The sequence below is a fragment of the Leptodactylus fuscus genome, unplaced genomic scaffold (assembly GCF_031893055.1).
Source record: "Leptodactylus fuscus isolate aLepFus1 unplaced genomic scaffold, aLepFus1.hap2 HAP2_SCAFFOLD_131, whole genome shotgun sequence".
Classification (NCBI taxonomy): Eukaryota; Metazoa; Chordata; class Amphibia; order Anura; family Leptodactylidae; genus Leptodactylus; species Leptodactylus fuscus.
The window spans coordinates 215,001-279,352 of record NW_027440154.1 but is presented as its reverse complement, the minus strand read 5'-3'; the positions used below and the strand labels follow the sequence as shown (position 1 = coordinate 279,352).

The 64,352-nt window shown below is 47.0% G+C and overlaps 25 non-coding genes across 25 annotated transcripts; 14 read left to right on the top strand and 11 right to left on the bottom strand.

The window, feature by feature from the left end:
- The first annotated feature begins 8,685 nt into the window (after positions 1 to 8,685).
- Positions 8,686 to 8,757, top strand: TRNAG-UCC (transfer RNA glycine (anticodon UCC)). Its single transcript has one exon. It is a non-coding gene; the product is annotated as a tRNA-Gly (tRNA).
- A 1,278-nt stretch (positions 8,758 to 10,035) lies between these two features.
- On the bottom strand, positions 10,036 to 10,121 carry TRNAY-GUA (transfer RNA tyrosine (anticodon GUA)). Its single transcript is given in 2 exon segments — positions 10,036 to 10,071; positions 10,085 to 10,121. It is a non-coding gene; the product is annotated as a tRNA-Tyr (tRNA).
- A 193-nt stretch (positions 10,122 to 10,314) lies between these two features.
- Positions 10,315 to 10,386, bottom strand: TRNAE-UUC (transfer RNA glutamic acid (anticodon UUC)). Its single transcript has one exon. It is a non-coding gene; the product is annotated as a tRNA-Glu (tRNA).
- A 1,014-nt stretch (positions 10,387 to 11,400) lies between these two features.
- On the top strand, positions 11,401 to 11,472 carry TRNAE-UUC (transfer RNA glutamic acid (anticodon UUC)). Its single transcript has one exon. It is a non-coding gene; the product is annotated as a tRNA-Glu (tRNA).
- A 173-nt stretch (positions 11,473 to 11,645) lies between these two features.
- On the top strand, positions 11,646 to 11,731 carry TRNAY-GUA (transfer RNA tyrosine (anticodon GUA)). Its single transcript is given in 2 exon segments — positions 11,646 to 11,682; positions 11,696 to 11,731. It is a non-coding gene; the product is annotated as a tRNA-Tyr (tRNA).
- Positions 11,732 to 14,990: 3,259 nt separating this feature from the next.
- On the top strand, positions 14,991 to 15,076 carry TRNAY-GUA (transfer RNA tyrosine (anticodon GUA)). Its single transcript is given in 2 exon segments — positions 14,991 to 15,027; positions 15,041 to 15,076. It is a non-coding gene; the product is annotated as a tRNA-Tyr (tRNA).
- A 744-nt stretch (positions 15,077 to 15,820) lies between these two features.
- Positions 15,821 to 15,892, bottom strand: TRNAG-UCC (transfer RNA glycine (anticodon UCC)). The gene has a single exon. It is a non-coding gene; the product is annotated as a tRNA-Gly (tRNA).
- A 6,632-nt stretch (positions 15,893 to 22,524) lies between these two features.
- Positions 22,525 to 22,596, top strand: TRNAG-UCC (transfer RNA glycine (anticodon UCC)). The gene has a single exon. It is a non-coding gene; the product is annotated as a tRNA-Gly (tRNA).
- A 1,279-nt stretch (positions 22,597 to 23,875) lies between these two features.
- On the bottom strand, positions 23,876 to 23,961 carry TRNAY-GUA (transfer RNA tyrosine (anticodon GUA)). Its single transcript is given in 2 exon segments — positions 23,876 to 23,911; positions 23,925 to 23,961. It is a non-coding gene; the product is annotated as a tRNA-Tyr (tRNA).
- A 195-nt stretch (positions 23,962 to 24,156) lies between these two features.
- TRNAE-UUC (transfer RNA glutamic acid (anticodon UUC)) lies at positions 24,157 to 24,228 on the bottom strand. Its single transcript has one exon. It is a non-coding gene; the product is annotated as a tRNA-Glu (tRNA).
- A 1,014-nt stretch (positions 24,229 to 25,242) lies between these two features.
- On the top strand, positions 25,243 to 25,314 carry TRNAE-UUC (transfer RNA glutamic acid (anticodon UUC)). Its single transcript has one exon. It is a non-coding gene; the product is annotated as a tRNA-Glu (tRNA).
- Positions 25,315 to 25,487: 173 nt separating this feature from the next.
- TRNAY-GUA (transfer RNA tyrosine (anticodon GUA)) lies at positions 25,488 to 25,573 on the top strand. The gene is given in 2 exon segments: positions 25,488 to 25,524; positions 25,538 to 25,573. It is a non-coding gene; the product is annotated as a tRNA-Tyr (tRNA).
- A 1,128-nt stretch (positions 25,574 to 26,701) lies between these two features.
- Positions 26,702 to 26,775, bottom strand: TRNAN-GUU (transfer RNA asparagine (anticodon GUU)). The gene has a single exon. It is a non-coding gene; the product is annotated as a tRNA-Asn (tRNA).
- Positions 26,776 to 28,836: 2,061 nt separating this feature from the next.
- On the top strand, positions 28,837 to 28,922 carry TRNAY-GUA (transfer RNA tyrosine (anticodon GUA)). Its single transcript is given in 2 exon segments — positions 28,837 to 28,873; positions 28,887 to 28,922. It is a non-coding gene; the product is annotated as a tRNA-Tyr (tRNA).
- A 4,911-nt stretch (positions 28,923 to 33,833) lies between these two features.
- TRNAG-UCC (transfer RNA glycine (anticodon UCC)) lies at positions 33,834 to 33,905 on the top strand. Its single transcript has one exon. It is a non-coding gene; the product is annotated as a tRNA-Gly (tRNA).
- A 1,278-nt stretch (positions 33,906 to 35,183) lies between these two features.
- On the bottom strand, positions 35,184 to 35,269 carry TRNAY-GUA (transfer RNA tyrosine (anticodon GUA)). Its single transcript is given in 2 exon segments — positions 35,184 to 35,219; positions 35,233 to 35,269. It is a non-coding gene; the product is annotated as a tRNA-Tyr (tRNA).
- Positions 35,270 to 35,462: 193 nt separating this feature from the next.
- TRNAE-UUC (transfer RNA glutamic acid (anticodon UUC)) lies at positions 35,463 to 35,534 on the bottom strand. Its single transcript has one exon. It is a non-coding gene; the product is annotated as a tRNA-Glu (tRNA).
- Positions 35,535 to 36,551: 1,017 nt separating this feature from the next.
- TRNAE-UUC (transfer RNA glutamic acid (anticodon UUC)) lies at positions 36,552 to 36,623 on the top strand. The gene has a single exon. It is a non-coding gene; the product is annotated as a tRNA-Glu (tRNA).
- Positions 36,624 to 36,795: 172 nt separating this feature from the next.
- On the top strand, positions 36,796 to 36,881 carry TRNAY-GUA (transfer RNA tyrosine (anticodon GUA)). The gene is given in 2 exon segments: positions 36,796 to 36,832; positions 36,846 to 36,881. It is a non-coding gene; the product is annotated as a tRNA-Tyr (tRNA).
- Positions 36,882 to 37,641: 760 nt separating this feature from the next.
- TRNAG-UCC (transfer RNA glycine (anticodon UCC)) lies at positions 37,642 to 37,713 on the bottom strand. Its single transcript has one exon. It is a non-coding gene; the product is annotated as a tRNA-Gly (tRNA).
- A 5,429-nt stretch (positions 37,714 to 43,142) lies between these two features.
- Positions 43,143 to 43,214, top strand: TRNAE-UUC (transfer RNA glutamic acid (anticodon UUC)). The gene has a single exon. It is a non-coding gene; the product is annotated as a tRNA-Glu (tRNA).
- A 170-nt stretch (positions 43,215 to 43,384) lies between these two features.
- TRNAY-GUA (transfer RNA tyrosine (anticodon GUA)) lies at positions 43,385 to 43,470 on the top strand. Its single transcript is given in 2 exon segments — positions 43,385 to 43,421; positions 43,435 to 43,470. It is a non-coding gene; the product is annotated as a tRNA-Tyr (tRNA).
- A 16,470-nt stretch (positions 43,471 to 59,940) lies between these two features.
- On the bottom strand, positions 59,941 to 60,012 carry TRNAG-UCC (transfer RNA glycine (anticodon UCC)). The gene has a single exon. It is a non-coding gene; the product is annotated as a tRNA-Gly (tRNA).
- Positions 60,013 to 61,343: 1,331 nt separating this feature from the next.
- On the bottom strand, positions 61,344 to 61,417 carry TRNAN-GUU (transfer RNA asparagine (anticodon GUU)). The gene has a single exon. It is a non-coding gene; the product is annotated as a tRNA-Asn (tRNA).
- A 1,176-nt stretch (positions 61,418 to 62,593) lies between these two features.
- On the top strand, positions 62,594 to 62,666 carry TRNAA-AGC (transfer RNA alanine (anticodon AGC)). Its single transcript has one exon. It is a non-coding gene; the product is annotated as a tRNA-Ala (tRNA).
- Positions 62,667 to 64,352: the final 1,686 nt, after the last annotated feature.

Genomic DNA, 64,352 nt, shown 5'->3' with positions numbered 1-64,352 from the left:
AGATTCATGTCCCTCCATCTCTGCCCCCAGATTCATGTCCCCTCCATTTCTGCCCCCAGATTCATGTCCCCCCATCTCTGCCCCAGATTAATGTCCCCTCCATCTCTGCCCCCAGATTCATGTCCCTCCATCTCTGCCCCCAGATTCATGTCCCCTCCATCTCTGCCCCCAGATTCATGTCCCCTCCATCTCTGCCCCCAGATTCATGTCCTCTCCATCTCTGCCCCCAGATCTATGTACCCTCCATTTCTGCCCCCAGATTCATGTCCCCTCCTTCATCTGCCCCCAGATTCATGTCCCTCCATCTCTGCCCTCAGTGTCATGCCGTCCTCTCCTTCATCTGCCCCCAGATACATGTCCCTCCATCTCTGCCCCCAGTGTCATGCCGTCCTCTCCTTCATCTGCCCCCAGTTTCACGTTCCACATTACACTTACCTTCTCCTTCGCTCCCCCGCTGCTCTCTGCGCGCCTCTCTCTCTTACTGGCGCACAGTTGTAGACATGTGTCAGCGAGAGAGGCGGTGAAGCGAGGAGCTGACACAGGTCAGCTCCTCGTTTCAGCCACATATGTGTCAGCGAGAGAGGCGTGCAGTGGCGAAGCGAGGAGCTGACCTGTGTCAGCTCCTCGCTTCAGCCGCGTATGTGTTCAACTCAGATCTGCGTCCTCTGCGTCCTTCAGCCGCGTATGTGTTCAACTCAGATCTGCGTCCTCTGCGTCCTTTTAAATTTGGCTGGGCCCCTGACGCCAGTAGCAGTAATACTGGCCTATCGGCGGCCCTGGATGCATGTATATCTGCCCACCCTCTTATTGGTGTATTAAGGGCCCACAGGGTCTCACTTCAGGTTTATTTGCCCATCTTGTACAGGTCAAGGTATCCGGTTCAGCCGCCCCTGCCTTGCTGAGGAGCCGTACCCATATTCCTACTCTCACCAATGACGCTTATTCAGACCTTCAGGAATCAGCCCTATATATATATATCTCCCCATCCACAAATAATAATCTAATTCAAATATGTATCTTGCACCAAAGCTATTTGACCCCTGCCCGTTTACATAAGATGGGGCTCCGGCAGCACCCTGGGGTCTACTCTGATTTCTGGCACATGATTTGGGACTGTCTGGTTGTTGAAGGATTTTGGATGGAGGTGATGGGTCTAGTATCTGATGTATTAGCTGCTCCTGTTCCCCTTGTAAGGGTGTGATGTAGTAAACTGTCAGGAACTAACTTTGGTCAGTAGGTGGCAGCAAATTAATAAATGCCCATAGGGAATTAATGCAATTAATTCTTCAGAATGTAAATATTGTTCGAGGTTGCAAACTCTGATTACAGATAATTACTGGGACATTTTGGACTCCTACAAGCCTGGCAGTGTGCTGGGATTGCAGTTTTGATACCTTGCACTGGAGATAGTCTTTTGCATCATCCATTACCAGGAAACAGGAAGTAGAGTTCTGTGGAGAGAAGGGTCCTGGCTGGAGGTGATGTGCTGAGGGGACAGTGGAGACCTGACATGCTGGAAGGCAGCCTGTGCTCTGCTGGATGGAAGAACTGCCATGCTGGCTGTGGACTGAGTCTGGAGACACAGAGTCTGTGGTGCTACTTTTGGGACTGAGTCTGGAAAGCTCTGAAGCTCAGAAGGTAAAGGAGACCACATGAGAGGAAGGCCTCAAGGACTTGTAAGTACGGCTTGGCCGCGTCCACGTGGTGAAATATAAGGGACTCTTACGCTGACACCTTATCATCTGGGAAATTGGCCTGTCTGTTAAGTGGAGAGCTGGAGCATAGGATATAACTGTACTTTTATGTGAAGACCCCATTTCACTGTGGATTACAAATAGTATTGCGCAATACTTAGGGTGCACCCCAACGAGGGACCGATCCAGGAGAACCGTGTTCTTAAAGGACTTGTATCTGGTACCTGTTAAGTAACTGTGGGAACTAGGAGTATAGTGTTAGTTTGCTGCAATATTCTGTTGCATATTAGTTTGTATTTCTTCTCTGTTTATACCGTGTTACATGTTTTCCCAGGTCGCTATTCTGTGACTTATTCAGTAAACTTTGTCCTGGGGATTAAAACACTGTGTGCGTCTGTGTGGCATCGTGTACCTGCTGAACCTGTGGGCCCAGCCCTTGGTCCTCTTTCATTTGGCGCTGCGAGCAGGGTACATTGATCGCCATGCAGAACGCTTCAGAGTCCGGGGAAGCTCCACCTGAGGCCCCAGTCAACCCTCCTGCCATGGCAGCAGCTCCGATTATGTGTCTGCCTGCAGGGGCGATCTTGAGTCAATTAGTACGATATGATGGTCAGAATAGGCCACTAGAAGACTGGGTTGCACATCTTAAAAGCACCCTCCGGTTATATAATTTGGCTCCTGATCTGCAATCAGATGTGGCGCTGAATGCCTTGGAAGGAGATGCCCGACGCACTGTAATGCTGCGCCCTGAGGAAGAAAGGAAGACACTGGAATCTATAATCTCGATCCTCGAGTCCATTTATGGAGAAACATCCAGTACCGGTAGCCTTAGATCCCGCTTCTTCACTCGCTTCCAGCGTGAAGATGAGACCATCCCCCAATTTGCCAATGCCCTCCAGGAGATTTGGTCACATGTACGAAAGAGAGAGGCCAGGGGTGCTAATGACCTTGGAAATGGAGATGAAATCCTCCGGGATCAGTTCATCCTCGGTTTGCGAAGCCCTCCTCTGCGCCAGGTGCTCAAGGACCGTATCCGGGTGGATGCTACTTTACAGTTTCAGAGGATACAAGCAGAAGCAGTGGCTCGAGATAAAGAAGAAGAGTATGGAGTGTACAACGTGAGAATGCAGTCTGCAGCAAGTCAGAGAACTCCTTCCAATGAAGAAGATTTGCGAGAGTTGGTGAAGGTACTTAGCACATCGGTGGGAGAAATTCAGAGACAGTTGGAACGGTTACAGGCCCCAGTTCCGCCTGAACACTGGGAAAGGGGTGCTGCTCTGATGGCTACTGCACCATGTCAAGCTCCTCTGGAGGAGGGAACAAGAAACTTCACCATGCATCACCCCAGTCCGTATCCACCTACACCTGGACAGACTTGGGGTTCTGCAAGTTATTCGAGGGCAAGGGGCCCCCAGTGTTGGATATGCCAAGAAAGAGGACATATCGCCCGGCAATGCCCGAGGAACCACGCAAACCCAGAATGTCTTCCGTTAAACGGGAACTCCCTGTGGCAGCGGGGCATGCCGCGGGGGAAGTAAAGTGCCAGGACGCCCCTGAAGACCCTCGGGACCTTGTGGCCGAAAGCCCTTACTTGGAAGTGCTGATTGAAGGACAATGGGTGAGATGTCTTATAGACACAGGATCAGAAGTAACCACGATGCCTTTGAAATTCTTTGAGAGAAACTTCGGCCATCTGATGAAACCTGAGAAGGACACTTTGATTAAGTTAACGGCTGTGAACCAGACTGCTATACCTGTGTTCGGAGTAGCTTGGATGAGAATAGAGCTATGCGGACAAGACGTTGGCAAGAAGGGAGTGGTGCTGGTGGAGAAGCCAGCTCGAGATGAAGCCCCAGTCGTACTGGGAATGAATATCCTGCGAGAACTAGATCAAGTCATGTTTTCAAAAGAGGGCCCTGGTTATTGGAAGAAAGCAACTTCCCATAAGCCCACCCGGAGAGCATTCCAGCGCTTGATCAGAGCATGCGGTATCTGTAAAAGCACCCCTGTGGGTAAACCCATTGGAACAGTATATGCTCCATATGGGACTACTTGCACCGTACCCCCACGTCAGGAGAAGATAATACGTATGCCGATTGGAGGAAACCGGAAGCTGAATGGCATAGATGTGCTAATTGAACCCCTGGGCTTGTCAGAAGCTAGCCGAAGTCCAGTGATCGCCAGAACAATTGTATCAGTTGCAGATGGACAAGTGCTAGTCCGGTGTATCAACGTACATGATTATGAAGTTACATTTCATGCAGGAGAGAAAGTGGCTGAATTGCATGTGCTCCAAGCAGAGACACTCACAGGTAGACAGTTAGCCCTACGGGTAGTGAAAGGTGATGCTTGGACTTTGGCAGTGGACCAGAATTTTGAAGAGAAGCCCACACCTGAGTGGAATGGCCAGCGAATTTTGGAGCAAATGGAAATTGATGCAAGCCAATTCACCTCTGATCAAATGGAAAGAATTGAAGCCGTACTGTGGGAGTTTCAATCTGCTTTCTCTCGGAGTGAGGAAGACTTTGGGTGCACAACGGCCATTGAGCACGAAATATCCACTGGGGATACTCCCCCAATACGAGAAAGATACCGGCAGATCCCACCTACTCTCTACCAAGAGGTGAAGACCATGCTGTCTCAGATGATAGACAGTGGGATAGTGAAGGAAAGCCAAAGCCCATGGGCTGCGCCGGTGGTTTTGGTGCGGAAAAAAGATGGGTCCTTGAGGTTCTGTGTGGACTATCGAAAATTGAATGCAGCCACAGTAAAGGATGCCTTTCCTCTGCCAAGGATAGAAGAGTCATTGACGGCTTTGCAGCGTGCCAAGTATTTCTCAACCCTAGATCTGGCAAGCGGCTACTGGCAGGTACCTGTTGCAGAAAAGGATAGGCAGAAAACTGCCTTTATTCTACCGATGGGGCTGTACGAATTCAACAGAATGCCATTTGGGCTGACGAATGCTCCGGGTACCTTCCAACGTCTGATGGAACACTGCCTGGGTGAATTGAACTTCGAGTCGATACTGATATACCTGGATGACGTGATAGTCCATGCACCCACATTTGAAGAACATTTGAGGAGATTGCGGCAAGTGCTCAGTAGGCTCCGCGCTCATGGCCTTAAAATCAAACCAAGAAAGTGCCATCTCTTTCAAACCAGCATAGAGTATCTGGGACATGAGGTATCTGCTGAAGGAGTTCGTCCTGCAGATAGTAAGGTGGAGGCCGTGAGCAAGTGGCCTCAGCCCAAGACACTTCGGGAAGTGAGAGCGTTTTTGGGACTGGCCGGTTACTACCGAAGATTTATAAAAGGGTTTGCGAAAATCGCTGGTCCACTACATGAACTCTTGAGAGGGACTTCCCAGGGTCCGAAGACACGCCCTATCTCATGGGGGCCGCCTCAGCAACAAGCATTTGATGAACTAAAGAAGGCCCTGACTAGCGCTCCCATCCTGGCATTTGCTCAATTTGACAGGCCATTCATCCTGTATACCGATGGAAGCCTGCACGGATTAGGAGCAGTGTTAGCTCAAGAACAGGAAGGCCAAGAACGAGTCATCGCATATGCTAGTCGATCCCTACGGGACTCTGAGCGGAATCCGGATAACTACAGCTCCTTCAGGCTCGAGTTGTTGGCGTTGGTTTGGGCGATGACCGAGAAATTCTCAGGGTACCTGACCGGGGCCCATGTACTAGTACGAACAGACAATAATCCATTGGCCCACCTGCAGAATGCAAAGCTTGGTGCTCTAGAACAGAGGTGGATGGCTAGACTAGCGAAGTATAACTATACCATCAAATATCGTGCTGGCAAAGACAATACCAATGCTGATGCACTATCTAGAGTCACCTGGGAGGTGCCAGTCAGAGAGGTCGATGAAGAAAATGAAGGAACTGAAATACCTGATCTCAGTCGAGTGCCCCGACGGTCACCCTTGGCAAGCTCAAGTGGGGTGGCTACTGGTGGCACGGTGCTATTAGGGAAGACTGAAGAAGAATGGGCACAGGTGCAGGATGATGATTCGGACTTACGGAAAATAAAATACTGGGTTAAAATGGAAACCTGGCCTAATCTTGACATGCGAAGTCATTTGTCTTCAGACGGATGGAAACTGTTACAACAATGGGACCGGCTAATAATTCAAAATGAGGTCATGTATCGGAGAGTGTTCCTGCCGACAGATCTTGAAGAGAGGTGGCAAATAGTGATCCCAGGTGTCTTGGCCCGAAGAGTAGCCCTTGAGGGACATGAGAAGGGTGCCCACTTTGGAGCAGAGAAAACGTACAGGTGGGTGCAGAGATTCGTATACTGTCCCCGGCTGGAGCAAATTGTCAGGGAAGTGTGCCAAAAATGCCGAGTTTGTGAGCTGGCGAAACCTCCAGAGCAGCGGGCCCCCATTCAAGTGATTCATACATCCGCACCACTAGAAATTCTGATGATTGACTACATCTTAATCGGACAATCAGTGAGTGGGCATCAGTATTGCCTTGTGATGACGGATCACTTCACAAAGTTCTCTGTGGCAGTACCAACCCGTGACCAGACGGCAGAGTCAGCCGCCCGTGCAGTGTGCAGACACTTCATCCAGGTGTATGGATGCCCGAAACGAATTCATTCTGACCAAGGAGCTTGCTTTCAAGGGAAACTGATGGAAGAGCTATGTCGACTGTATGGGATGGAGAAGTCAAGAACAACTCCGTACCACCCGCAGGGCAATGGAGCCTGTGAGAGGTTCAACAAAACACTTCTACAGATGCTCCGTACTCTGGAAACAGATCGTAAAAGGCGCTGGCCTGAATATTTGCCCGAGCTGCTCTGGGCATACAATAATCGTGTTCATAACACTACTGGCTATACCCCGTACATGCTGCTGTTTGGTCGTCCTGGACAGGAAATCACGGAAATGAATCTCAACCCACCTTCTGAAGAGATAACTAGAACCGCTGACTCTTGGGTGCAGGAACACCGAGACAAACTGAGAACCATCCAACGGGTGGTCAATGAGAGATTGCAAAAGCAAGTCCCTAGAGATCATCAACCGGTGCAAACAGTACCATTGTTACCAGGTGAAAGAGTACTGGTTCGTGAAAAGCGGCCCACTAACAAATTGGATCACCGCTGGGAATCACAGCCCTACATTGTGAAACGACAAGTGTTTTCAGAAGGTCCAGTCTATGATGTCCAAGCAGAAAACTCTGATGGGCCAACTCGGAGGTTACACCGTAACATGCTGAGACCATGTCTTTCTGAGGGACGGTCCTTGCTTGAAAATACTGGAGAAGTTGAGCAAAGACGTCCAGACCCAGTGCGTTCAAGAGACACCGAGTGGTGGCTGGTCACTATGCCGCCTGTACAGACGAATGAAGTGCCTACTCCTGAATGTCCTGTGACAAATGATACCCCAGAAACTGCAGTACTACCCCGAGAGGAGTTGAATACAGTTCCTACACCAGTGACACCAAACCCAGGCATTCGCAGGTCGGAGCGCTCCACGGCAGGTATCCCCCCTCAGCGCTATGCAGCTGATGATTTTATTTGGTAGAGTTGTCGGGACGCCAACATTTTAGTGGGGTGGCATGTAAGGGTGTGATGTAGTAAACTGTCAGGAACTAACTTTGGTCAGTAGGTGGCAGCAAATTAATAAATGCCCATAGGGAATTAATGCAATTAATTCTTCAGAATGTAAATATTGTTCGAGGTTGCAAACTCTGATTACAGATAATTACTGGGACATTTTGGACTCCTACAAGCCTGGCAGTGTGCTGGGATTGCAGTTTTGATACCTTGCACTGGAGATAGTCTTTTGCATCATCCATTACCAGGAAACAGGAAGTAGAGTTCTGTGGAGAGAAGGGTCCTGGCTGGAGGTGATGTGCTGAGGGGACAGTGGAGACCTGACATGCTGGAAGGCAGCCTGTGCTCTGCTGGATGGAAGAACTGCCATGCTGGCTGTGGACTGAGTCTGGAGACACAGAGTCTGTGGTGCTACTTTTGGGACTGAGTCTGGAAAGCTCTGAAGCTCAGAAGGTAAAGGAGACCACATGAGAGGAAGGCCTCAAGGACTTGTAAGTACGGCTTGGCCGCGTCCACGTGGTGAAATATAAGGGACTCTTACGCTGACACCTTATCATCTGGGAAATTGGCCTGTCTGTTAAGTGGAGAGCTGGAGCATAGGATATAACTGTACTTTTATGTGAAGACCCCATTTCACTGTGGATTACAAATAGTATTGCGCAATACTTAGGGTGCACCCCAACGAGGGACCGATCCAGGAGAACCGTGTTCTTAAAGGACTTGTATCTGGTACCTGTTAAGTAACTGTGGGAACTAGGAGTATAGTGTTAGTTTGCTGCAATATTCTGTTGCATATTAGTTTGTATTTCTTCTCTGTTTATACCGTGTTACATGTTTTCCCAGGTCGCTATTCTGTGACTTATTCAGTAAACTTTGTCCTGGGGATTAAAACACTGTGTGCGTCTGTGTGGCATCGTGTACCTGCTGAACCTGTGGGCCCAGCCCTTGGTCCTCTTTCACCCTCACCCCTGAAATCTGCTTATTTGGTGTCTTAGAGGACGAGCTCTGGCCGCTCCATTCTCGTATAGATTCTTCCTATTCTTAGCCAGGAAAGCCATCGCCTTACGCTGGACGGTCCCCGATCACCTTCGAGTCTTAGTAAATAGTAAATTCGATCCTTCCTCACAATCGCATGGTGTATAAAGGAAGGGGCTATCCTACTAAAATCTCGGCATGTCACAGAAGAACTCATCATATCCAGAAGATTACAAATTTACCTTGAGGTCATAAACTCCTGCAGTGCAGGGACACGTTCCTGGATAAGGAGACGCAAGTGACAGGTTTTGGTCCAACTCTGACTACAGCTCGTGAGGGCAGCTAGAAAGTTCTCTGAAGGTGCGAAATTCCTGTGTGCGCCTCTCCTGGGGTTAAAGGTCATCTCCAGAAAACATCAGGGAAACCATCTAGACATGAAGCGTTGGTGGTATAGTGGAGAGCATAGCTGCCTTCCAAGCAGTTGACCCGGGTTCGATTCCCGGCCAACGCAGGAGTTATTTTATGCTTTCCATAGGAAAAAAAAATTCTGATCTACATTTTGAGATTAGACTAAAAGAAATAGCAAATTCTACTCAATATTTTCTGGTCACATCTCACCGGGATCACTATCCTGAATCCAACCATAAGTGGGAGAGGAGCAAATACCAGCGAGGACGCCGCAGTCACTGCTCAGCCCGAAACCTCCGACCATCCAGACGATTGATCCGATAATCACGTCCTGAGGTTTCCTGCACATCTGACACATCTACAAATCCATCCAAGTCTCTGCCTCAGGCCGGTCACAGTCTTCAGGACTCTTCTGCGTTTCTTTGAGCCAAAGGCACAAATGGCTGAAATAAGAATGAGAAATATCTAGGAAGACAACAAATTAAAAACTAAACAAAAAGTTGCAGCTCTCCCCATTCTCCCTCATCTGCGGGGTCTCCTCTCCGGGGTTTATCTCACAGTCTCTGAGGGTATAAGCAGTCGCCCCTTTCTGTGGTTTCGGCCCCTCCTCCCTTTACCTGCTTTCTGTCCTGTGGTAAGTGAGGAGCCGTAATTACCCTAATACAAGCTCCACCTCATAAAGATAGGAAGGGAATGGGGGAGGGGCGGAGTCTTCTTAAAGGGGCTCTATCAACAAAAAGGCTATTCAGGCACCGTAAATGTTATATTAAAGTAAAACCCTAAAAAGAATGTGATCTACTTATGGATCGTGCACGCTGGGCGGGCATTCAGGGTGCGCCGTCTTCTTCATCCACGCCTCTTCTTCCTCCGATGTCCTCCGGTCCCGTCCTCCTCCGGCGCTCGCAAACTGACACTGATAAAAAAAAAATGGCCTGGGCGCCTGCGCAGTAGCCGTAGTAGCAGCCGCATGCTACTGCACATGCACCCAGGCCTTTTTTTTTTATATCAGTGTCAGTTCGCGAGCGCCGGAGGAGGACGGGACCGGAGGACATTGGAGGAAGAAGAGGCGTGGATGAAGAAGACGGCGCACCCTGAATGCCCGCCCAGCGTGCACGATCCGTAAGTAGATCACATTCTCTTTAGGGTTTTACTTTAAAACGGGAAGGGGGGGGGGGTAGTTTAATATAACATTTACGGTGCCTGAATAGCCTTTTTAAAGCCTATTCACACATATGTGGGGCTCTAGCAGCAGGATTTTGCTGATAGAGCCCCTTTAAGGAACAAAAGAATAATTACATATTAATCTCATTCCTGGCTGCAGATTGTAGAGACTCCGCATATAATGATATAGTTGTGCTCAGTTACTAGAATTGTAAAAACCTCCTTCGAGCCGGAATTGAACCAGCGACCTAAGGATATCTGTGTGACCTCTACAGTCCTCCGCTCTACCAGCTGAGCTATCGAAGGCTTGTGGCCTGTGCCTGTCACCCTGATATAACACTGGATACAGCCAATAGCCAGGAAAAACAAGAATAACAGAAAACTTTTTTTTACTCATTAGCGATAATTAAATTTCTCTTTCCTCAAAAAAAAAAAAAAAAAAAAAAGAAAAAAAAAGTTAATTGTTTTGAGAGAAGGAATTTAAACAAAACAGAATCACTTCCCATACCGGGAGTCGAACCCGGGCCGCCTGGGTGAAAACCAGGAAACTTAACCGCTAGACCATATGAGAGAGAAGAAATCCTAACACGGCTCTGAGACCAATCACATCTCAGCACTACCAGGACCATCTGCCATTGGGCGACCTCTTCTCATGGGGGCAGTTCTGTCACATCCTGGGGCAGTTTCTTGCGAAAGATCAAAAAATCCTTTAGGTTTGGTAGGAAATCCCCCTCCTGTTACCCGGAGCCTCCATGGGGTCCTCAGTGGCCCCGGCATTACTAACAGTATTATGTCACCTCTATTCACACCTCACATCTGACTTCTTCTCCTTTAAGTAGAGATAGCGCAGGTACTCATCAAAAACACGTAACTTTGTCATTGGATATGTCGCCAACCTCGCACAACTTATTCCTCAGGTTATTGATGGCGATCTTGTAAGGAATATTAGCAGAATGACTCCTGATGTCACCGGAACAAAAAGAAGTAACATCTCCAATATCCAGAGACTCAGAAAGTCCCCGATGTCTTTAAGACCTTTCCCAATCTATGGCAAGAAACTCTCTATATAAACTGTCCAGGATACGAAACAGAAGTGACCCCATGACAAGAGGTCATCCTGGGGTCACCCACGTCTTCAGGCTCCTTAGGCAGTAGATATAGCTCAGGTACTCTTGGATATTCTTGGACAAAAGAAAAGTCTCCGGATAAGTGAAGGACTGCTGGTGTCTCCTCACTTCTACTACATGGAAGGACATGTGATGACGTCTTCTGAGACCCGCCGCTTTTGATGATGTTTTTTACGAAGCAGTGCTCATACGGTAAAGATGTCAGAGTCACAGGAAAAAAAGTTATACTGCTGTTGTAGCTGAGATTTGACCCGGATCAACTGCTTGGAAGGAAGCGACGCTCCCCACTATGCCACCAACGGGTATGGCGAGCTCTAGGCTCCCAATGACATGTTGATGGTCATGTTGGAGAAGACCCTAAGAATACACAGAACAGAGGCCGAGCCAATAGCAGATGGTCCTGGTGGTGCTGAGATCTGACGGGTCCTGACGCCCTTACTGGACCAGATCCCTATCTCTCCCATATGGTCTAGCGGTTAGGATTCCTGGTTTTCACCCAGGCGGCCCGGGTTCGACTCCCGGTATGGGAAGTGACTCTGTTTTGTTTAAATTATTTCTCCCAAAATTAATTTTTTTTGTAGTTTTGTGAAAAGAAAAAAATGTATTAATGACAAAAAAAACGTTCTGTGTTATTATTGTTTTTTTTTTCCTGGCTATTGTCTCTATCCAGTGTTATATCAGGGTGACAAGCACAGGCCACAAGCCTTCGATAGCTCAGCTGGTAGAGCGGAGGACTGTAGAGGTCACACAGATATCCTTAGGTCGCTGGTTCAATTCCGGCTCGAAGGAGATTTTTACAATCCTAGTAAATGAGCACAACTATATCATTATATGCAGAGTCTCTACAATCTGCAGCCAGGAATGTGATTAATATGTAATTATTTTTTTTGTTCCTTATGAAGACTTGGCCGTCCCTTAGAAATACTGGTTTTTATTGGTATGCAAATTAGTTCTCTCACTGCGATGGGGGCGTCTCCACTGCTGCTCGAGAACACGATCCTGCGACACCTCTATCTTCGGCTGGATCTTCCCCTTCTCTGTCGTCTTCCTCCTGCATCACCTCCGACACCTGCGCAGTTGGCTCTGCCAGTGAGACACCAGCAGAGCCGAGTGCAAATGCTGGCTGGCAGCTATTTTTGGGAGGCCGCTCCTGCATTGAACTTCAAGAGAAAGAGCGGCCTCCCAAAAATGGCTGCCCTGCACAGTCGGCTCTACTAGTGTCTCACTGGCAGAGCCAACTGCGCATGTGCCAGAGGTGACGCAGGAGGAAGACGACAGAGAAGGGGAAGATCCAGCCGAAGATAGAGGTGTCGCAGGATCGTGTTCTCGAGCAGCAGTGGGCCCGCCCCCATCGCAGTGAGAGAACTAATTTGCATACCGGTAAAAAACGGTATTTCTGAGGAATGGCGTGGCGGAGATCACATCTAGAGGTAAGAGACGAATAGACTTTATAAAGACTATTCCGACGTCTTATCCACAAAAATAGAGGTTTTAATGGTAGAATCACTTTAATAGTATTGGCTAATATGCAGAGTGATACCTAATATGCTTGTTTTATTTTTTATATATATTGTGACATGAGAGAATTAGTTGTTTTTTTTAAAAAACTTTTTATCATTTCTATATTATTCAGGAATATGACACTATTTTTACTGTTCCATTGGGGACTAGAACCTGCAACCACTTGATCCCCCTCTGCCCATATACTGTACTTCCTCTGTTTTGCAGTATACAGAACATTATTAGGTGAAAGACAACTACAGGTCAGTTCTTGGCACCTGAAGACTTTTATTATTCTCCAGTTATACACGGCAACCCCCGAGACTCCTGTGATGTCACTGCTGCGGAGCGGGGTGCAGGGTGCTGGGCTGGAAGGGGTTAAATGTGTGAGATGCAGATCAAAGAAAAGGCTGGGAACGTCCCTGGGTGGGCTCGAACCACCAACCTTTCGGTTAACAGCCGCGCTAACCGATTGCGCCACAGAGACGGCATGTCCAGCAGTGTTAAGGGAAAGGTCCATCATTTTAAGGGCATCTCTCTCAGATGACCTTCCGAACAGCAAAATGGAAAAAGAAAAACAAAAAAAAGCTGTGGGCCCCTAATCACCAACAAATGGCTTGGCTGCTAAACTCCTCCATGGACGGCAAGACAGAGTGCGCCTCCCTGTTATCGACTTGATGGCGCTCAGAGAAAAGTTAGAACTTCTCCTCAGCCAGCAATCAATGGCAGCAGAGTGGCGCAGCGGAAGCGTGCTGGGCCCATAACCCAGAGGTCGATGGATCGAAACCATCCTCTGCTAAGATTTTTTTTTTTTTTTTACAGTCTCCAACATTACAATTCAGTAAAAGTCTCCTGTGAATTAGGATTTGTGTTTCTGGTCGGGGAATAGACAGCAGAGGACGATATCTCCGGCCGCCTCTTACTTGGGGAATAAAATGTCATAACCTCGGAGGTTTCTGAAGTCTCTGCCCCGTCCTGTGAGATTCTTCTCTGTTCCCTTTTCTTTCCTCTCTACACTTTCCCCGCCCTGCGCTGGCCTAGAGTAGTATACAGCAGCCTGCACACACAGTATATAAGTCCGGGCCAGCAGGTAACGAGGATCCGCACCTAGGAGACAGACGCACACTCGCTGGTATATAACAGGGTTTACTTGTGGGAAATGGGAATGAAATAACAAGGGAAACAGATAAGTTCTATATAACAGTATGAGAATAACACGCAATATAAACCGGCCATATGTGTATAATTGTACAGTACCGGGTGTATACAGTCTCTGAGCTCTCTGCGGTGCTCCCTCGGTGCAGGCCTGGGCCCAGGAACTCTGCAGACTCTGTCTTGGGTGAAGGTCCGGACACAGTGATGGCAGCCTAAGGCTCACTCTGTAACACACACAGCAATCCACTTTTGGTTGAGCTTCAGCCGTCCAAAGAAAGTCTCTGAACCGGGCTTTAGTCTCTAGAACAATCTCAGCAACACCGCTGCTTTCTCCTGTCAGTCTCTGCAGGGCTTCAGGCCTTCTACTGTGCCCTAAACCAGCAATGGCCTCTAAGGGTAAGTTCACACAGAGTAAAATGGAGTGTATTTTGGAGTGTAATTTTACACGTGTAAAAAATTTACGCGCATATTTTGGAGCGTTTTTTTTACACGTGGCGTTTACGGAGCTTCCTGCTCCACCTCACTTCTTTTGAACTGCACCATTAAGCAGCTAGAACCAGGGAGAATATTGTCTCTCACATTAGTACAGTCCCAGGCTATTATCTCTCACACCAGTAGGTGGCAGCAAAACAACACTGTTTAAGGCAATTTCACAGAAAAGTTTGGAAGGGGCTACTGACTCCTACACAGTATATAGTTATGTTATATGTTATGTTCTTGGTTTATACATTGGATAAAACTGTATTTCAGCCCATCTGCTGGTGATAAGACGACTGCTATTAGACGGCCCCTACACTACAGCAGACGCCATATTCCTGTCTCCTTATATACAGCGGGTATTTGCAGTGACGCTCTTAGTCTTGCAGTGCTGGGGGAACCTTTTTGTATTGCGGCCCCAGCACCGGGCACCTGCTGTCCTGCTCAATCTTCTCCTGAAGTCCACGGCCCGAGACTCGCCGCTGTTTAGACTGACTCAGTGGCAGAAAACTGCTCTGTACCGGCGGTCTGCTGCAGGAAGTCAGCAAATCCTCATTTTCCATTGTGTGAACGTCCCCTTACATTTTGGGCACCCTCCCGCCGTCCCAGCACTGGGTGACATGTTCTGCTATCACCTCTGTCTACATCCTCAGTCCGTACAGAGCTGAATACAATGGTGGGTCCTGAGGCCCATTCTGGACTAGATCACTATCTCTCCCATATGGTCTAGCAGTTAGCGTTCCAGTTTAGAAGTGTTTATGTTTTCTTTAAATAATTTCCCCCAAACCTAATGACAATTTTTTTTTTTTTTGCAAAAAGAAAATAAATTCTGAATGACTAAAAAAGGTTTTGTGTTATTTTCCTGGCTATTGGCTGTATCCAGTGTTATATCAGGGTGACAGGCACAGGCCACAAGCCTTCGATAGCTCAGCTGGTAGAGCGGAGGACTGTACAGGTCACACAGATATCCTTAGGTCGCTGCTTCAATTCCGGCTCGAAGGAGATTTTTACAATCCTAGTAACTGAGCACAACTATATCATTATATGCAGAGTCTCTACAATCTGCAGCCAGGAATGAGATTAATATGTAATTATTCTTTTATTCCTACAGAAGACTCCGCCCCTCCCCCATTCCCTTCCTATCTTTATGAGGTGGAGCTTGTATTAGGGTAATTACGGCTCCTCACTTACCACAGGACAGAAAGCAGGTAAAGGGAGGAGGGGCCGAAACCACAGAAAGGGGCGACTGCTTATACCCTCAGAGACTGTGAGATAAACCCGGAGAGGAGACCCCGCAGATCAGGGAGAATGGGGAGAGCTGCAACTTTCCATTTAGTTTGTTGTTGTTTTTTTCTTGCAGAAGGGAGAAGTGTAAGAACTTCCTAGATATTTCCCATTCTTGTTTCAGCCATTTGTGTCTTTGGCTCAAGGAAACGCAGAAGAGTCCTGAAGACTGTGACCGGCCTGAGGCAGAGACTTGGATGGATTTGTAGATGTGTCAGATGTGCAGGAAACCTCAGGACGTGATTATCGGATCAATCGTCTGGATGGTCGGAGGTTTCGGGCTGAGCAGTGACTGCGGCGTCCTCGCTGTTATTTGCTTCTCTCCCACTTATGGTTGGATTCAGGATAGTGATCCCGGTGAGATGTGACCAGAAAATATTGAGTAGAATTTGTTTTTTCTTTTAGTCTAATCTCAATTGTAGGTCAGAATTTCTTTTCTTATGGAAAGCATAAAACATCTTCTGCGTTGGCCGGGAATCGAATCCGGGTCAACTGCTTGGAAGGCAGCTATGCTCACCACTATACCACCAACGCTTTGTATCTGTATATACATGAGGTCTTCTGACTCCCGGAGCCGCTCACACAGGGGTTCTGGTTGTTATTAGAACTATTTGCTACAACCTTTAGTCACCTTTTTTGGGTGGGGGGAGGGGGAGCCGCAGGGATTCGAAGATATTAATTTGACCATTCCAATTTTGATGTCATTGAATATAAATAACATTGTTTTTTGATAGTTTTCACTGTCAGCGATACCTAATATGATTGTTTTTATATTTTATAACTTTGTGTATTTCTGACATGAGAAAGGTTGTTGTTTTTTTTTTACTTCTTATAATTTCTATATTTTTCAGGAATGTGACACTATTATTACAGTTCCATTGGAGGACTAGAACCTGCAACCACGGGCAAGTAGGTTCTTTCCAGCATTTGTGGTGGGAGTGTCCTCCAATTTTAGCCTTTTGGACGGCTGTGTTTCAGTTCATGTCCACTTTAGTTGGTCCTGACATACGTCCCGCCCCTAGTCTTGCCTTACGCTTTTTGGATTCTGGTAGCTTCCCCTTGGGGTCGCAGGTTGTGCAAGCGGCTCGGGCTATGATCGCCCGTCAGTGGAAGTCCGCTCTTTGATTGCCTGTAGCTGAGTTAATCCATCATGTTGATTTAGCATGTAATCTGGAACGTATGTTGGCCAACAAGAACCATACCTACTCCAAATTTCGCACCCAGTGGTCCCTTTGGATCTCGTATATGGAAGCTGGTAAGGCCTCTTCTTCCTTGCAATCTCAGGTTGACCCCGTGGGGACCCCTTAAACTTGTTAAATTTGTTAACTGCCCCGGGATTCCAGGTGGCTTCGTATTCTATATTTGCTGTACTCCATATATTTTTGGTGTTGTACCCAGGGATACTGTTCTTGTTCTTATGTTTGGTTTTCTTGTTCCTTTTTGTTGTTGTCCTGTTTTATTCTCCTTTTCTCCCGTCTCCCTCCCCCTTGGTGTTTCCCGCTTCTTCCTTTCCCCGAGCTTCTGTCTTCCTTTCTTACCTATGTTTTACCGCGGTTCCTGTTATCTAACCTTCCTGTGTATAACCGATTTTCTGATCTTACTTTATTTGATTATTTGTGTGGTGTCTTCACACCCAGTTTGCGTTTCGTTGCATTGACCTTGTATGCAATACTTTAATGTTCGGAACTTTGTGGATTTTCCTTTTGTTTGTTACTGTTTTATATATTGAAAATTTCCCTTTCCCCCCTGAGTGGCTGGCTGCCTGCCTGATGCAGTGCTCCAAGCTGGGAGCAACCTTTATCTTTCCTTTTTCACTCTTTTTCTCTGTATCTTCAAGAATCCTGTAACCAAGCAAACTAGCACTATGAATTAGCAACTATAAATCGAATGGAAGATCCTGTGGAGTATTTTGTTTCTATTGTAAAGCATGGACTCAAGACCTGGTTCAGCTGGTTTCCTGTGTGTGCACATGTGCCTGTTACCATCCCCATCCCCCCCCCAGAAGCTAAGGACAGCATGGACACCATGTGGCATGGAGGAGAAACCTACATGGAAGTGTGGGCTTCTTCTTTTCAAGGAGATGATTTTTGGAGTCTATTGCTGATGTGTGAAGATGCTACAGCTGACTGGTGTTTCTTTCTATTACTGTGGACACATGGGACTCTGTTACAGCCTGGGAACCATCACCCACCTACCCATGTGTTTATGGAAGCTTGGTAAGAGAGCAGCACCCTGTCTACCTGGATGGCTTCAGACCTCTCTGGGCAGTAGAACACAGTGGTAAGAAGAAAGGAAGAGGAGGAGGAGGAGGAAGAGGAGGAGAAGGGCTTGTGATGAAGGACATTTGGGGCATTTTTTTTTGGTGGTTAATGGACAATATCACTGATGCAAGATACCGAACTATCAGCTGTGAGCAGGAGATCTCACTAACTACCAAGAACTACCACATGTTATCATGATAGCTGCATATGTCCCCCACCTCTGCAAAAACGTTTCTGGCTGTTATATCTACATGCTGTGACTCCTCCTCGTGTCCTCCAACCACAGTCGGGCTGTATTATCAACATCACTTCACACAGAGAACTAAATGATCCTGCAGTGTGTCTGTGTTTCTTTCGTTTTAGTTGCTATGATTCCTAGGATTTCTCTGCCATGAGCTTGTATGTGTTTCTCTCTTGTTATATACTACTGTACCATCTATGAAACTGTATCACTGAAATTTCCCCATTGTGGGACTATTAAAGGACTATCTTATGTTATAAATCAAATTTAAGATAAATAAAATAGAACCTACAACCACTTGATCCCCCTCTGCTCATATACTGTACTTCCTCTGTTTGGCGGTATACAGAACATTATTAGGTCAAAGTCAACTACAGGTCAGTTCTTGGCACCCGTCCCTGGGTGGGCTCACACCACCAATCTTTCAGTTAACAGCCAAACGCGCTAACCGATTGCGCCACAGAGACGCCATGTCTGGCCGGGTTAAGGGAATGGTCCATCATGTTAAGGGCATCTCTCTCAGATGACCTTCCGAAGAGCAAAATGGAAAAAGAAAAGCAAAAAAAAGCTGTGGGCCCCTAATCACCAACAAATGGCTTGGCTGCTAAACTCCTCCATGGACGGCAAGACAGAGTGCGCCTCCCTGTTATCGACTTGATGGCGCTCAGAGAAAAGTTAGAACTTCTCCTCAGCCAGCAATCAATGGCAGCAGAGTGGCGCAGCGGAAGCGTGCTGGGCCCATAACCCAGAGGTCGATAGATCGAAACCATCCTCTGCTTTTTTTTTTTTTTTTTTTTTTTTTTATATTTATACAAATGTCAGAGATCACTACACTACAGCGGTTACACATGGAGACCGGCGACCTCAGTGACTATAATGGCGGCCACCAGGTCTCTGACAATTCAAAACTGAAAATGGTGGAGAAAAAAGTCCATTCTGTAGGCCTGTACTCGCTGCTGATTTTCGGTGGTTTCTGCTGGATTCTCCAACACAGACGTGTAACCCCCCCCAGCACACGTCCAAAGAGGGGGTATTGGTTGCTGATGATGTCACATGTCTGGACCTGGAAAGGAAGGTAAGTATAATGGGGACAAGGGGTTGGGCCAGAGAGGAGGTGCCAGCCGGGTCACTCAGGCAGAGCCATCTATAGACTCAGACCTCAGATCTGAGGAGAATATCCAGCCCTGAGATTACCCCGATCCTGTACATGGCGATCACATGATCAGCGGGGCAGGGATTCTGGGTCTGAGGAAACATTCCAGTAATGTAATAGTTAATATTTACCTATAACATGTGAAGGTTTAGTAGACAGACCAGAGAGTGTGAGAATCCGTGTACGGGGCCGCAGGTGTAGATAGAGATGTAAGAAGAGGAGGCCGCGTTTGGATTGCCCCTTGCCCCCTTTACTATTCACACTGCCTTTGGTTCCTCCAGCTGTTATTCTCCAGACAGATCCGCTGTATAAAGATGTGACCATACGAACCCGGGAGGAAAGAGTGGCTTAATATGTGGACGACCCCCTTGTATTTCTGTCTGATCCTGCTGTCACACACACACCCCCCCCCCCCCGGTCAACTACGATATCTCCGGTCCTGGTTGTTGTCCCGGGCTCTCGTCCCAGCCCAGAGGTTCACCTAGCATATCATTTAATTATAACCAGTTTGTGGCCGGTGTTAGAGCGCCCCCATCTGTTCGGAGGTAAGCTGCTTCTCCTCCATAACCTGGCAGTACAGGTTTGGCGACAGGCTAAGCGTGTAGAGGCCTATAATATTCCCGTACACAATTTTTTAGGGTTTCTCCAAATCAGGCCTGTCCTGTCTACACAGATGCATTCAGGGCCGCCATCAGGAATTTTGGGGCCCCATACAGCCTAAGTGTCTGGGCCCCCCCCCCTCCCCCGCCATTTTAAAACTACTTTATTTTGCGACATACCAATTCTGTATTACATTTCCCTTTGTTTAGCAGCATTACAAGGCTTAATCAGATTCTATTTGCAGGTACAATCTGCTCCGTGTGACAGCGCCTATAGAGAGCCAACACCATCTATAAGAGCCTCCTAATAAATCCTCAGGGCTTATTCACATTGTGTTTTTGGCCTCCCTTGCCGGGATACGTTGGTAACCAGTCAGAATCAGCTGTCAACTTATCCCTGCACGAAGAACTGGCCATTAAAAAAAAGGGGGGCCTGCAGTTCTCCGTGCAGGGATAAGTGGGGAGCTGATTGTGACTGGTGACCAAAGTATCCCGGCAAAGGAGGCCAAAAACGCAATGTGAACACTCCTTTAAAGTGAAAGTCCCACCCCCAAACAGGCTGCTATGCTAGTAACATAGCCGCCTACATCATTATTATTCTCCAGCTACAAACTTATATATTATATATTATTGCCCCAGTTCCCTCTCCGCAGTGCCGCACACCCGATGTCCCAACAATACCCCCCGTCCACCTTCTAACATCTTTCCATTGCCCCCTCTCAACTTTTGAAGAACCAAAAGAGGGATCAAATGTGCGGCGCGCTTCGCGCGCCTCAGGAAATTTAGCCCCACCCACTGTTATGTTGCCTGCGCCCACTCATTAATTTTCCATGTGCCCACACACTGTATAATCCTTCTACAGTCACCCGTAAATTATATGTCCCCTCTCCGTCTCTCCTCCAGCTTCATATACACCCTTCATCTGCCCCCAGATTCATGTCCCCTCCATCTCTGCCCCCAGATTCATGTCCCCCCATCTCTGCCCCCAGATTCATGTCCCCTCCATTTCTGCCCCCAGATTCATGTCCCCCCATCTCTGCCCCAGATTCATGTCCCCCCATCTCTGCCCCAGATTAATGTCCCCTCCATCTCTGCCCCCAGATTAATGTCCCCTCCATCTCTGCCCCCAGATTAATGTCCCCCCATCTCTGCCCCCAGATTAATGTCCCCTCCATCTCTGCCCCCATATTAATGTGTCCTCCATCTCTGCCCCCAGATTCATGTCCCCTCCATCACTGCCCCCAGATTCATGTCCCTCCATCTCTGCCCCCAGATTCATGTCCCTCCATCTCTGCCCCCAGATTCATGTCCCCTCCATTTCTGCCCCCAGATTCATGTCCCCCCATCTCTGCCCCAGATTAATGTCCCCTCCATCTCTGCCCCCAGATTCATGTCCCTCCATCTCTGCCCCCAGATTCATGTCCCCTCCATCTCTGCCCCCAGATTCATGTCCCCTCCATCTCTGCCCCCAGATTCATGTCCTCTCCATCTCTGCCCCCAGATCTATGTACCCTCCATTTCTGCCCCCAGATTCATGTCCCCTCCTTCATCTGCCCCCAGATTCATGTCCCTCCATCTCTGCCCCCAGTGTCATGCCGTCCTCTCCTTCATCTGCCCCCAGATTCATGTCCCTCCATCTCTGCCCCCAGTGTCATGCCGTCCTCTCCTTCATCTGCCCCCAGTTTCACGTTCCACATTACACTTACCTTCTCCTTCGCTCCCCCGCTGCTCTCTGCGCGCCTCTCTCTCTTACTGGCGCACAGTTGTAGACATGTGTCAGCGAGAGAGGCGGTGAAGCGAGGAGCTGACACAGGTCAGCTCCTCGTTTCAGCCACATATGTGTCAGCGAGAGAGGCGTGCAGTGGCGAAGCGAGGAGCTGACCTGTGTCAGCTCCTCGCTTCAGCCGCGTATGTGTTCAACTCAGATCTGCGTCCTCTGCGTCCTTCAGCCGCGTATGTGTTCAACTCAGATCTGCGTCCTCTGCGTCCTTTTAAATTTGGCTGGGCCCCTGACGCCAGTAGCAGTAATACTGGCCTATCGGCGGCCCTGGATGCATGTATATCTGCCCACCCTCTTATTGGTGTATTAAGGGCCCACAGGGTCTCACTTCAGGTTTATTTGCCCATCTTGTACAGGTCAAGGTATCCGGTTCAGCCGCCCCTGCCTTGCTGAGGAGCCGTACCCATATTCCTACTCTCACCGATGACGCTTATTCAGACCTTCAGGAATCAGCCCTATATATATATATATCTCCCCATCCACAAATAATAATCTAATTCAAATATGTATCTTGCACCAAAGCTATTTGACCCCTGCCCGTTTACATAAGATGGGGCTCCGGCAGCACCCTGGGGTCTACTCTGATTTCTGGCACATGATTTGGGACTGTCTGGTTGTTGAAGGATTTTGGATGGAGGTGATGGGTCTAGTATCTGATGTATTAGCTGCTCCTGTTCCCCTCACCCCTGAAATCTGCTTATTTGGTGTCTTAGAGGACGAGCTCTGGCCGCTCCATTCTCGTATAGATTCTTCCTATTCTTAGCCAGGAAAGCCATCGCCTTACGCTGGACGGTCCCCGATCACCTTCGAGTCTTAGTAAATAGTAAATTCGATCCTTCCTCACAATCGCATGGTGTATAAAGGAAGGGGCTATCCTACTAAAATCTCGGCATGTCACAGAAGAACTCATCATATCCAGAAGATTACAAATTTACCTTGAGGTCATAAACTCCTGCAGTGCAGGGACACGTTCCTGGATAAGGAGACGCAAGTGACAGGTTTTGGTCCAACTCTGACTACAGCTCGTGAGGGCAGCTAGAAAGTTCTCTGAAGGTGCGAAATTCCTGTGTGCGCCTCTCCTGGGGTTAAAGGTCATCTCCAGAAAACATCAGGGAAACCATCTAGACATGAAGCGTTGGTGGTATAGTGGAGAGCATAGCTGCCTTCCAAGCAGTTGACCCGGGTTCGATTCCCGGCCAACGCAGGAGTTATTTTATGCTTTCCATAGGAAAAAAAAATTCTGATCTACATTTTGAGATTAGACTAAAAGAAATAGCAAATTCTACTCAATATTTTCTGGTCACATCTCACCGGGATCACTATCCTGAATCCAACCATAAGTGGGAGAGGAGCAAATAACAGCGAGGACGCCGCAGTCACTGCTCAGCCCGAAACCTCCGACCATCCAGACGATTGATCCGATAATCACGTCCTGAGGTTTCCTGCACATCTGACACATCTACAAATCCATCCAAGTCTCTGCCTCAGGCCGGTCACAGTCTTCAGGACTCTTCTGCGTTTCTTTGAGCCAAAGGCACAAATGGCTGAAATAAGAATGGGAAATATCTAGGAAGACAACAAATTAAAAACTAAACAAAAAGTTGCAGCTCTCCCCATTCTCCCTCATCTGCGGGGTCTCCTCTCCGGGGTTTATCTCACAGTCTCTGAGGGTATAAGCAGTCGCCCCTTTCTGTGGTTTCGGCCCCTCCTCCCTTTACCTGCTTTCTGTCCTGTGGTAAGTGAGGAGCCGTAATTACCCTAATACAAGCTCCACCTCATAAAGATAGGAAGGGAATGGGGGAGGGGCGGAGTCTTCTTAAAGGGGCTCTATCAACAAAAAGGCTATTCAGGCACCGTAAATGTTATATTAAAGTAAAACCCTAAAAAGAATGTGATCTACTTATGGATCGTGCACGCTGGGCGGGCATTCAGGGTGCGCCGTCTTCTTCATCCACACCTCTTCTTCCTCCGATGTCCTCCGGTCCCGTCCTCCTCCGGCGCTCGCAAACTGACACTGATAAAAAAAAAATGGCCTGGGCGCCTGCGCAGTAGCCGTAGTAGCAGCCGCATGCTACTGCACATGCACCCAGGCCTTTTTTTTTTATATCAGTGTCAGTTCGCGAGCGCCGGAGGAGGACGGGACCGGAGGACATTGGAGGAAGAAGAGGCGTGGATGAAGAAGACGGCGCACCCTGAATGCCCGCCCAGCGTGCACGATCCGTAAGTAGATCACATTCTCTTTAGGGTTTTACTTTAAAACGGGAAGGGGGGGGGGGGTAGTTTAATATAACATTTACGGTGCCTGAATAGCCTTTTTAAAGCCTATTCACACATATGTGGGGCTCTAGCAGCAGGATTTTGCTGATAGAGCCCCTTTAAGGAACAAAAGAATAATTACATATTAATCTCATTCCTGGCTGCAGATTGTAGAGACTCCGCATATAATGATATAGTTGTGCTCAGTTACTAGAATTGTAAAAACCTCCTTCGAGCCGGAATTGAACCAGCGACCTAAGGATATCTGTGTGACCTCTACAGTCCTCCGCTCTACCAGCTGAGCTATCGAAGGCTTGTGGCCTGTGCCTGTCACCCTGATATAACACTGGATACAGCCAATAGCCAGGAAAAACAAGAATAACAGAAAACTTTTTTTTACTCATTAGCGGTAATTAAATTTCTCTTTCCTCAAAAAAAAAAAAAAAAAGAAAAAAGAAAAAAAAAGTTAATTGTTTTGAGAGAAGGAATTTAAACAAAACAGAATCACTTCCCATACCGGGAGTCGAACCCGGGCCGCCTGGGTGAAAACCAGGAAACTTAACCGCTAGACCATATGGGAGAGAAGAAATCCTAACACGGCTCTGAGACCAATCACATCTCAGCACTACCAGGACCATCTGCCATTGGGCGACCTCTTCTCATGGGGGCAGTTCTGTCACATCCTGGGGCAGTTTCTTGCGAAAGATCAAAAAATCCTTTAGGTTTGGTAGGAAATCCCCCTCCTGTTACCCGGAGCCTCCATGGGGTCCTCAGTGGCCCCGGCATTACTAACAGTATTATGTCACCTCTATTCACACCTCACATCTGACTTCTTCTCCTTTAAGTAGAGATAGCGCAGGTACTCATCAAAAACACGTAACTTTGTCATTGGATATGTCGCCAACCTCGCACAACTTATTCCTCAGGTTATTGATGGCGATCTTGTAAGGAATATTAGCAGAATGACTCCTGATGTCACCGGAACAAAAAGAAGTAACATCTCCAATATCCAGAGACTCAGAAAGTCCCCGATGTCTTTAAGACCTTTCCCAATCTATGGCAAGAAACTCTCTATATAAACTGTCCAGGATACGAAACAGAAGTGACCCCATGACAAGAGGTCATCCTGGGGTCACCCACGTCTTCAGGCTCCTTAGGCAGTAGATATAGCTCAGGTACTCTTGGATATTCTTGGACAAAAGAAAAGTCTCCGGATAAGTGAAGGACTGCTGGTGTCTCCTCACTTCTACTACATGGAAGGACATGTGATGACGTCTTCTGAGACCCGCCGCTTTTGATGATGTTTTTTACGAAGCAGTGCTCATACGGTAAAGATGTCAGAGTCACAGGAAAAAAAGTTATACTGCTGTTGTAGCTGAGATTTGACCCGGATCAACTGCTTGGAAGGAAGCGACGCTCCCCACTATGCCACCAACGGGTATGGCGAGCTCTAGGCTCCCAATGACATGTTGATGGTCATGTTGGAGAAGACCCTAAGAATACACAGAACAGAGGCCGAGCCAATAGCAGATGGTCCTGGTGGTGCTGAGATCTGACGGGTCCTGACGCCCTTACTGGACCAGATCCCTATCTCTCCCATATGGTCTAGCGGTTAGGATTCCTGGTTTTCACCCAGGCGGCCCGGGTTCGACTCCCGGTATGGGAAGTGACTCTGTTTTGTTTAAATTATTTCTCCCAAAATTAATTTTTTTTGTAGTTTTGTGAAAAGAAAAAAATGTATTAATGACAAAAAAAACGTTCTGTGTTATTATTGTTTTTTTTTTCCTGGCTATTGTCTCTATCCAGTGTTATATCAGGGTGACAAGCACAGGCCACAAGCCTTCGATAGCTCAGCTGGTAGAGCGGAGGACTGTAGAGGTCACACAGATATCCTTAGGTCGCTGGTTCAATTCCGGCTCAAAGGAGATTTTTACAATCCTAGTAAATGAGCACAACTATATCATTATATGCAGAGTCTCTACAATCTGCAGCCAGGAATGTGATTAATATGTAATTATTTTTTTTGTTCCTTATGAAGACTTGGCCGTCCCTTAGAAATACTGGTTTTTATTGGTATGCAAATTAGTTCTCTCACTGCGATGGGGGCGTCTCCACTGCTGCTCGAGAACACGATCCTGCGACACCTCTATCTTCGGCTGGATCTTCCCCTTCTCTGTCGTCTTCCTCCTGCATCACCTCCGACACCTGCGCAGTTGGCTCTGCCAGTGAGACACCAGCAGAGCCGAGTGCAAATGCTGGCTGGCAGCTATTTTTGGGAGGCCGCTCCTGCATTGAACTTCAAGAGAAAGAGCGGCCTCCCAAAAATGGCTGCCCTGCACAGTCGGCTCTACTAGTGTCTCACTGGCAGAGCCAACTGCGCATGTGCCAGAGGTGACGCAGGAGGAAGACGACAGAGAAGGGGAAGATCCAGCCGAAGATAGAGGTGTCGCAGGATCGTGTTCTCGAGCAGCAGTGGGCCCGCCCCCATCGCAGTGAGAGAACTAATTTGCATACCGGTAAAAAACGGTATTTCTGAGGAATGGCGTGGCGGAGATCACATCTAGAGGTAAGAGACGAATAGACTTTATAAAGACTATTCCGACGTCTTATCCACAAAAATAGAGGTTTTAATGGTAGAATCACTTTAATAGTATTGGCTAATATGCAGAGTGATACCTAATATGCTTGTTTTATTTTTTATATATATTGTGACATGAGAGAATTAGTTGTTTTTTTTAAAAAACTTTTTATCATTTCTATATTATTCAGGAATATGACACTATTTTTACTGTTCCATTGGGGACTAGAACCTGCAACCACTTGATCCCCCTCTGCCCATATACTGTACTTCCTCTGTTTTGCAGTATACAGAACATTATTAGGTGAAAGACAACTACAGGTCAGTTCTTGGCACCTGAAGACTTTTATTATTCTCCAGTTATACACGGCAACCCCCGAGACTCCTGTGATGTCACTGCTGCGGAGCGGGGTGCAGGGTGCTGGGCTGGAAGGGGTTAAATGTGTGAGATGCAGATCAAAGAAAAGGCTGGGAACGTCCCTGGGTGGGCTCGAACCACCAACCTTTCGGTTAACAGCCGAACGCGCTAACCGATTGCGCCACAGAGACGGCATGTCCAGCAGTGTTAAGGGAAAGGTCCATCATTTTAAGGGCATCTCTCTCAGATGACCTTCCGAACAGCAAAATGGAAAAAGAAAAACAAAAAAAAGCTGTGGGCCCCTAATCACCAACAAATGGCTTGGCTGCTAAACTCCTCCATGGACGGCAAGACAGAGTGCGCCTCCCTGTTATCGACTTGATGGCGCTCAGAGAAAAGATAGAACTTCTCCTCAGCCAGCAATCAATGGCAGCAGAGTGGCGCAGCGGAAGCGTGCTGGGCCCATAACCCAGAGGTCGATGGATCGAAACCATCCTCTGCTAAGATTTTTTTTTTTTTTTTACAGTCTCCAACATTACAATTCAGTAAAAGTCTCCTGTGAATTAGGATTTGTGTTTCTGGTCGGGGAATAGACAGCAGAGGACGATATCTCCGGCCGCCTCTTACTTGGGGAATAAAATGTCATAACCTCGGAGGTTTCTGAAGTCTCTGCCCCGTCCTGTGAGATTCTTCTCTGCTCCCTTTTCTTTCCTCTCTACACTTTCCCCGCCCTGCGCTGGCCTAGAGTAGTATACAGCAGCCTGCACACACAGTATATAAGTCCGGGCCAGCAGGTAACGAGGATCCGCACCTAGGAGACAGACGCGCACTCGCTGGTATATAACAGGGTTTACTTGTGGGAAATGGGAATGAAATAACAAGGGAAACAGATAAGTTCTATATAACAGTATGAGAATAACACGCAATATAAACCGGCCATATGTGTATAATTGTACAGTACCGGGTGTATACAGTCTCTGAGCTCTCTGCGGTGCTCCCTCGGTGCAGGCCTGGGCCCAGGAACTCTGCAGACTCTGTCTTGGGTGAAGGTCCGGACACAGTGATGGCAGCCTAAGGCTCACTCTGTAACACACACAGCAATCCACTTTTGGTTGAGCTTCAGCCGTCCAAAGAAAGTCTCTGAACCGGGCTTTAGTCTCTAGAACAATCTCAGCAACACCGCTGCTTTCTCCTGTCAGTCTCTGCAGGGCTTCAGGCCTTCTACTGTGCCCTAAACCAGCAATGGCCTCTAAGGGTAAGTTCACACAGAGTAAAATGGAGTGTATTTTGGAGTGTAATTTTACACGTGTAAAAAATTTACGCGCATATTTTGGAGCGTTTTTTTTACACGTGGCGTTTACGGAGCTTCCTGCTCCACCTCACTTCTTTTGAACTGCACCATTAAGCAGCTAGAACCAGGGAGAATATTGTCTCTCACATTAGTACAGTCCCAGGCTATTATCTCTCACACCAGTAGGTGGCAGCAAAACAACACTGTTTAAGGCAATTTCACAGAAAAGTTTGGAAGGGGCTACTGACTCCTACACAGTATATAGTTATGTTATATGTTATGTTCTTGGTTTATACATTGGATAAAACTGTATTTCAGCCCATCTGCTGGTGATAAGACGACTGCTATTAGACGGCCCCTACACTACAGCAGACGCCATATTCCTGTCTCCTTATATACAGCGGGTATTTGCAGTGACGCTCTTAGTCTTGCAGTGCTGGGGGAACCTTTTTGTATTGCGGCCCCAGCACCGGGCACCTGCTGTCCTGCTCAATCTTCTCCTGAAGTCCACGGCCCGAGACTCGCCGCTGTTTAGACTGACTCAGTGGCAGAAAACTGCTCTGTACCGGCGGTCTGCTGCAGGAAGTCAGCAAATCCTCATTTTCCATTGTGTGAACGTCCCCTTACATTTTGGGCACCCTCCCGCCGTCCCAGCACTGGGTGACATGTTCTGCTATCACCTCTGTCTACATCCTCAGTCCGTACAGAGCTGAATACAATGGTGGGTCCTGAGGCCCATTCTGGACTAGATCACTATCTCTCCCATATGGTCTAGCAGTTAGCGTTCCAGTTTAGAAGTGTTTATGTTTTCTTTAAATAATTTCCCCCAAACCTAATGACAATTTTTTTTTTTTTTGCAAAAAGAAAATAAATTCTGAATGACTAAAAAAGGTTTTGTGTTATTTTCCTGGCTATTGGCTGTATCCAGTGTTATATCAGGGTGACAGGCACAGGCCACAAGCCTTCGATAGCTCAGCTGGTAGAGCGGAGGACTGTACAGGTCACACAGATATCCTTAGGTCGCTGCTTCAATTCCGGCTCGAAGGAGATTTTTACAATCCTAGTAACTGAGCACAACTATATCATTATATGCAGAGTCTCTACAATCTGCAGCCAGGAATGAGATTAATATGTAATTATTCTTTTATTCCTACAGAAGACTCCGCCCCTCCCCCATTCCCTTCCTATCTTTATGAGGTGGAGCTTGTATTAGGGTAATTACGGCTCCTCACTTACCACAGGACAGAAAGCAGGTAAAGGGAGGGGCCGAAACCACAGAAAGGGGCGACTGCTTATACCCTCAGAGACTGTGAGATAAACCCGGAGAGGAGACCCCGCAGATCAGGGAGAATGGGGAGAGCTGCAACTTTCCATTTAGTTTGTTGTTGTTTTTTTCTTGCAGAAGGGAGAAGTGTAAGAACTTCCTAGATATTTCCCATTCTTGTTTCAGCCATTTGTGTCTTTGGCTCAAGGAAACGCAGAAGAGTCCTGAAGACTGTGACCGGCCTGAGGCAGAGACTTGGATGGATTTGTAGATGTGTCAGATGTGCAGGAAACCTCAGGACGTGATTATCGGATCAATCGTCTGGATGGTCGGAGGTTTCGGGCTGAGCAGTGACTGCGGCGTCCTCGCTGGTATTTGCTTCTCTCCCACTTATGGTTGGATTCAGGACAGTGATCCCGGTGAGATGTGACCAGAAAATATTGAGTAGAATTTGTTTTTTCTTTTAGTCTAATCTCAATTGTAGGTCAGAATTTCTTTTCTTATGGAAAGCATAAAACATCTTCTGCGTTGGCCGGGAATCATGTTAAGGGCATCTCTCTCAGATGACCTTCCGAAGAGCAAAATGGAAAAAGAAAAGCAAAAAAAAGCTGTGGGCCCCTAATCACCAACAAACGGCTTGGCTGCTAAACTCCTCCATGGACGGCAAGACAGAGTGCGCCTCCCTGTTATCGACTTGATGGCGCTCAGAGAAAAGTTAGAACTTCTCCTCAGCCAGCAATCAACGGCAGCAGAGTGGCGCAGCGGAAGCGTGCTGGGCCCATAACCCAGAGGTCGATAGATCGAAACCATCCTCTGCTTTTTTTTCTTTTTTTTTTTTTTATATTTATACAAATGTCAGAGATCACTACACTACAGCGGTTACACATGGAGACCGGCGACCTCAGTGACTATAATGGCGGCCACCAGGTCTCTGACAATTCAAAACTGAAAATGGTGGAGAAAAAAGTCCATTCTGTAGGCCTGTACTCGCTGCTGATTTTCGGTGGTTTCTGCTGGATTCTCCAACACAGACGTATAACCCCCCCAGCACACGTCCAAAGAGGGGGTATTGGTTGCTGATGATGTCACATGTCTGGACCTGGAAAGGAAGGTAAGTATAATGGGGACAAGGGGTTGGGCCAGAGAGGAGGTGCCAGCCGGGTCACTCAGGCAGAGCCATCTATAGACTCAGACCTCAGATCTGAGGAGAATATCCAGCCCTGAGATTACCCCGATCCTGTACATGGCGATCACATGATCAGCGGGGCAGGGATTCTGGGTCTGAGGAAACATTCCAGTAATGTAATAGTTAATATTTACCTATAACATGTGAAGGTTTAGTAGACAGACCAGAGAGTGTGAGAATCCGTGTACGGGGCCGCAGGTGTAGATAGAGATGTAAGAAGAGGAGGCCGCGTCTGGATTGCCCCTTGCCCCCTTTACTATTCACACTGCCTTTGGTTCCTCCAGCTGTTATTCTCCAGACAGATCCGCTGTATAAAGATGTGACCATACGAACCCGGGAGGAAAGAGTGGCTTAATATGTGGACGACCCCCTTGTATTTCTGTCTGATCCTGCTGTCACACACACACCCCCCCCCCCGGTCAACTACGATATCTCCGGTCCTGGTTGTTGTCCCGGGCTCTCGTCCCAGCCCAGAGGTTCACCTAGCATATCATTTAATTATAACCAGTTTGTGGCCGGTGTTAGAGCGCCCCCATCTGTTCGGAGGTAAGCTGCTTCTCCTCCATAACCTGGCAGTACAGGTTTGGCGACAGGCTAAGCGTGTAGAGGCCTATAATATTCCCGTACACAATTTTTTAGGGTTTCTCCAAATTAGGCCTGTCCTGTCTACACAGATGCATTCAGGGCCGCCATCAGGAATTTTGGGGCCCCATACAGCCTAAGTGTCTGGGCCCCCCCCTCCCCCGCCATTTTAAAACTACTTTATTTTGCGACATACCAATTCTGTATTACATTTCCCTTTGTTTAGCAGCATTACAAGGCTTAATCAGATTCTATTTGCAGGTACAATCTGCTCCGTGTGACAGCGCCTATAGAGAGCCAACACCATCTATAAGAGCCTCCTAATAAATCCTCAGGGCTTATTCACATTGTGTTTTTGGCCTCCCTTGCCGGGATACGTTGGTAACCAGTCAGAATCAGCTGTCAACTTATCCCTGCACGAAGAACTGGCCATTAAAAAAAAGGGGGGCCTGCAGTTCTCCGTGCAGGGATAAGTGGGGAGCTGATTGTGACTGGTGACCAAAGTATCCCGGCAAAGGAGGCCAAAAACGCAATGTGAACACTCCTTTAAAGTGAAAGTCCCACCCCCAAACAGGCTGCTATGCTAGTAACATAGCCGCCTACATCATTATTATTCTCCAGCTACAAACTTATATATTATATATTATTGCCCCAGTTCCCTCTCCGCAGTGCCGCACACCCGATGTCCCAACAATACCCCCCGTCCACCTTCTAACATCTTTCCATTGCCCCCTCTCAACTTTTGAAGAACCAAAAGAGGGATCAAATGTGCGGCGCGCTTCGCGCGCCTCAGGAAATTTAGCCCCACCCACTGTTATGTTGCCTGCGCCCACTCATTAATTTTCCATGTGCCCACACACTGTATAATCCTTCTACAGTCACCCGTAAATTATATGTCCCCTCTCCGTCTCTCCTCCAGCTTCATATACACCCTTCATCTGCCCCCAGATTCATGTCCCCTCCATCTCTGCCCCCAGATTCATGTCCCCCCATCTCTGCCCCCAGATTCATGTCCCCTCCATTTCTGCCCCCAGATTCATGTCCCCCCATCTCTGCCCCAGATTCATGTCCCCCCATCTCTGCCCCAGATTAATGTCCCCTCCATCTCTGCCCCCAGATTAATGTCCCCTCCATCTCTGCCCCCAGATTAATGTCCCCCCATCTCTGCCCCCAGATTAATGTCCCCTCCATCTCTGCCCCCATATTAATGTGTCCTCCATCTCTGCCCCCAGATTCATGTCCCCTCCATCACTGCCCCCAGATTCATGTCCCTCCATCTCTGCCCCCAGATTCATGTCCCTCCATCTCTGCCCCCAGATTCATGTCCCCTCCATTTCTGCCCCCAGATTCATGTCCCCCCATCTCTGCCCCAGATTAATGTCCCCTCCATCTCTGCCCCCAGATTCATGTCCCTCCATCTCTGCCCCCAGATTCATGTCCCCTCCATCTCTGCCCCCAGATTCATGTCCCCTCCATCTCTGCCCCCAGATTCATGTCCTCTCCATCTCTGCCCCCAGATCTATGTACCCTCCATTTCTGCCCCCAGATTCATGTCCCCTCCTTCATCTGCCCCCAGATTCATGTCCCTCCATCTCTGCCCCCAGTGTCATGCCGTCCTCTCCTTCATCTGCCCCCAGATTCATGTCCCTCCATCTCTGCCCCCAGTGTCATGCCGTCCTCTCCTTCATCTGCCCCCAGTTTCACGTTCCACATTACACTTACCTTCTCCTTCGCTCCCCCGCTGCTCTCTGCGCGCCTCTCTCTCTTACTGGCGCATAGTTGTAGACATGTGTCAGCGAGAGAGGCGGTGAAGCGAGGAGCTGACACAGGTCAGCTCCTCGTTTCAGCCACATATGTGTCAGCGAGAGAGGCGTGCAGTGGCGAAGCGAGGAGCTGACCTGTGTCAGCTCCTCGCTTCAGCCGCGTATGTGTTCAACTCAGATCTGCGTCCTCTGCGTCCTTCAGCCGCGTATGTGTTCAACTCAGATCTGCGTCCTCTGCGTCCTTTTAAATTTGGCTGGGCCCCTGACGCCAGTAGCAGTAATACTGGCCTATCGGCGGCCCTGGATGCATGTATATCTGCCCACCCTCTTATTGGTGTATTAAGGGCCCACAGGGTCTCACTTCAGGTTTATTTGCCCATCTTGTACAGGTCAAGGTATCCGGTTCAGCCGCCTCTGCCTTGCTGAGGAGCCGTACCCATATTCCTACTCTCACCAATGACGCTTATTCAGACCTTCAGGAATCAGCCCTATATATATATATCTCCCCATCCACAAATAATAATCTAATTCAAATATGTATCTTGCACCAAAGCTATTTGACCCCTGCCCGTTTACATAAGATGGGGCTCCGGCAGCACCCTGGGGTCTACTCTGATTTCTGGCACATGATTTGGGACTGTCTGGTTGTTGAAGGATTTTGGATGGAGGTGATGGGTCTAGTATCTGATGTATTAGCTGCTCCTGTTCCCCTCACCCCTGAAATCTGCTTATTTGGTGTCTTAGAGGACGAGCTCTGGCCGCTCCATTCTCGTATAGATTCTTCCTATTCTTAGCCAGGAAAGCCATCGCCTTACGCTGGACGGTCCCCGATCACCTTCGAGTCTTAGTAAATAGTAAATTCGATCCTTCCTCACAATCGCATGGTGTATAAAGGAAGGGGCTATCCTACTAAAATCTCGGCATGTCACAGAAGAACTCATCATATCCAGAAGATTACAAATTTACCTTGAGGTCATAAACTCCTGCAGTGCAGGGACACGTTCCTGGATAAGGAGACGCAAGTGACAGGTTTTGGTCCAACTCTGACTACAGCTCGTGAGGGCAGCTAGAAAGTTCTCTGAAGGTGCGAAATTCCTGTGTGCGCCTCTCCTGGGGTTAAAGGTCATCTCCAGAAAACATCAGGGAAACCATCTAGACATGAAGCGTTGGTGGTATAGTGGAGAGCATAGCTGCCTTCCAAGCAGTTGACCCGGGTTCGATTCCCGGCCAACGCAGGAGTTATTTTATGCTTTCCATAGGAAAAAAAAATTCTGATCTACATTTTGAGATTAGACTAAAAGAAATAGCAAATTCTACTCAATATTTTCTGGTCACATCTCACCGGGATCACTATCCTGAATCCAACCATAAGTGGGAGAGGAGCAAATACCAGCGAGGACGCCGCAGTCACTGCTCAGCCCGAAACCTCCGACCATCCAGACGATTGATCCGATAATCACGTCCTGAGGTTTCCTGCACATCTGACACATCTACAAATCCATCCAAGTCTCTGCCTCAGGCCGGTCACAGTCTTCAGGACTCTTCTGCGTTTCTTTGAGCCAAAGGCACAAATGGCTGAAATAAGAATGAGAAATATCTAGGAAGACAACAAATTAAAAACTAAACAAAAAGTTGCAGCTCTCCCCATTCTCCCTCATCTGCGGGGTCTCCTCTCCGGGGTTTATCTCACAGTCTCTGAGGGTATAAGCAGTCGCCCCTTTCTGTGGTTTCGGCCCCTCCTCCCTTTACCTGCTTTCTGTCCTGTGGTAAGTGAGGAGCCGTAATTACCCTAATACAAGCTCCACCTCATAAAGATAGGAAGGGAATGGGGGAGGGGCGGAGTCTTCTTAAAGGGGCTCTATCAACAAAAAGGCTATTCAGGCACCGTAAATGTTATATTAAAGTAAAACCCTAAAAAGAATGTGATCTACTTATGGATCGTGCACGCTGGGCGGGCATTCAGGGTACGCCGTCTTCTTCATCCACGCCTCTTCTTCCTCCGATGTCCTCCGGTCCCGTCCTCCTCCGGCGCTCGCAAACTGACACTGATAAAAAAAAAATGGCCTGGGCGCCTGCGCAGTAGCCGTAGTAGCAGCCGCATGCTACTGCACATGCACCCAGGCCTTTTTTTTTTATATCAGTGTCAGTTCGCGAGCGCCGGAGGAGGACGGGACCGGAGGACATTGGAGGAAGAAGAGGCGTGGATGAAGAAGACGGCGCACCCTGAATGCCCGCCCAGCGTGCACGATCCGTAAGTAGATCACATTCTCTTTAGGGTTTTACTTTAAAACGGGAAGGGGGGGGGGGTAGTTTAATATAACATTTACGGTGCCTGAATAGCCTTTTTAAAGCCTATTCACACATATGTGGGGCTCTAGCAGCAGGATTTTGCTGATAGAGCCCCTTTAAGGAACAAAAGAATAATTACATATTAATCTCACTCCTGGCTGCAGATTGTAGAGACTCCGCATATAATGATATAGTTGTGCTCAGTTACTAGAATTGTAAAAACCTCCTTCGAGCCGGAATTGAAGCAGCGACCTAAGGATATCTGTGTGACCTCTACAGTCCTCCGCTCTAACAGCTGAGCTATCGAAGGCTTGTGGCCTGTGCCTGTCACCCTGATATAACACTGGATACAGCCAATAGCCAGGAAAAACAAGAATAACAGAAAACTTTTTTTTACTCATTAGCGGTAATTAAATTTCTCTTTCCTCAAAAAAAAAAAAAAAAAAAAAAGAAAAAAAAAGTTAATTGTTTTGAGAGAAGGAATTTAAACAAAACAGAATCACTTCCCATACCGGGAGTCGAACCCGGGCCGCCTGGGTGAAAACCAGGAAACTTAACCGCTAGACCATATGGGAGAGAAGAAATCCTAACACGGCTCTGAGACCAATCACATCTCAGCACTACCAGGACCATCTGCCATTGGGCGACCTCTTCTCATGGGGGCAGTTCTGTCACATCCTGGGGCAGTTTCTTGCGAAAGATCAAAAAATCCTTTAGGTTTGGTAGGAAATCCCCCTCCTGTTACCCGGAGCCTCCATGGGGTCCTCAGTGGCCCCGGCATTACTAACAGTATTATGTCACCTCTATTCACACCTCACATCTGACTTCTTCTCCTTTAAGTAGAGATAGCGCAGGTACTCATCAAAAACACGTAACTTTGTCATTGGATATGTCGCCAACCTCGCACAACTTATTCCTCAGGTTATTGATGGCGATCTTGTAAGGAATATTAGCAGAATGACTCCTGATGTCACCGGAACAAAAAGAAGTAACATCTCCAATATCCAGAGACTCAGAAAGTCCCCGATGTCTTTAAGACCTTTCCCAATCTATGGCAAGAAACTCTCTATATAAACTGTCCAGGATACGAAACAGAAGTGACCCCATGACAAGAGGTCATCCTGGGGTCACCCACGTCTTCAGGCTCCTTAGGCAGTAGATATAGCTCAGGTACTCTTGGATATTCTTGGACAAAAGAAAAGTCTCCGGATAAGTGAAGGACTGCTGGTGTCTCCTCACTTCTACTACATGGAAGGACATGTGATGACGTCTTCTGAGACCCGCCACTTTTGATGATGCTTTTTACGAAGCAGTGCTCATACGGTAAAGATGTCAGAGTCACAGGAAAAAAAGTTATACTGCTGTTGTAGCTGAGATTTGACCCGGATCAACTGCTTGGAAGACAGCGACGCTCCCCACTATGCCACCAACGGGTATGGCGAGCTCTAGGCTCCCAATGACAGAAAGAAGATGGTCATGTTGGAGAAGACCCTAAGAATACACAGAACAGAGGCCGAGCCAATAGCAGATGGTCCTGGTGGTGCTGAGATCTGACGGGTCCTGACGCCCTTACTGGACCAGATCACTATCTCTCCCATATGGTCTAGCGGTTAGGATTCCTGGTTTTCACCCAGGCGGCCCGGGTTCGACTCCCGGTATGGGAAGTGACTCTGTTTTGTTTAAATTATTTCTCCCAAAATTAATTTTTTTGTAGTTTTGTGAAAAGAAAAAAATGTATTAATGACAAAAAAAACGTTCTGTGTTATTATTGTTTTTTTTTTCCTGGCTATTGTCTCTATCCAGTGTTATATCAGGGTGACAAGCACAGGCCACAAGCCTTCGATAGCTCAGCTGGTAGAGCGGAGGACTGTACAGGTCACACAGATATCCTTAGGTCGCTGGTTCAATTCCGGCTCGAAGGAGATTTTTACAATCCTAGTAAATGAGCACAACTATATCATTATATGCAGAGTCTCTACAATCTGCAGCCAGGAATGTGATTAATATGTAATTATTCTTTTGTAATTTAAGAAGACTCCGCCCCTCCCCCATTCCCTTCCTATCTTTATGAGGTGGAGCTTGTATTAGGGTAATTACGGCTCCTCACTTACCACAGGACAGAAAGCAGGTAAAGGGAGGAGGGGCCGAAACCACAGAAAGGGGCGACTGCTTATACCCTCAGAGACTGTGAGATAAACCCGGAGAGGAGACCCCGCAGATCAGGGAGAATGGCGAGAGCTGCAACTTTTTGTTTAGTTTTTTGTTGTTGTTGTTGTTGTTTTTTTCTTGCAGAAGGGAGAAGTGTAAGAACTTCCTAGATATTTCTCATTCTTGTTTCAGCCATTTGTGCATTTGGCTCAAAGAAACGCAGAAGAGTCCTGAAGACTGTGACCGGCCTGAGGCAGAGACTTGGATGGAATTTGTAGATGTGTCAGATGTGCAGGAAACCTCAGGACGTGATTATCGGATCAGTCGTCTGGATGGTCGGAGGTTTCGGGCTGAGCAGTGACTGCGGCGTCCTCGCTGGTATTTGCTCCGCTCCCACTTATGGTTGGATTCAGGACAGTGATCCCGGTGAGATGTGACCAGAAAATATTGAGTAGAATTAGCTTTTTCTTTTAGTCTATAATCTCAAGATGTAGATCAGAATTACTTTTCTTATGGAAAGCATAAAACATCTTTTGCGTTGGCCGGGAATCGAACCCGGGTCAACTGCTTGGAAGGCAGCTATGCTCTCCACTATACCACCAACGCTTTGTATCTGTATATACATGAGGTCTTCTAGAGGTGACCCCCGGAGCCGCTCATACATATTACATTATTACATAGGTAACATTTTATAGCCACATTTTATTTTTTGAGGGGGGAGCGATTCAAAGAACTTACTTTGTCCATTGCGATAATTTTTATGGCAATGACTGTAAACAACATTATTTCTTAATAGTTTTGGCTAATATGCCATGTCTGGCAGTGTTAGGGGAAAGGTCCATCATTTTAAGGGCATCTCTCTCAGATGACCTTCCGAAGAGCTAAATGGAAAAAGAAAAACAAAAAAAAGCTGTGGGCCCCTAATCACCAACAAATGGCTTGGCTGCTAAACTCCTCCATGGACGGCAAGACAGAGTGCGCCTCCCTGTTATCGACTTGATGGCGCTCAGAGAAAAGTTAGAACTTCTCCTCAGCCAACAATCAATGGCAGCAGAGTGGCGCAGCGGAAGCGTGCTGGGCCCATAACCCAGAGGTCGATGGATTGAAACCATCCTCTGCTAAGTGCTGGGATTTTAGTCTCCAACATTACAATTACATACCTCCTAACTTTTGAAGAACTGAAAGAGGGACAAAATGTGCAGCGCGCGTAGCACCCCGCGGCAAATTTAGCCCCGCCCACTTTTGTGTTGACTCCGCCCACTCGTTAATTTTTCATGTGCCCGCACACTGTATAATCCTCCGACAGTCACCCGTAAATTATATGTCCCCCCTCTATCTCTCCCCCAGTTTCATATACACCCTTCATCTGCCCCCAGTTTCATGTCCCCCTTCCATCTCTGCCCCCAGTTTCATGTCCCTCCATCTCTGCCCCCAGATTCATGTCCCCCTTCCATCTCTGCCCCCAGATTCATGTCCCCCCTCCATCTCTGCCCCCAGATTCATGTCCCCTCCATCTCTGCCCCCAGATTCATGTCCCCCCATCTCTGCCCTCAGATTCATGTCCCCCCATCTCTGCCCCCAGATTCATGTCCCCCCATCTCTGCCCCCAGATTCATGTCCCCCATCTCTTCCCCCAGATTCATGTCTCCACATCTCTGCCCCCAGATTCATGTCCCCCATCTCTTCCCCCAGATTCATGTCTCCACATCTCTGCCCCCAGATTCATGTCCTCTCCATCTCTGCCCCCAGATTCATGTCCCCCATCTCTTCCCCCAGATTCATGTCTCCACATCTCTGCCCCCAGATTCATGTGCTCTCCATCTCTGCCCCCAGATTCATGTCCCCCCATCTCTGCCCCCAGATTCATGTCCCCCATCTCTTCCCCCAGATTCATGTCCTCTCCATCTCTGCCCCCAGTGTCATGCCGTCCCCTCCTTCATCTGCCCCCAGATTCACATTCCACCTCCACATTAAACTTACCTTCTCCTCCGCTCCCTCGCCGCTCTCTGCGCGCCTCTCTCCCTGACACATGCGGCAGAAGGAAGGAGCTGACACAGGTCAGCTCCTCGCTTCGCCGCTGCGTGTCTCTCTCACTGACACATATGCGGCTGAAGCGAAGAGCTGACCTGTGTCAGCTCCTCGCTTCGCCGCTGCCGCCGGCTTCTGGTTTGCAGACGCGATGTCACATGTCACATTGCGTCTGCAAACCAGGAGCCCGGCGGCAGCGGCGAAGCGAGGAGCTGACACAGGTCAGCTCCTTGCTTCAGCCGCATATGTGTTCAACTCAGATCTGCGTCCAGGACGCAGATCTGAGTTGAAATCGGGACATACCTCCCTCCAACCGGGACCGCGGGACATGTCACCCAAATCGTGACTGTCCCGCGGAAATCGGGACGGTTGGGAGGAATGCAATTCACTAAAAGTCTCCTGTGAATTAGGATTTGCGTTTCTGGACAGGGAATAGACAGCAGAGGATGATATCTCTGGGATAAAATGGAGTATAAAATGTTGTCATAACCTCGGAGGATTCTGAAGTCTCTGCCCCGTCCTGTGAGATTCTTCCCTGCTCCCTTTTCTTTCCTCTCTACACTTTCCCCGCCCTGCGCTGGCCTAGAGTAGTATACAGCAGCCGGCACATACAGTATATAGTTATATATATACCAGGGGAAGACATACAGCTGCCCCAGCACTGAGCACCAAGAACATTATTATTATTATTTATTTATTTATATAGCACCATTAATCCCATGGTGCTGTACATTATTATATTAATCCCATGGTGCTGTACATTATTATATTAATCCCCTGGTGCTCTGTACATTATTATATTAATCCCATGGTGCTGTACATTATTATATTAATCCCATGGTGCTCTGTACATTATTATATTAATCCCATGGTGCTGTACATTATTATATTAATTCCATGGTGCTGTACATTATTATCTTAATCCCATGGTGCTCTGTACATTATTATATTAATCCCATGGTGCTCTGTACATTATTATATTAATCCCATGGTGCTCTGTACATTATTATATTAATCCCATGGTGCTCTGTACATTATTATATTAATCCCATGGTGCTCTGTACATTATTATATTAATCCCATGGTGCTCTGTACATTATTATATTACTCCCATGGTGCTCTGTACATTATTATATTAATTCCATGGTGCAGTACATTATTATATTAATTCCATAGTGTTGTACATTATTATATTAATCCCATGGTGCTCTGTACATTATTATATTACTCCCATGGTGCTCTGTACATTATTATATTAATTCCATAGTGTTGTACATTATTATATTAATCCCATGGTGCTTTACATTTGGGGGTTACATACAATACACAGAATATACAGGTAGATATAATACTAACAGTGACTGATTGGCACAGTGGGGTAGAGGGCCCTGCCCGCGAGGGCTTACAATCTATGGGGGAAGGGGGTAGAGACAGAAGGAGAGGGGGAGACTGTACAGATGGCGGTGCGGTGATAGTGTTATTGGGGGGTGTAGGCCTTACTGAATAGGGGAGTCTTCAGGGCCTTCTTGAAGCCTGTGATTGTGGGGGTCAGTCTTATGTGTCGTGGTAAGGAGTTCCAGAGTATGGGGGATGCACAGGAGAAATCTTGGAGATGGTTGTGTGAGGAGTGGATGAGGGCAGAGCGGAGTAGGAGATCATTGGAGGATCTGAGGTTACGTGTGGGCAGGTAGCGGGAGATTAGGTCAGAGATATATGGAGGGGACAGGTGAGGTCAGAGATATATGGAGGGGACAGGTTGTGGATAGCTTTGTATGTTAGCGTTAGTGGCTTGAACTCAATTCGCTGGGCTATAGGTAGTCAGTGGAGGGACTGGCAGAGGGGAGCAGCTGATGAAGATCGGGGGGTGAGGTGGATTAAGCGAGCAGCACAGTTTAAGGTGGACTGGAGGGGGGCGAGGGTGTTAGCTGGGAGTCCATGGAGAAGGGTGTTGCAGTAGTCTAGGCGGGAGATTATGAGGGCCTGGACGAGCATCTTGGTAGTTTCCTGGGTGAGGAAGGGGCGGATTCAATGGATGTTCTTGAGCTGGAGGCAGCAGGAGGTGTTGAGGGTTTGAACATGTGACTTGAAGGATAGGTTGGAGTCCAGGGTAACCCCAAGACATTGTGCATGTGGGACTGGGGAAAGTGGGGTTCCGTTGACTTTGATAGATGGGTCAGGTGGAGGGGCCATACAGGGTGGGGTGAAGATGATAAACTCTGTTTTCTACATGTTGAGTTTGAGAAAGCGGGAGGAGAGGAAGGAGGCTACGGCCGCTAAACAATCTGGAATTCTGGCCAGCAGGGAGGTAATGTCTGGTCCAGAGATGTATATTTGGGTGTCATCGGCATAGCAGTGGTACTGAAAGCCATGAGATTCTATGAGTTGGCCCAGGCCAAGGGTGTAGATGGAGAACAGGAGGGGTCCTAGGACGGAGCCCTGGGGGACACCTACAGAGAGAGGGCGTGGTGAGGAGGTGGTGTGCGAGTAGGAGACACTGAATGTGCGGTCGGTGAGGTATGAGGAGATCCAGGAATGGGCCAGGTCTGAGATACCAAGGGATGAGAGAATTTCTAACAGGAGGGAGTGGTCAACTGTGTCAAAGACAGAGGAGAGGTCTAGGAGGAGGAGGACAGAGTAATGGCGCTTGGCTTTAGCGGTTTGCAGGTCATTGGTGACTTTTGTTAGGGCAGTTTCAGTGGAGTGCCGGGGTCTGAAGCCTGACTGAAGTCTGTCAAAGAGCAGGTTGGACGAGAAATAGGAGGAGAGTTCGGAGTGGACATGCTGCTCAAGAAGTTTTGAGGCATACGGGAGCAGTGAGATGGGACGATAGTTGGCAGGAGAGGACGGGTCCAGGGACGGTTTCTTAAGTATAGGAGTGACAGTGGCGTGTTTGAAGGCGGAGGGGAAGGATCCATTGGTTAGGGATAGGTTGAAGAGATGGGTTAGGGCTGGAGTAATGACTTCAGTGAGTTTGGGGATGAGATGTGACTGGATCGGGTCGAGCACGCAGGAGGTGAGGTGGGATTTGGAGATTAGGGAGGAGAGTTTTTCGTCAGTTATGGAGGAGAAACAGGTCAGGGATGAGGAGCAGTAAGTAGTTGGGCGGAGGGGTTGTCGGGGGAGTAGGGCGAGACTGTCTCTAATGGTGTCAATTTTAGTTTTGAAGTAAGCGGCAAAGTCGTCAGCTGAGATAAGTGATGTCAGAGGGGGGGCAGGAGGACGGAGGAGGGAGTTGAAGGTGGAGAAGAGCTGTTTGGGGTTGTGAGAGAGTGCAGATATGAGTGTGGTGAAGTAGACCTGCTTTGCAGAGGTGAGTGCGTTCTTAAATGAGAGAACTGCTTCTTTGTACCTGAGGAAATCCTCCTTGGAATGGCTTTTCTTCCAGAGGCGTTCTGCAACCCGCGAGGCACGTCTCAGTTTTTTAGTCAGGTCAGTGTGCCAGGGTTGTCTATTGATCGGTCGGGCTCTGGTGTTTGTGTAGGGGGCCACAGAATCAAGGGCTGAGGTAATGGTGGTATTATAGAAGGCAGCAGCGGCATCTGTGTCCTGGAGTGAGGAGATGTCAGCGAGCGGTAGGAGAGAGTCTGAGAGTGAATTTTTCCTTTTATTACTCACACTCGTGATAGTAGTAGAGGATTCGGTATTTCGGTATTCGCAGATTCTACAGACTAATCATTAATAAGAAGATAAATGGAGACATCAGTAATAACAGTCGTCATACACAGCACTCTTATGTACAGAAGATATACAAGTATCGCCGTGATAAGAAGGTGGTAACATAAAGACTTCTAGCGCTGTATCATCTTGATGGTCATTAGGTGGCGACACTCCAGGAGACAACAAGTAGATGTACGAGCCTACGGATTAAGATTCATAGGGAAGATAAAAGTCAATACTTGGGCTGTTCACATGGAGTTAAGTAGAAAGGCCCAGCCAATAGCAGATGGTCCTGGTGGTGCTGAGACCTGACGGGTCCTGACGCCCTTACTGGACCAGATCACTATCTCTCCCATATGGTCTAGCGGTTAGGATTCCTGGTTTTCACCCAGGCGGCCCGGGTTCGACTCCCGGTATGGGAAGTGACTCTGTTTTGTTTAAATTATTTCCCCACAACTGTTCACTTTTTTTTTCTTGGTGAAAAAAAAAAAATTATTAATGACAAAAAAAACGTTTTGTGTTATTATTGTTTTTTACCCTAACTATTGGCTCCATCCAGTGTTATATCAGGATGACAAGCACAGGCCGCAAACCTTCGATAGCTCAGCTGGTAGAGCGGAGGACTGTAGAGGTCACACAGATATCCTTAGGTCGCTGCTTCAATTCCGGCTCGAAGGAGATTTTTACAATCCTAGTAAATGAGCACAACTATATCATTATATGCAGAGTCTCCACAATCTGCAGCCAGGAATGAGATTACCATGTAATTATTCTTTTGTAATTTAAGAAGACTCCGCCCCTCCCCCAATCACTTCCTATCTTTATGAGGTGGAGCTTGTATTAGGGTAATTACTAGAGATGAGCGAACACTAAAATGTTCGAGGTTCGAAATTCGATTCGAACAGCCGCTCAATGTTCGTGTGTTCGAACGGGTTTCGAACCCCATTATAGTCTATGGGGAACAGATACTCGTTAAGGGGGAAACCCAAATCCGTTTCTGGAGGGTCACCAAGTCCACTATGACACTCCAGGAAATGATGCCAACACCTCTGGAATACAACTGGGACAGCAGGGGAAGCATGTCTGGGGGCATCTAACACACCAAAGACCCTCTATTACCCCAACATCACTGCCTAACAACTACACACTTTCCACATTCAAAAAAACCTCTATCAAAGTGGGAAAATACCTGGAAACCTTCTTTACTCCCCAAATGGATGGACACAAACCCCAATTTAAGCTCAACAAACAGTAACAACCACCCCTTTAAATCACGTTCCCCATGACAACCACAAATGGAATAGGCAATGGGAATTCCAAAAGCCCTCACCCTTAACTGTCATTTTGAGTGTGTGTGTGTGTGTGTGTGTGTGTGTGTGTGTGTGTGTGTGTGTGTGTGTGTGTGTGTGTGTGTGATGTGGTAAGACCTTCCAAAATTCACTTTTCTAGCCCTTAACATGAGCCCTTCCAAACAAAGTTACAGGACCTTAAGCTGAGCTACCAGCAGAGATTGAGGCCCTTGGCATGAGTAGAGCCTTGCACCAGCAGTGTTTTTGGCACTTAGGGTGAGTTGAGCCTTGTACCAGCGTGTGTCCCTTAACATCAGGCGGGCCCTAAGTTCTGCGCTTTGCACAAAAGTTCCACATTAACTAGGCTGAATGGTACAAAGATTAGTAGGCCCAAGAACCAGGAACAGGTCTTGCAATGGCTGTCGGATAACGCTTAAAGCACATTGTCCACCAGCCAGTCAGCCTCTACCTCCTCTTACCCAATAGTCTTGTCCTCCTTCCACCCAAAATTCCCAATCTTCCCAGAACAATAACCCCAACTGTCCCTGCTCCCCAGAGCTGTTCTCCCTTCCTTTGACTGTACCGCAACCTGCCCCTCCATTTCGCGATTCCACGGACCTAACAGACGAGTATCTGTGTCCAGATGCTCAAACACTAGAGTCTCCTCCATTCCATCTCCGGTCGATTTGGTGGCGGATGACCAGCAACCCACCCTCATCGACGACGATGAGACGCAGTTGCTGTCAGGGAAGCCAGTTGACATGCGCATTGTGCAGGAGGAGGAGGCGAGACAGGAGTTGGAAGAGGAGGTGGTGGACGACGAGGACACCGACCCCACCCTGTTAAATATCTTGTATTTGCCGGTGAGACTTGTGTCCACTGTTAAATATCTGGACCTGGCCTTGTCCACGATAGGAAGAAGTCAGCTTGTTATAAATCAGTGTAGAGGTTTATTAATATCTTGAAGGAAAACACAGGAACAGGGAAAATGTCCAAATAACACAAATATCAGTCAATTGTCAATAGCTTACATCTTCAGAGAAGTTAAATCATCTGGATATCTTGTAGTTACAGCTTGGTTCATGCTTGTCATCTGGTTGGTGGACTTGGGCTGGTTACGACGTCCATGGATGTCCATCTGCCTGGACCACCCACCCTGGTGTTCCCAAAGACAGACCTCCTGGTCTTCCCCTGGTCTTCCCAAAGACAGACCCAGACATGTGTATTTCTTACTCATTTATATTCATGAGAGTGGGTGTTACCTTCCATCTTGTAGCTATGTGAGGAGATTTCTAAAATAGTGTACACTAACCGCACCCATGTTCCAAGAATATAAGACTATGATGTCAGTAGAGTGTTAACCCCATGTCTGCTAGAGAATATTGTAAATATATAATATTTAACATTTCCCCCTTTTGAGAGTGAAATATCTGTTTGAACTCTCAAGATATACCATACAACAATATTCATACAATTAGATTATATCTTCTTTCTTCTTTGCTGAATACTGGAACTTAATTTTCATTAATTGTCCATATAACAATAATTTCATCAATTTACAATAAATTTTGTCATTAATAAATGTTATGGTATGTTATGGTAAACTGTGATCAAAGATGGAAACAATTTGATCCACTATCTAACCTACACCTGATGAAGGCTCTTCTTTCATCGTCTGGTCTTCTGGTCATCTCTTCTTCCATCATAATAGAAGGCTTATTACCACAAATGTAGTTCTTGACTTAAAGTCCTTTAGATTTCCTCCGTGTTGTGCAGATATTATAACATTGTCCATTAAAGTTCATATTATCAACAAAGTCCATATGTTATGTTTCACTTTACCAAAACATAGACTGTAGTGGAGTTTTTCCTTCTGTAATTCCCTTGACCACCTGTCACTGTAGAACAACAATGTGACACTTCTGGAGCAATACTGCAAAAGCAAGGCAAGTGTGAATTCTGACATCATCCCTGCTGCTTGTCAGTAAGGTTCAGTCCTGGAATCTCAGTCTCATGGATACACAATATCTGTGTTCGGGTTTTATCATTCACAACCCTTTTGCTCACCAAACAACTTGAAGTCTTGAAATAGAGAGGATTCCACCAAACATTGATGAGGACGTCCTTATATCTGTCCAATCATCCGCTGATCAAAGGTTCCAAACTCCAGCAATAATTTTTAAACACAGTCCTTGGCATAAGCTTAAGCATATAGCATCATACCTTCAGGTTATCTTTTCCCGCACATCTTCTTCTTGTAACTGTTAAAGTCTTTTTATTAACATTTGATATCAAACTTTCTCATAATCTTGGACTTGATTGAAGAAAAGTTTTCTTTCCCTAATAGCTAAGCCAAACTAGGCAATTAACTAAACTATAATATCACAGTGTACCATACCACTCATTTATATATCATACTTCTCTTTATATTGTATCAATATTTATATTTGACTTATAAAATATTGATATTCAATACATTTATCAAACTATCTGATAATAGTACTTTGGATACAATAATCTATATAAACATCATATATCAACATATATCTTTATATCTATATGTATGAATATATATGTGTACTTTACTTGTGATGACAAATTGCAACATAACTCTGAAATATAATGTGATTATTAATTACCATTCTATAGACAATCACTATATTTATTCTTTAGTTAGAACTTTTCACCAATTATACTAAACATATGTTCCTATATGATTGTGTTATCATACTTATCATACATTTTCTAAAGTTTAATCACTTTATTATCCTTTTTAATAAGAAATAATTTTATTTTGAACATTACTTTATTAATTATCATTGTGTTCCTTATCTGAGACACAATATTAACCCTTTATTCATAAAAACTTATGTGACTAAAGTTTCCTCTTAACACCTCGTCTCTTCACAGACTCCTGTGTCCTTTTTTAACCTTTCAGATACCTCCAATACCAAGAATAGAGACAAGACTTAAGACACTTGACTCTGTCTTACACTTAACTGTATATATTCTTGTGTACTGGCTGTATATGAATACCATATATATGAAATAAGTATATAAAACATAAACATTTCAAAATATGTCACATCCTATAATCAGAAGTTTAAAGAATAAACCAGAGACTATCTCTCTTGATATCCCATATCCTTTGATGATATTGTGATACCTCTCCCTTCATGAAGATGATTAGCTTATCTTATTTGCATATAAGACACATGTTTTCCCAAATTTTTTTTTTCCAATGTTTGTTTTCCCAATGTTTGTAGATGTTGATGTGTGTAAGTGTATGCAAGTGTGTGTGTACATGTAAGAATACATAATCAATAATAATACAATAAAACAATAATACAATACTGGCTATAGCTAACTAGATTTTCCCACCATAACTAATATATTTATTATCCCATGATCCAATTACCCCAATAAACCTTTATTATTTGTCAGGTTTGAACAAATATATTGAAGATTATCTGTATCTTCTCAAAAGCTACTTTTTCCTACAGAATGTTCACCTAAAATAACCTTGCTTTGTAGTGCAGCTGTCACCTTTTCTCTCAGCTCATGTGACTTAAACACTTGGTTTTCCTGTAGGTATAAACATATGAGGTTCCTTTCAATGGATTTCACATATATTTGCTAATTTCCCAATTTAATATAGAGGATCATATAAGATAAAAAATAGAAAGAAATAGAAAAAGAAAATAGAAATAGAAAATAGAAAGAAATAGAAAATAGAAAGAAAATAGACGTCTCTTTGTTGGATATATTTTCCTTTTTTCCTTGTTGGATGCATCCTGATTTTCTTAGGCCTATTTGTGATGTCACAGATCTGTTGTATACACCAGTGGACACATAACACACATAACACTTATACTGACCAGCCCATCAGGGTCACAGGTCACAATGTGTTGCTGTCAATCAACTGACCACATGAACGAACACTTATTCTCACAGTAAGTAAGAGCTCCATGCCTAGTTGCATGCCTTCATACATAATGGATTATAACTTGAAAATCCTAAAAACATGGACTTTACATGAAACTATTGAAAAACATGCTTAAGGTAAGTTAGGACTTATATCACTTTATCATGCATTGTTATTAGTCACACCACGATAATTTGTTTACTCATTAATAGTTAGACACTCCATGCATTCTTTTGGCTATAAGGAAAGAATGATGAATGAATGGACATCACTGATTGAACTTCTGCATTTTTCCATATATCTATATCTGAAGAGAAAAATAGATAAACTTTAGCAAAAACCAAATTAATACAATATTGATTTTAACCATTGGAAAAGTTTAATAACTTTATGGACTCCTAATACTATTTGATCATATTCATATATTGTACATATATTCATATACATGTCATATATTCATATATTGTATATAACATGCTCCTTCTCTCTCTGCATCTAGAGAGTGGGCTATGACAAAAAGTCTTCACCACACATCAGGCTCTCCTCCTGTGTGTAAATATATATATAATGATATGATCCATAGTATTATTCACAATAGCATAATTAGGATTATTTATGAACATCATCACATAATAATGTGGATTATACCTGATCATTGGACTTCTCCTCATATAAAAGGGATTTCTCTTTACATAGCCAAATAGTACGTAAGTAAATCTCAATAGACAGTCATTCCTTCAGAGATACTTTTAAATTCGACCCCTGACCTCCTTTCAGATATATATTTTTAAGTTAAACCCATGAACTTCCTGTCAACACGTCCATCCATAATAGCCTCGCCAGGTCATGAGAGAATGCCAAGCTTGCCCTTTTCCTAAGAATATAAGACAGGTCAGATGCCATTGGGTTACTGAAAAGATCTGACATTTTGGAGACAACTGGTACATTCCCAGATACAATCTTTTGACTATCAATAGATTTGGTTGGCTGCAATTCTTTAATTTCAGTTAATACTGGAATTTCAATTTGTGGATTTTCCTGCATGGCATATGGTTTATATGCAACATGTAATTTCCTACGTTTCTCATAGATTTTGTCACTTTGGCCAATACCTTTCCTCCTACAAATAGGGGACACTATAACCGGATTTAACAGATGCCTTTTAATAGGCTTTGCTTTTTGCTTTGGACATACTCGGTTTGCATTTGCCATTTGTCTCTCATGTGTTCTGGCCACGTCCAATAAACTAGCAGCTTCAAATAAAGTCTTCTTATCTGACGCACTGGCAAGGGTGACTGCATCCAAGAATTTGAACTTTTTAACAAAACTTTTCACCATAGATGAAGAGTTCGCCTTTGGAATGACAGTTTTGTATGTTCTCTCAAATTTAGACATGAATGCATATGTACATTCTTTTCTGCCAATCTTTATCTCATTCAGTATGTCAGATGTTGGCATGCTGTCACCTCTAGTGCACCAGATTAGTTTCTTTAATCTCTCCACATCACTGTCTTTTAACCAATCATTTGACTCGTTATCATAAGACATTTTTGCAGACAAACGTTCTGTAAAATCAATAGGAAGCCATAATTTAAACAGTTTATTTCTCTGTTCAATATTTAGATCAAATTTCTCTGCATGGCTTTCAAAAATTTCTGAGTTTCTACACACATGGATCTTTACATCATATGTGGGAATGGCTTTACTCAGACTGATCAAATATTCCTGAGATTTTAATTTCAATTTAGTTTCTTGTATCATTTGTTCTTCACCATCTATGGCCATTACTGCCACGTGGTGCTCTTTGTCAACATATTGTTGAGATTTCTCATTATCTGTCTGAACAGATTTATGCATACTATTACTTAATTTCTTCTCTGTTACCACGTCATTAAAAATCTTTACCAAAGAAGCTATATTCCTAAAGATCTGCTTCTCTTTTGTAGAACAAATTCTATTTTCAATCTTAGAATTTGCCTGCTCACATTGTGTATACAAATCTTGCCATATACTCTCTAAACTGTCACTAGGCACAACTTTAAACTCAACGTTACATTTCTTAGACAATGACTCTAATTTTTCCATACTTTAAAAGTAAAATCTTTACTCACCACTGTAGAAAGCTTCACCTTTAGCTTGTCCTTGGAACAGTTGGTCCCTGTCATCAGAACGTCTCAGTACGTCTGGCACTTGTGGTCCTTCTGTATTTCCTCACAGGCTTTCCTCACACAGGCTTCCGTATCATATAACACGTACAACAGTCATCTGTATCTCACCAATATAAGTTCTTTTTCGAAGTCTTCCTGAATCTTGCAATTCATACAACTTGCAAAATACTCCTCTCTTCCCCCTTAATTGCAAGTGAACGGAACAAGAAAAACAGGAAAAAAACCGACCGTGCTGGCTCGCCACTGTTAAATAGCCATGAAGTAACGGAGGAAGGCTGGCTCGCCACTGTTAAATATCTTGTATTTGCCGGTGAGACTTGTGTCCACTGTTAAATATCTGGACCTGGCCTTGTCCACGATAGGAAGAAGTCAGCTTGTTATAAATCAGTGTAGAGGTTTATTAATATCTTGAAGGAAAACACAGGAACAGGGAAAATGTCCAAATAACACAAATATCAGTCAATTGTCAATAGCTTACATCTTCAGAGAAGTTAAATCATCTGGATATCTTGTAGTTACAGCTTGGTTCATGCTTGTCATCTGGTTGGTGGACTTGGGCTGGTTACGACGTCCATGGATGTCCATCTGCCTGGACCACCCACCCTGGTGTTCCCAAAGACAGACCTCCTGGTCTTCCCCTGGTCTTCCCAAAGACAGACCCAGACATGTGTATTTCTTACTCATTTATATTCATGAGAGTGGGTGTTACCTTCCATCTTGTAGCTATGTGAGGAGATTTCTAAAATAGTGTACACTAACCGCACCCATGTTCCAAGAATATAAGACTATGATGTCAGTAGAGTGTTAACCCCATGTCTGCTAGAGAATATTGTAAATATATAATATTTAACACACCTGGACAAGGCAGATGTCAAGCTGGGAAAGTAGTGTGGATGTTGAGGCAGGTGCAGCACCAAAAAGGGTAGCTAGAGGCAGAGACATGTCCAGAGGCAGAGGTCAGCTGCTTTGCCGAAGCCAGGCCAGACCCGGAATGTCCGAAGATGTTCCGTTTTGTACCCAGCCCAGAAAAACTCCCCCATCGAGGGCACGTTTCTTGAAGGTGTAGAGTTTTTTCAAGGAATGCGCCGAGGACAGATATAGTGTTGTCTACACAATTTGCCTCTCGAAATCGAGTAGGGGCCCTGAGAAGAGCAACCTGTCCACCACTTCAATGCACCGTCATTTGGAATCCAAGCAATGGAATCAGTGGCAGGCAGCAACGGCAGGACAAACGTTGCCCGCCGTTCATGCCACTGCCTCTGCTCACAGTGCTGGCGATGCACTCCAGAGGACGAGCCAGGACATCACTTCATCTGCCTCCGCCACTTTGTTGACTTCTCCCTCATCCTCCCCTGTTTCTGTCTTATCTCCTTCTCCTGCACCATCAAAGGCACCATCAGGCGCTTCTTTACAACAACCCACCATCTCTCAGACATTGGAGCGCCGGCAGAAATACACCGCTAACCACCCACCCACGCAAGCCTAGAACGCCAACATCGCTAAACTGCTGGCCCAGGAGAGGTTGGCGTTCCGGCTTGTTGAAACTCCCGCCTTCCCGGACCTGATGGCAACTGTGGCACCTCACTATGCCGTCCCTAGCCGTCTCAACTTCTCCCGGTGTGGCGTCCCCGCCTTGCACCAGCACGTGTCACTCAACATCAGATGGGCCCTTAGTTCCGCGCTTTGCTGCAAGGTCCACTTGACCACCGACACTTGGACAAGCGCCTGTGGTCAGGGATGCTGCTTATCTTTAAGGACAGGCAGGGTGAATGTGGTGGAGTCTGGTCCCGGGGTGCAAACTGAGGTACCCTATCTCCTCTCCCAGGCTAAAATTCATGGCAGGAGTAGACTGAAACCCTACGACGCTGCAACCTCCACCACAGCTACTAGCGGCAAACGCTAAAACACTGGTGTGGGGAGACGTCAGCAGGCGGTGCTGAAGCTCATCAGCTTGGGGGACAGACAGCACAGTGCCTCCGAGGTCAGGGATGCCATCCTGGCTGAGATGGCATTTTTTTTTCCCTGCTACACCTGGGGCCTGGCATTTTTACGCCTGTGATAATGGCTGGAACCTGGTAGCGGCTCTGGAGCTTGCCAGCCTCCAACACGTTCCATGTTTGGCCCACGTCTAACCTAGTGGTGCAAAGTTTTTTGAAAACATACCCAAATGTACCGAAGCTACTGTTGAAAATGCGGCGCTTGTGCGCCCACTTTTGCAAGTGCACAGGAGTCGCTGCTAGCCTAAAAACACTCTAGCAAGGCCTACATCTGTCCAAACACAGGCTGTTGTCCGTCATTCACACACGCTGAAACCCTACAATACCATATCTTGAGCAGGGTGTGTGAGCTGCACAGACCTTTAATGGAGTTCCATCTACAAAACCCAAGGGTTCCTCAAAGTCAGCTCCCAAAGTTTCTGCACCATGAGTTTCCAGGGGTGGCAGAGTTATGGCTAGGGGCAGAGGCCCTAGGGATGATGTCTAGGGGCAAAAGCAGTGTGGATGTGGAGGCAAGCTAAGCAGGAAAAACTGGGGGTACAAGCTAAGGCATGGACTGGGGTGATGTCTAGGGGCAAAAGCAGTGTGGATGTGGAGGCAAGCTAAGCAGGAAAAACTGGGGGTACAAGCTAAGGCATGGACTGGGGTGATGTCTAGAGGCAAAAGCAGTGTGGATGTGGAGGCAAGCAAAGCAGGGAAAATGGTGGCTAGAGGCAAAGGGATGTCCATAGGCAGCAAGGGCAAAGATGCAAAACTCTCCCCTGTTTCAAGAATTTTCCTGACTTGTCTCCCCACAAAACATTCCTGGGAGGAGGGCTGAAACACCACCCTCCTCCTCCTCCGCTGTTAGATTGACCCCAGCTACGAGCTGAAAACGCTGCAACACTGGTGTGGGGAGACGTCAGCAGGCTGGGCTGAAGCTCATCAGCTTGGGAGACGGACAGCACACTGCCTCTGAGGTCAGGGATGCCATCCTGGATGAGATGGCAATTTGTTTATCCCCGCTGCCCCTGGGGCCAGGCTTTTTTGTCTTGTTGGAGGGCTCTGGAGCTTGCCAGCCTCCAACACGTTCCATGCCTGGCCCACGTGTTCAATGTAGTGGTGCAATGATTTTTAAAAACATACCCCAAATTAGCTGAGCTAAGGGTGAAAGTGCGGCACTTGGACACCCACTTTCCCAAGTCTACAGTACCTGGAGCTAGCCGCAATACACTCCAGCAAGGCCTACATCTGCCTGAAGCACCTACTGTTGTGCGAGGTCACCACACGCTCTAACCCTAGATACCGTATGTTCAGCAGGGTGTGTGAGCAGCAGAGACCTTTGATGGAGTACCAGCTACAAAACCCAAGGGTTCCTCAGAGTCAGCTCCCTCACTTTCTGCACCATGAGTTTCCATGGGTGGCAGACTTATGGCTAGAGGCACAGGCATGGATAGGGGTGATGTGTAGGGGCAAAAGCAGTGTGGATGTGGAGGCAAGCTAAGCAGCAAAAACTGGGGGTACAAGCAGCCGGTGGCATCATCACTGACAAGCACAGCTGTCTGTCAGCTGACAGGCTGACTTTCACCAAAATGAACAGACAATGGATAGACTCATCATATACATGTCAGTTACATGACAAATTTAGTGCAATTTGCAAGTCCAAGATGGGTTGGAGATCTGCGGAGAGGAATCTCACCACCTCTTGCGGGTGCCATCATTTGGAAGGCAAGCCCTGGGCTCAGTGGGTGAGAGCAAGCGCAGGATAATCGTCGTTTGGCCTGGCGGCCACTGCCTCTCCCACTGTTGACAGGGCTGGCGCTGCAGTCCAGACCAGCAGCCAGGACACCTCCACATCTGCCTCTGACACTTTGGGGAGTTCACCCTTATCCTCACCTTTTCCTGCCACTTCTCCTTTTGCCCGCGCCATCATGCGCCTCTTCCCAGCAACTCCCCATCTCCCAAGCCTTTCATTTCATGCTAAAGTACAGCGCAACCCACCCACATGCCCAAGGCTTCAACGGCCTCATCTCAAGAAATCTGGCCCAGGAGATGTTGGAATCCCGGCTGGGGGACACTCTGCCCTTTTTGGGCAGAGTGTCTACTGCGCCACCGCACTGTGCCGTCCACACCAGCACTTTCCCCCAAACATGAGGCGGTCCCTAAATTCAGCGCTTAGCCCTAAAGTTCCATGTGACCAGTTACGAATGGACAAGTGCATGCGGACAGGGACGCTACCTTTCAATTTGGGCACAGTGGTTGAATGTAGTTGAGGCGTGGACCGGGTCGCAAAATGTGGTGGCCTGACTTGTCTCCCCACACAACATTCCTGGGAGGAGGGCTGAAACACCACCCTCCTCCGCTGTTAAATTGACCCCAGCTACGAGCTGGAAACGCTGCAACACTGGTGTGGGGAGACGTCAGCGGGCCGTGCTGAAGCTCATCAGCTTGGGGGCCAGACAGCACACTGCCTACAAAGTGAGTCATGCCATCCTCGATGAGACGGCAATGTGGTTTTTGCCACTGCACCTGGGCCCAGGCATGTTGTCATGTGTGATAATGGCCGTAACCTGGGATCGGCTCTGTAGCTTGGCAGCCTGCAACATATTCCATGCCTGGGCCACGTTTTTAACTCATTGCTGCTAATCATTTTAAAAAGGTACCCCAATGTTCCTGAGCTACTGGTGAAAGTGTGGCGCTTGTGCGGATAGTTTTTAAAGTCTATAGTTGCCGCTGCTAGCCTCTATGCACTCCTACAACGACTGTACCTGCTGGAACAACGGCTGTTGTGCGACGTCTCCACACTGCTGGCACTAAACATATCATGTGTTGAGCAGAGTGTGTGAGCAGCACAGACCTTTGATGTAGTTCCAACTCCAAAACCCTCGGGTTCATCAAAGTCAACTCCCTCAGTTGCTCAGCCATGAGTGGCCATGGGTGGCAGACTTATGTGAAATCCCATCCCATCCATTGCACTGGACACGAAACATTAGCATGCGCTCAGCACAACTTCGGATATGGCAGCTGCGTTAAGCAGGGTGCAGGGTAAAACACAGACCAGGCCCGAGCACCAGGAACAGGTGTTAGAAATACTGCAGCATCCGCCATTTCCTTCCAATTTTGGGGTTTTGGACCCGCCACCGACTTGTCTGGACCTAAGTGGGGATCATGAGACACAGTTGCCATCAGGGCAAGCTGTGGTCATGTGCGGTTTGCAGTAAGGGGCCAGTGCGCAATTGGAAGAGGAGTTGGTGGATGACGACGCCACCGACCCCACATGGACAGGGGTGATGTCTAGGGGCTAAAGCAGTGTAGATGTGGAGGGAAGCTAAATCAACAAAAAAACCTGGGTAGAAGCAAAGGCATAAACTGGGGTGATGTTTAGGGGTGAAAGCAGTGTAGATGTGGAGGGAAGCTAAGCAGCAAAAACAGTGGGTAGAAGCAAAGGCATGCAAAACTCTACCCTGTTGGAAGACTTATTCCTAGGTCTGGAACACGTTAATGGCCCCCCTGGACAAATTACTGCCACTCAGGGGCCTAGTGTCACCAGGAGGGACAAGTATAGGCGCATGTTGTGGGAATACCTGGCCGACACCAGCTCTGTCCTCTCCAATCCCTCTGTGCTCTACAGCCTACACTTATTTTCTCATCTTTTTTTCTGAACTGCACATCTCTTGCCTGCTTCCTTTGGGATCTTACTAGTGATGGTCCACTTCCAAAGATGGTAATTTCACTAGACAGTGTAACGGGAGTAGCTGAGGGATCGCTGTCTTAACCACTTTTTGGCACAAAATTAACTTCCAAAGCCAAATATGGTGCAAGTATATGATGCAAGGACACCTACACACCTATCTCTGACACATTGGGGAGTTCACCCTCATGCGCCCTTTTGGCCTGCACCATCATGCGCCTCTTCCCAGCCACTCCACATTTCCCAAGCTTTTCATTGCAGGCAGAAGTACAACACAACCCACCCCCATGCCCAAGCCTTTAACAGCCTCATCGATAAACTGCTGGCCCTGGAGATGTTGGTGTTTGTTTATGCTTCTGGATACCCAGGCCTTCCGTCAGCAGATGGCAACTGGGGCACCTCCCTATGCTGGGCCTAGCCGTACTACTTCTCTTGGTGTGCTGTCTCTGCCTTGCGCCTGCATGTGTCCCATAACATCAGTCTGGCCCAGAGCTCTGCGCTTTGCTGCAAGGTCCACTTGACCACCGACACATGGACAAGCGCCTGTGGTCAGGGATGCTGCAGTGCTTATCTTTAATGACAGGCAGGGTGAATGTGGTGGAGTCTGTTCCCCGGGTGCAAACTGGGGTGGCCTATCTCCTCTCCCAGGCCAAAATTCATGGCAGGAGTAGACTGAAACCCTACGATGCTGCAACCTCCACCCCAGCTACTAGCGGAAAACACTGTAACACTGGCATGGGGAGATGTCAGCAGGCCGTGCTGAAACTGATCAGCTTGGGGGACAGACAGCACAGTGCCTCCGAGGTCAGGGATGCCATCCTGGCTGAGATGGCATTTTTTTTTCCCTGCTACACCTGGGGCCTGGCATTTTTGCGCCTGTGATAATGGCTGGAACCTGGTAGCAGATCTGGAGCTTGCCAGACTCAAACACGGTCCACGCATGGCCCACGTTTTTCAACTTGTTGGTGCCATGTTTCTTTGAAACCTACACCATTGTGCCTGATATACAGGTCAAAGTGGGGCCATTTTCGTAAGTGAGAACTAGCCTCTGCTAGGCAGAAAACATTCAGAGCACACTCCTCTCATCTTCGCACCGTTGGCTGGCGGAGGAAGACGAGGGGGTTGGAGTGGCATCTGATGTCCCTGTCCCACACGAGGCTAGAGGGTGCACTTCAGTGCATCCCATTGCTTCACCACAAATGGTGTGAAGGGGAGTGGAAAATGGAGGAAATGGAGAGTGACCCTTACAGTTGGGGCCAGCAAAGGCATGCCAAGTAACACACTGGCACACATGGCTGACTTCATCTTGGGTTGCTTTTCAACACATATTTCACATCATGAAGAACAAATAATACTGGATTTTTACAAGCCTCGAACCCCGGTCTAGGTCTAATGTCTGTTCCTTTCTTATATTAGGGGAGAGGGAAAAAAAATTACTTCAGTGATACGTTTAGCGTACATAGACTGACTATTAATGTGTATCCCACTTAGTGTTGTTAGGGTTACACACCGTCACAACCTGGCTAAAGCTTCTATAGCTGTTAATAAAGTCAACATAACTTTACAGTATCCAAAAAGACAGCTGGTACCGACAGAGAGCAAGACAAATGTCAACCAAAGCTGTGAGCTCTGAACACCCACAGTGACTTTGGCGTCATCATCATTATAAGGGAGCGGGTGGTAATAAATAACTTGGCAGTGCCTAAAACCCAAAAAGCTTATACAACTATATTTACATTAAGATACACAAATGACACTTTTCAGTAGCATGTCATGAGACAAGCTGATAAGCTCTTCCTTTGTGCAGTGCTATTTGAAAGTTAAACGCTGCCTTTATTTTAATTCTGGAGAAGGTGCAGACATTAGATTTAGAACATGTTGTCTTCATTGTCCAAATCCTCTATATAGGTAACGTGTTTTTCGGGCCGAGCTGTCTGGGAACGAGCTGGTGCAGCACTGACAACCTGGGTGAATATGGCAAGAGCCTGAGATGTAGGGTGAATGAATCCTCAAATTATTTGTGGAATTCCCAGTGAGACAATGGCACTATCTACCAGTAGCAAAAATTGTGGGTGCACGTAACCCCAATATATTCTTTGAATTCCCAGTGAGACAATGGCACTGTATAGCAGTAGCAAAAATTGTGGGTGCACGTAACCCCAATATATTTTTTGAATTCCCAGTCAGAAACTGGCACTATATGGCAGTAGCAAGAAATGAGGGTATTTGTAACCCCAATATATTCTTTGAATTCCCAGTCAGACAATGGCACTATATACCAGTAGCAAAAATTGTGGGTGCACATAACCCCAATATATTCTTTGAATTCCCAGTGAGACAATGGCACTGTATAGCAGTAGCAAAAATTGTGGGTGCACGTAACCCCCATATATTCTTTGAATTCCCAGTGAGACAATGGCACTATATACCAGTAGCAAAAATTGTGGGTGCACGTAACCCCAATATATTCTTTGAATTCCCAGTGAGACAATGGCACTGTATAGCAGTAGCAAAAATTGTGGGTGCACGTAACCCCAATATATTCTTTGAATTCCCAGTCAGACAATGGCACTATATACCAGTAGCAAAAATTGTGGGTGCACGTAACCCCAATATATTCTTTGAATTACCAGTCAGAAACTGGCACTATATAGCAGTAGCAAAAATTGTGGGTGCACATAACCCCAATATATTCTTTGAATTCCCAGTGAGACAATGGCACTATATACCAGTTGCAAAAATTGTGGGTGCACATAACCCCAATATATTCTTTGAATTCCCAGTCAGACAATGGCACTATATACCAGTAGCAAAAATTGTGGGTGCACGTAACCCCAATATATTCTTTGAATTCCCAGTCAGACAATGGCACTATATGGCAGTAGCAAAAATAGTGGGTGTATATAGCCCCAATTCTATTGCTAGGGGACTTGCAGGGTATTTCTGGGGTGAAGGTGGGGGGGCACACCGTTGGAACGGGGATTTGGGGTGTATATATGGGGTATACGGGAATACACTGTCAGTGTATTCCATTCAGGATCCGCGGAAAGCTGGGTTGCGGCGATTGAGCCCGTCAGTGCCACGTTACACTGACAAGCTTCTCCCTGGAATTTAGCTCTTATAAGAGTTGTTGGTTGTCTTCTCCTTCCTATCCTAGCCTGTCCCTGCCTACCCAGAATCTAAGCCCTAGCTAACTGGACGGAAACCTCCGTCCCCGGTGAATTGCAAGCTCAGAATGACGCGAACCTGGGCGTCGCTGTTCTTTTAAATTAGAGGTCACATGTTTTCGGCAGCCAATGGGTTTTGCCTACTTTTTTCAACGTCACCGGTGTCGTAGTTCCTGTCCCACCTACCCTGCGCTGTTATTGGAGCAAAAAAGGCGCCAGGGAAGGTGGGAGGGGAATCGAGTAATGGCGCACTTTACCACGCGGTGTTCGATTCGATTCGAACATGCCGAACAGCCTAATATCCGATCGAACATGAGTTCGATAGAACACTGTTCGCTCATCTCTAGTAATTACGGCTCCTCACTTACCACAGGACAGAAAGCAGGTAAAGGGAGGGGCCGAAATCACAGAAAGGGGCGACTGCTTATACCCTCAGAGACTGTGAGATAAACCCGGAGAGGAGACCCCGCAGATCAGGGAGAATGGGGAGAGCTGCAACTTTTTGTTTAGTTTTTTTTGTTGTTGTTGTTTTTTTTCTTGCAGAAGGGAGAAGTGTAAGAACTTCCTAGATATTTCCCATTCTTATTTCAGCCATTTGTGCCTTTGCCTCAAAGAAACGCAGAAGAGTCCTGAAGACTGTGACCGGCCTGAGGCAGAGACTTGGATGGATTTGTAGATGTGTCAGATGTGCAGGAAACCTCAGGACGTGATTATCGGATCAGTCGTCTGGATGGTCGGAGGTTTCGGGCTGAGCAGTGTCTGCGGCGTCCTCGCTGGTATTTGCTCCGCTCCCACTTATGGTTGGATTCAGGACAGTGATCCCGGTGAGATGTGACCAGAAAATATTGAGTAGAATTAGCTTTTTCTTTTAGTCTATAATCTCAAGATGTAGATCAGAGTTACTTTTCTTATGGAAAGCATAAAACATCTTTTGCGTTGGCCGGGAATCGAACCCGGGTCAACTGCTTGGAAGGCAGCTATGCTCTCCACTATACCACCAACGCTTTGTATCTGTATATACATGAGGTCTTCTAGAGGTGACCCCCGGAGCCGCTCATACATATTACATTATTACATAGGTAACATTTTATAGCCACATTTTATTTTTTGAGGGGGGAGCGATTCAAAGAACTTACTTTGTCCATTGCGATAATTGTTATGGCAATGACTGTAAACAACATTATTTCTTAATAGTTTTGGCTAATATGCAGAGTGATACCTAATATGGTTGGGTTTTATATATATACTAGCAGTACCTGCGACTTCGTCCGCGGAACCCTGACCCCCCGCGCGACCCACCTGTAGCGCCGCGCAGGCTTCTTCCTTTGCCTTGTGTCCACAGCGGCTCCCTTTTCCTCATCTCCCCCCTGGCGCCTGCCAACCCCCTTTTTTCCTACCCACTCCCTCATGTGCTCACTTCTTTCTCCTACCCTGTGCCCCTTTTCCCCCCAAACCCTGTGTCACCTTTCCCCCCACCAACCTGCGCCCACGGCCACATCAAACCCCGGACTACCTGTGCACCGATGTTACAGGAGTGCCTATGAGGGCAAGCCATGTGCCCCCATTCCATCTGTGGGCGCTGTTGCAGCCCTGTCCCCATCCCCCTTCCAGGAGCCCCCGGGTTTACCTGCCCAGGCCTCCCCATTCCCGCATCCCCCACTGGACCGGCAACCTCCTCACTCCCAACACCCCACCCCTCTCCCTTTGCAAAGTCCCCTAAATCGCCTGTCGTCGTAACCCTTCTCCTGCGGCCGAATGACACTGTAGATAGCCCTGAGCAGACATTGGCGACATCCCTGACGGACATGCAGAGTCCAGAGGCTGCAGCCGCCACAGGACAGCAGGCCGAGCCGACGTTCCAGACAGCAGCGCAGGTGACCCCCTGTCTGGCCGCGGTAGAGCACTGCGGTCCTGTGGTAAGCCCACACAGGCAGGGCAGCGTACGCACTTCTCGCTGCCCCAGAGTACAGGCACTGGTTCAGGACGCTCTGGACCTCTGAGAGCCGCCATTTTCTTGTGGACGGTGGCCGATAGCTCCGCCCATATAGAGAAGCGGCACCCATCCAGGTGAGCTGCTGATGGGGCTGGGATGACGTCATCACAGGTCCTACAGCATCCCAGGTCGTGCAGCGAATTCAAAAGTGAAAAGCACCGGTCACGGGAGGGAATTGCAGTGGTGTACGGGAATTCCATGTAGCCTATCGTTCAATCAGGGACCCAAGGTATGTATGTGCGCAATTTCAGCCAAATCCGTTTGCCCATCTAGGTGTCATTGCGTCCCCTTTCCAAGGAAGGGAAGGGGTTAAATCTGTGACATGCAGATCAAAGAAAAAACCGTCCCTGGGTGGGCTCGAACCACCAACCTTTCAGTTAACAGCCGAACGCGCTAACCGATTGCGCCACAGAGACACCATGTCTGGCAGTGTTAAGGGAAAGGTCCATCATGTTAAGGGCATCTCTCTCAGATGACCTTCCAAAGAGCAAAATGGAAAAAGAAAAACAAAAAAAAGCTGTGGGCCCCTAATCACCAACAAATGGCTTGGCTGCTAAACTCCTCCATGGACGGCAAGACAGAGTGCGCCTCCCTGTTATCGACTTGATGGCGCTCAGAGAAAGGTTAGAACTTCTCCTCAGCCAGCAATCAACGGCAGCAGAGTGGCGCAGCGGAAGCGTGCTGGGCCCATAACCCAGAGGTCGATGGATCGAAACCATCCTCTGATAGTTTTTTTTTTTTTTTTGTTTTTTTTTTATAACAGTCTCCAACATTACAATTCACCAAAAGTCTCCTGTGAATTAGGATTTGCGTTTCTGGTCAGGGAATAGACAGCAGAGGACGATATCTCCGGCCGCCTCATGTTTGGGGATTAAAATGTTGTCATAACCTCAAAGGTTTCTGAAGAGCTGAAGTTTCTGCCCCGTCCTGTGGGATTTTTCCCTGTTGTATCTTTGGTGCAACTTTAACTCATGCGACAAATGTCAGTGTGTAGTCTGAGCCTAAGCTGCTCTGTGTGAATGCACCGACTTATATAACCCAGCAAGGAAATTGCAAAATCAATCTTTTACACAGACCCTCCCCCTCGCAGCACATTGCCCATCCCCCCTCAAGGTAAGATTTCCTCACTCCTGAGCTTGGCCGGCTCCCCCGCAGTAAGCGCACTGTATCGACATTGAATTCACATTAGAACAGAAGTTGTAACTGCAACAGCGTAACATGAGGAGGAATCCAACAATAGCTACACAGCTCAGGATCGCAGCCAAAATGGCGGCCCAAGCTCCTCAAGTACCGGCCCCAATCCTTCCCACCAGGGAGTCCGTCGGGGTGAGTTGGAGGCAATACTTGAGAACTCCAGACTTGGAGGAGCGTGGATGATCCTGAGCAGCCAAAGCATGCAATTCCTTCCAGAAACACTGGGGGCAGTACACGGAACAGACTTACACGCGGGTGTCATGTCAGATACAAGCAGGGGCCGGGGTGTGACTTTTGTTTTCTGATTATAGATTTTACATTGTAAAAAAGACAAGAAAAAAAAACACTTGCAGAGAGAAAAGAGGTTGGAAAAAGGAAGAGGTGGGATAAGGGGGAACGGGGGATTAGCTCAAATGGTAGAGCGCTCGCTTAGCATGCGAGAGGTAGCGGGATCGATGCCCGCATCCTCCAAACTTTTGCAGTTTCCTTATTTTTGGCACAATTTTTTATTTTTGAATTCTTTTATTTGTTACACTCTTACACCGGCCTAAAAATGGACAAGATCTGAACTGAAGCCAACTATCAACAAATATGGCTGCTGGTACATGAATATAATAATAAATATAATAATAAGGCCTCGCTGTAGCGTCTAGCCTGATAGATGAGCCGCTGCATTCAGAATAGATTGTAGAGGGGAGAGTTTAGTGAGGGGAAGACCGATTAGTAAGGAGTTACAGTAGTCAAGGCGAGAATGAATCAGAGAGACAATAAGTGTCTTTAGTGTATCTCTGGTAAGGAAAGGGCGTATTCTGGAGATGTTTTTGAGGTGGAGGTGACATGAACGTGCGAGTGATTCAACATGAGGGGTGAAGGAAAGGTCTGCGTCAATCATGACCCCGAGGCAGCGGGCCTACTGCCTAGGAGTTATAGTAAGGCCTGAGACTGCAATGGATATATCAGGGACAGATCTGTTAGATGGTGGAAACAGTAGTAGTTCAGTCTTGGAGAGATTTAGTTTCAGATAGAGCGAAGACATGATATTAGAGACAGCAGAGAGACAGTCACTGGTGTTCTGTATGAGTGCAGGGGTGATGTCACGGGAAGATGTGTATAATTGGGTGTCATCAGCATAAAGATGGTACCTAAAGCCAAATCTGGCGATGGTTTGTCCAATGGGGGCTGTGTAGAGAGAAAAGAGCAGGGGGCCTAGGACCGAGCCCTGAGGAACCCCAACAGCAAGGGAAAGAGGGGAGGAAACAGCCCGCAAATGATACACTGAAAGTGCGGTCTGAGAGATAAGAGGAGAACCAGGAGAGCGCAATGTCATTGAGGCCAACTCAGCGGAGCATAGTGAGGAGGAGATGATGGTCAACAGTGTCAAAAGCTGCAGAGAGGTCCAGAAGAATAAGAAGAGAGAAGTCACCATTGGATTTAGCCATTAGGAGATCATTGGAGACTTTTGTGAGAGCCGTTTCAGTAGAGTGCAGAGCGCGGAAACCAGATTGTAAGGGGTCAAGCAGAGAGTTAGCAGAGAGATAGCGGATTACACGAGAATAGACCAGGCGTTCTAAGAGTTTAGAGATGAAGGGGAGGTTAGAGACGGGTCGATAGTTAGCAGCACAGGATGGGTCCAGGGAGGGTTTTTTCAATAGCCGGGTTATGACAGCATGCTTGAAGGAGGATGGGAAGATTCCAGAAGAGAGAGAGAGAGGTTAAATATTTTCGTAAGGTAAGTCGTGACAGCAGGCAACAGAGATTGGAAAAGGTGTGAGGTGTCCTCATAGATTGTAAGCTCTTGTGAGCAGGGCCCTCAGTCCCATTGTGTGAAATGACTTTCTTTGTAATGTATCTTTCTGTCTGTATTTGAACCCTACAAATTGTACAGCGCTGCAGAATATGTTGGCCCTATATAAATAAAATTTATTATTATTAGTGTGAGAGGAAGGGGTCACTACTGCAGGTTGTAGGGCGAGATGAAGAAAGTAGCTGAGAGACTTCCCCTTCTGTAACAGGTTCAAAAGATGAGAATGGACAGTCTGAAGTGCGGTTGGTGAGGCGATCAGTACTATGGTAGGTGGTGGGATCAATGCCACCTGGGGCTTGGGTAGTTATTTCCTGACGCATCTCATCAATTTTAGCATGGAAATACGTGTCCAA